At 36.9% G+C, this 72089-nt stretch overlaps 4 protein-coding genes and 1 pseudogene across 4 annotated transcripts; 4 read left to right on the forward strand and 1 right to left on the reverse strand.

Annotated features, from left to right (window-relative positions):
- Positions 1 to 1536: 1536 nt before the first annotated feature.
- Positions 1537 to 5295, forward strand: LOC135204806 (thiol S-methyltransferase TMT1A-like). Its single transcript, XM_064234991.1, has 5 exons — positions 1537 to 1781; positions 1957 to 2117; positions 2578 to 2712; positions 3166 to 3284; positions 4907 to 5295. The coding sequence occupies exons 1-5, from the start codon at positions 1627 to 1629 to the stop codon at positions 5168 to 5170; spliced, it is 834 nt and encodes a 277-aa protein (XP_064091061.1). The 5' UTR covers positions 1537 to 1626; the 3' UTR covers positions 5171 to 5295.
- Positions 5296 to 9238: 3943 nt separating this feature from the next.
- On the forward strand, positions 9239 to 28936 carry LOC135204807 (phospholipase ABHD3-like). The gene is made up of 8 exons (XM_064234992.1): positions 9239 to 9507; positions 14711 to 14935; positions 20619 to 20785; positions 21236 to 21449; positions 22063 to 22175; positions 22799 to 23033; positions 23567 to 23732; positions 24264 to 28936. The coding sequence occupies exons 2-8, from the start codon at positions 14834 to 14836 to the stop codon at positions 24500 to 24502; spliced, it is 1236 nt and encodes a 411-aa protein (XP_064091062.1). The 5' UTR covers positions 9239 to 9507; positions 14711 to 14833; the 3' UTR covers positions 24503 to 28936.
- Positions 28937 to 35447: 6511 nt separating this feature from the next.
- LOC135204485 (uncharacterized) lies at positions 35448 to 40589 on the forward strand. The gene is made up of 6 exons (XM_064234662.1): positions 35448 to 36665; positions 37264 to 37434; positions 37931 to 38092; positions 38280 to 38351; positions 38598 to 38742; positions 39175 to 40589. Exons 1-5 carry the CDS (start codon positions 36416 to 36418, stop codon positions 38729 to 38731), a joined length of 789 nt encoding a protein of 262 aa, XP_064090732.1. The 5' UTR covers positions 35448 to 36415; the 3' UTR covers positions 38732 to 38742; positions 39175 to 40589.
- A 20216-nt stretch (positions 40590 to 60805) lies between these two features.
- LOC135204486 (uncharacterized) lies at positions 60806 to 63362 on the forward strand. Its single transcript, XM_064234663.1, has 5 exons — positions 60806 to 61030; positions 61332 to 61481; positions 61901 to 62056; positions 62783 to 62860; positions 62961 to 63362. Exons 1-5 carry the CDS (start codon positions 60871 to 60873, stop codon positions 63101 to 63103), a joined length of 687 nt encoding a protein of 228 aa, XP_064090733.1. The 5' UTR covers positions 60806 to 60870; the 3' UTR covers positions 63104 to 63362.
- Positions 63363 to 66520: 3158 nt separating this feature from the next.
- LOC135204487 (uncharacterized) lies at positions 66521 to 67896 on the reverse strand (annotated as a pseudogene).
- Between the last annotated feature and the right edge of the window lie 4193 nt (positions 67897 to 72089).

Genomic DNA, 72089 nt, shown 5'->3' on the forward strand with positions numbered 1-72089 from the left:
AAGATCGGACAGGGTTGCAAAAGAGAGAGAGAGAGAGAGAGAGTTGCATTCCCAAATGCACCTATAACCAGCTCATACTGGTTTGGACGGGCGATGCCTATACATACATATGGGATAAATTAGTTTTTTTTTTTTTTCTATCGAAACTTGGCATTGCAATTTCTAAGGTCAGCCAGAAACACGACAGAATTCCCAAGCTTGATAAAAGCGGATTTTTTTTTATATAAAACTGGTGTTACACTGTTTAAGGTCATTGATGATATATGTATATATTCAAGGGTGGTAACAGAAAGATTTATATATATATAGAATTGAAGCTCTCTCTCTCTCTCTCTCTCTCTCTCTCTCTCTCTCCAAAATACAGGAATTAACAACATACAAAACAATATCACTTAAGTGTCTGGTATACAACTGATACTGGGTCACATTGAGACCTGATAAAAAAAAAACAGTAAGAGATATGATGACCAGCACCAGTGACCTTTAACCTTATTTGAGAAAGAAATAAAAAAAAATGAATATATATTTTATTTACGAGGAGACTGACTTCTCAGCATTGGATAAACTTGGCGGTTAGCTGATTGGAGAGGGTCGTAGCCATGAGAGAGAGAGAGAAAGAGAGAGAGAGGAATTATGCCGAGTCACGGTTAATAAGACATTTCTTTGTCAGCGGCGTCCGATCGCCAGTCAAGAAGTTCTCCGTCATGTCACCTTGAAATACCTTTACAAACTCACAGACACACACACACACACACACACACACATATATATATATATATATATATATATATGAAGAAAAAAGAAAAATAGTCATTACAATTATTATTATTATATTATAACTTGTACGTATATTCAATGTCTTGGAATATATTCTACTTATATCTTAGACAGGCCTAAGCAATTGATTACGTACCTGATGCTTGGTAGACTGTGGCGGGATACAGTCATTTGGGGGAGTGGGGGCGGGGGTTAGGGGGGAGGTGGCAAGAAGTCAAGGAAACTCGTTATAAAATAAGATTTGATATTTCATAAAACTTCTTTACTCTAGACCGTCAACTTTTTTAGGCCGTTTCTCAAGAAATGGGGCTTGGTAATTGCACCATATGGTTCAACTGTACAGGAGACAAACTGGCAACTCCTGTCTCAGCTATCTTGGTTTAGAAGTCAAAAATTGTCTATAAAACCTATTAGAAAAACGTTATTATAGCGCAGAAATGTTTCCATAAACAATTCTTCACGTTTGAACGTTTGCAAAATATATGTAGAATGGTAGGATTTTTTTATAGGCGCGTTTTTATATATGTTTATTTCTTTAATAAAACGTATTGAAAAAAAGTATTATACCATAATAAAATATTTCTTTATAGAAACATCTAACATTATATAGCTATTATATAACATAGCATACGTCTAAACATACAGAATTTCTTAATATTACAGATTTAGAAAAAAAAATATCCACCAATAATCACGAACTGGCAACTCTCGAGCCACCCGCCAAAATCAGCTGATTGTATATATACCCCCTCAAGGTCGCTATCCACTTGGTAAGTTAGTACGATAACGCCGTTCGATCTGCCTTCACGAATTCGTCCATCGCCCCGTCGTCATTTCGTGCCATGAATCATGGAGAGGTTCGAGCTAGCTAATATCATTGCACGAATGCCAGAGATTTCGCGCCACCTCGCACTCGAAGACGCTCAGACAAAAAAGCGGTTGACGTACCTAGCAGCGGGAGTTGGCGTTTGCCTAGTGGCCTATAAGTTGCATCTGAGGAAGAGGTGAGTGTTGCCGGTTGGGGAAAGTGTTGGTGTTGGTGATGAGGTAGTGTTGGTGTAGTGTGATCGAGTGGTGGTGGCGATTTTGGAATTGATCAGATGGTCAATTACGTGAGCAGCTTATCATGATTCATTTATCTATTTATTGTTATTATTATCATTATTATTATTATTCCAGGTGGTTTGCCTGGCTCTTCAATGCAGGCACGGGCGCCAGATTCGAAAAGTACGACAACATGAAGAGGGAATTCTTCAAGCCCCTGTCCGACATGGCGTCCCATGACCCTGAGTTGAGGGAGGAGAACTCTATCAAGATCTTGGAGGTGGGCGTCGGGTCAGGTAGGCCTCAAATTTGAGTGATTGTATATTTTCAATAATCTTATAATAATCGTGCAATTATCTTATAAATCTACGAAAATCTTCGTCTGGTTCTAGAATTATGTTTTTATAATCCTTCAGTTTACAAGCCTAGAATTATACCTTCATGAACCTACAATATAATTTTTATATAATTCTAAGAATTATCATCTCTACAATTATTCTCACTGCAATTCCCTGACTCAATAAAATATAATTCTCACGCCTCATTTAGACCCACAGGCCTGTCAACCTAAACTCCCAATTCGACCCTATACCATCACATCTCACGCCTCATTTAGACCCACAACCTTGTTAAAACACACACCAAACTCCCTGCTCCCACTAAAAACTGAAATCAGACTTCAGGGTGACTGATTAGCTGCCAAAACAGCAAGAATTTTATGAAATCTTTCACCATGCTGACTACTTCTCCTCACAGGCACCAACTTCGAATTTTTCCCCGATGGCTGCCACCTGGTGGCCGTGGATCCCAACCCATTTTTCGGAAAATACTACGACCAGAATCGATCCAAGTTCCCCAACATCAAGTCGACGGAAATCATTGTTGCGAAAGGTGCGGTGACGCAGTAGAATGTATTATGCGTTGAAGATTGTTTATTTTGGTCAAATATGATCCTTATTTTCAGTGATATCTGCGCAAAATACAGGCTATGGATAAGTGCATTTGTTACTTCATTCAATTATTTTTTTTATTTCAGTTATTACTATTAGTATTTTCATAATTCAGCTTCATATATTCACTGACTTTCATCGTAAACATTTGATACTTTTTGCAATTTTAATTCTCATTATTTCTCTAACCATTTCATTACCAATCTTGTATCTATTATTATTAGTATTGTTATTATGATTATCATTATTACTTTAAATAATGCACTTAAATGAATACATACATAAATATATATATACAGTGAAACCCAATTTGCAGATACACTGAAACGTAAAAGCTACGTTGATTGTCCAAGATGCCTCAATATTATTATTATTATTATTATTATAATTTCAGGGGAGAATATGGACGAAGTCAAGAACGACAGTGTAGACGCTGTGGTGATGACACTAGTCCTATGCTCCGTTTCAGACGTGCACCAAATCATCCGACAAGTCAGGAGGGTGCTCGCTCCAGTAAGTAACGACTGTTCTCGTCTTGAAAGTGTGATTCTCAATATCAGAATGATTCATGTACCTGGAAGCTAGGTGACTGTAGTGACAGGCCACGGGAGCTAGGTCTTAATATAAGACAGTTTCATGTACCTGGCAGCTCGGTGACTGTAGTGACAGGCCACGGGAGCTACAGTATATTCACATCACCCGTGCATTTGATGTCTAGGCCCGTCCCTTACGACGCTCCTGATTGGCTGTTGATAAGCCAATCACAGGGATGGAAACTCTCAGTCTCTCTCAAGAGTTCACATAGGCAGGATGTATGTTCCATCTCTCTTTAGAGATTCGTCTTTCAAAAGTATCCCTGAAGAGAGATGGAACATCCTGCCTATGTGAACTCTCGAGAGAGACTGAGAGTTTCCAGCCCTGTGATTGGCATATCAACAGCCAATCAGGAGCGTCGTAAGGGACTGGCCTAGACATCAAATGCACGGTTGATGTGAATCTACTATAGGATCCTCTCCCTATAGAGGTTTTCAAAAGGGAATCGCGCCCAGTCCGTAGAATGCTTCTGGCTTAACGCCTACTAGTCCACCAAGGTAGGAATGGGTATACCATTGTCTGCTAAAGTCAAGAAAGGGGGTGTAGGCCTAGCAACCTCATCCTGAAAGGTTAGCTGAGAATACCAGAGGAGTCTCCATTTCATTGGGATAATATGAATTGTGAATGTTTACAAAAGTCAATAATAGTTGGATAAAATATGATTTTTTATATCATTTGACTCGGTACTCACTACGCCCTATACTTATCTACACACCTGCCTCTAAGCTCTTATCTCTCTTATCAAAGTGTCCCATTACCAGGAAAAACTGCAGTAATATTAACCCTTATCTCAGCGGGTAATGGGTTGGTACAAACCTCCCCTGGGAGATAGGGAGCGATCTTATTTCGTCTTGTTTAAGATACCAACCGAATTACACCTCGTGTTTCTTAATGCAATGGTGCAATGGTGGATGAGAGAGAGAGAGAGAGGAGCGGAAAGAAGTAGAGCATGAATTGATTGCCAGGTGAGTAAATTTGATTTGGGGGACATATTTTGCCAAGGCTTTTAGACTGAAGGATGTGGTTTAACGTACAGAAAGGGTGGGGTTCTGCAGGGATATAGTCCTAAGCTCTTTCCTACCCTGGAGGCTACCTACCAAGGTCAATGAACGACCAAGTACTCTATTCTCCTTATTCCTCATATACCTCTGATTATCAAATCAAAGAATCTTGTCTACCCGGAGCTTACTTGACTGCAGTGGGTATACCTTTGTAAACATCAGAAGGGCACAGAGCTCCAGTTCCTTGGCAAGACTTTACGGGTACGGGTGGCTATGCCCATCCTGACCTTAGCAGGATCTGGTGCCCATTTACAGCTGGGTTGACTGGTGGGCGGTGGGAGGGCTGGGATCAGCCCACAGACCAAGAAAAAGTCAGCTGAATGTTTAGCAACTTAGCTACGGAGGTAACTTTATAAATTTGGCTGCCAATATCGTCTAGGGTCACTCAGATCGGGTTAAATGGCTTAACATTGATTCTGTGTGTAATATATTATATATATATGCATCTATATACAACCTAGTCCCTTCTCTGGCCCCCAGGGAGGCAAATTCTACTTCATAGAACACGTCAAAGAGTGGGACTCCAAAAACCACTGGTTGCGACGGCGTCTCCAGCAGTTCCTGACCTTCACGGGATTCTGGCCGCTGGTATTCGACGGGTGTCGTCTCGACAGTGACCCCATGCCCGTCATGAGGGCACTGGGCGGGTTCTCCGAGGTCAAACACGAGTACTTCTACGCCCCGGTCCCTGGGGGCGTGGCTAAGCTGGTCGAGTCGCACCTGAGGGGCGTGGCCACGAAGTGATTGCTATACCCAGCGGTTTGGCTGACCAGTACAAGGCGTCGCAAAGCCACGGGTCAATGCTGCTTTCGGGTCAATGTTTTTTATTATATACTTTTTTGTTACTTGGTGAATAAAGGAATTTTTACGATGTTCTTTTATTTGTGACAATTCCATTTTCGTTTCTAAGTCATTTTAAAAAAATCAAAACTAGATATTTCTAATGGCCACCTTTTCTTGCCCACCCGAATGAAACGTAAAAGAGAATGAAGGAATGATAATATGTTAATATTCATTATCATATCATTATTATGATTATTCAAAAATGTACTCAAAATCAGGAAGTGAAACCATTGACATCTGCCAGGCCCAATTCTATCTGCAATGTTGCTACAATACAGCTGCAATATGATACTGTAACGCAACTGTGAGCATTGCTACAGCAGAGTCCTGTAGTACAACTGACTGTAAGGTTCACATACAGCTCTGTAGAATAAATAATTAAGGCTGATATGCCAATCTTTGAAGGACCTCGCAAAGAAACCTCTATTATCTCATCTGCAAAAGTTCATGGGTCACAATAAGGCACTGCGTGTCCAAATGACAGTCAGCAAGGCTTTTAGGATTAAACGAAGGTACTGACGGATATTTCCGTGTTGACGGAATCCCAGTATATAGTGGGAGCAACGTTGGAATCAATACGCAAACTCTCTCTCTCTCTCTCTCTTCTCTCTCTCTGTGTGTGTCTTCGATCTGGGTTCGATGATACTTAAATTGTGACCAACCAATGGGACCTATTGTCTATGAGAATTTGGGTCAGCGTTGTCGATACTGAGAGAGAGAGAGAGAGAAATGCACCGCTTGCTAGCTGGAGCATTGCTCTGCAAAGGTAAATGAATTGCATTTCTGTGCAATAGACTTTCCAGGCAAACTTGTTTAAGAGAAATTTCTACAAACACCACGAGAGAGAGTATAGACATCTTTTTGCTTTGCGATTTACTGTTTTTTGTTGTTGTTGTTGGGACAGGTATTGTACGCGTATTTTTTTCTATATTTTTTATGTGGCATCAACTTTTACTTATCCATAAGTATGAGAGAGAGAGAGAGAGAGACTCAGTACTGAAATATTACTCAGCTATCTACATATGAGAGAGAGAGAGAGAGATTTGCCGTGGCCTAACATTCTTTGGACGAGAGAAAGAGAGAGATACGTATTGCCATAACGTCCATTGCACGAGAGAGAGAGAGAGAGAGAAATCAAGTCTCAAATCACTACTTCATTCTTGGGTACAATTCTTTTTTATTATAATTTTTTTCCCCTTTATATCCACTTTTTTCAACCTTGTTTTTTTTATCAACAGAGAAAGTGTTGAACGTTGATAATGATATACCATTATTGAACGAATTATTGCCCCAAACCAGTCACTCTCACGGTAAGTAGTACATTATTGAACAATACTCACCTCTTTTCAAAGTAAGAATTTGTACTACTTATTCAACACCTGTGTCTGTACAAAGCCCTGAATTCATTCTCACTGATTTACATCTACTTTGACACCTAACTAGTCACTCACCCATTTATTTTTTGACATATTCTCACACAAAGTTGACAAAAGTTTACGCGGATCATTCTGTATAAGTTTTTTTTATTTTCTTTTTAAATTTTGGTAATTTTCAACCCTGATTTTAGTAGCTAAAGAAAATTGAATAATCTGATAGAATCTGCCATATTGTCTGTAAGTGCTTTACAGATATCTTATCGTTAATTCAAACATGAATACTGAATTAGGATATGTTACCAAATCTATAGAATTAATCTACTATACTGATTCCTATAAAGTTTAAAAAAGAGAGTGACACACACACACACACACACACATATATATATATATATATATATATATATATATATATATTATATATATCTATATATATATATATATATATATATATATATATATATATACTAGGATATATATATATATATATACTATACATATATAGTTTATAATATACACACGGGATTCTGATATATTATATTATTTTTTATATATACTAATAAGATTTTGACATCTATAGACAATTTATAATGAATACTATATATATATATATATATATATATATATATATATATATATATATATTATATATATATATATATATATATATATATAAATAATTGGAAGGTTTCTAATGAATTATCCGACGCAACTGTACCAAAATACCAACACGATTATTATTTCTGTTATTTTCTTTATCATTCCACTTTCTCTACCACCATTTCTTATTGGACAAATTCCTCCTCCAACCCGGCAACCACACACCCCCAGCCCCCCCACCCAAAAAAAGGGGTCAAGAATCGTGACTAGGCAACTGAACGTTTTTGAAACTCGAGAGAGAGAGAGAGAGAGTTCGGTAGGTGAAAGTGTTAATTATATCGAAATATAAATTTTGTGGGGAATTATTTTTTTTACGTAAATAATAATTATATTAAAATTTAACTTTCGGGGTATTATATTATTGGGTTGATATAATAGCTTTGGCGACCTTTAAAGTCCTTTATAATAATAATAATAATAATAATAATAATAATAATAATAATAATAATAATAATAAAAATGATAATAATAATAATATAATAACCAATGACTATCATCGCTAAACATATCGTTAAAACTATCACTATGATAAGAGAGAGAGAGAGAGAATATAACGATTTCTCTCTCTCTCTCTCTCTCTCTCTCTCTCTCCTACGTAAACTCAAAAGATTACATGAACAAATAGCAATTTGCAAAGACAGATTGATCAAAATTTCTCTCTCTCTCTCTCTCTCTCTACCCATGTACGACACCATCTCGCTTTCGAAACTGACCATAAAAAGTGACACGCCTATACTGCAGGTATGGTATAGTAAACGATGGCTTTCGTTTTCAGTCGAAACCGGTCTGGACTTATCTTATTTTATTTTTTTTTAAACTTTCGATGACATTCCAGTCGGTATCTCTTTCTTGCTTGCGTATAGACGTGATTATACGCACGTGCGAGCGCGCGCTGGCTCATATATATATGTATATAGATATATATATATATATATTATATATAATATAATATATATATATATTAAACAATCAAATATTTGGAGTCTCTCTCTCTCTCGCCTGATGTAGAGAGAGAGAGTATTTATTAATCACTATATATATATATATATATATATATATATATATATATATATATATATATATATATATATATATAAGGCATTTTTCTGTTTCAGAAGAATAATAATAATAATAATAGTAATAATAGTAATAATATCTCTGTCAATTTAAATAATAATAATAATAATAATTAATAATAATAATAATATCTCTGCCAATTTAAATAATGATAATAATAAAAGAATATTAATATAATTATAATAAAAATAATGATATATCTCTACCAGTTTAAATAATAATAACAATAATAATAATAATATTTGTCAATTTGAATTCTACTACTAATAGTAATAAAATAACAGTAATAGCAATAATAAAAATAATAACAAAATAATATTAATATCTCAGCCAATTTAAAAAGAAAAAGAAAAAAAATTACAGAAAAATAAACAGAAACTAATAAAAATTATAATAATATCTCGGACCATTTAAAATAATACTACAATAATCATAATAATATTGTGTCATTTGAATTCTACTACTAATAGTAATCCAAATAACAATAATAGCCAATAATGATATACTAAATACAATATCTCAGCCAATTTAAAAAGAAAAAGAAAAAAAATACAGAAAATAGACAGAAACTAATAAAAATAATGAAATAATTATAATAATATCTCAGCCAATTCAAAAAAAATTTACAGAAAATAAACAGAAACTAATAAAAATTATAATGGCTAAGCCAATTTAAAAAGAAAAAAAAAATATGAAAATAAACATAAACTGGCAACTGCTGCTGCCTCCAAGCAAAAGGCCTTATAGCGGATATGACGCTTGAACGAGAGATGTCCTGTGGAGAGAGAGAGAGAGAGAGAGAGAGAGAGAGAGAATGTCTTCTCATAGTTCTGTTGGAGACTACAGTGTTGGAGAAGGCACTGCGGAGGTGGTGGAGGAGGAGGAGGAAGCAGCAGCAGCACCTCCAACAGTATAGGAATCGAAGCCGCGCGCGGCCATGATATTGTCAGTGCCGTTTGGGAAGCTGTTGAGTGTAGACGTTCGTTCGATCGCTCCTCTCTCCCGAATGCCGGGTCCTAGCCGTGTCCTACGGGAATCCTTTTTCCGTTTTCGACGGGACTAGACGACGTCCACCCACTGGGATGCGGGAGTCCTACGGCAAGATCTAGCCCTGGAAAAGGAGAGGTAGTATTGATAATTCCTTCAGTGGGACTCTTTACTAGTGTCGTGGCTAAAGCCACGGATCGGATGTATGGGGAAGGATTTTAATGATTTCTTTTTAAGGGGTTGGGTCATATTTTGCGTATTTTGATTTGTGGCTCAGTTGCTCCTTTACCCACTGGAGAAAAGAGTCCTTCATTTATTCCACTGAGAAAACGTGGAGAAAGTGGTTTTACAGAAACATACCAGGAAATCGTGACTAATGAATGAGACCAAATTTTAATTATTTTTGGGGGGCCATATTTTGGGCAGTTCGTGGGGCAATTTTTGACCCAGTTACACCTTTACCCACTGGAGAAAAGAGTCCTTCATTCATTCCACTGAGAAAACGTGGAGAAAGTGCATTGATGTTTGTGAAATTGTTTTTTTTTTTTTTTTTTTTTACAGAAACATACCAGCAAATTGTCACTAGTGTATTAGGCCAGATTTAAAATATTTTGTTGTCATATTTTGGACAGTTCGTGGGCCAGTTTTGACTCAGTTGCACCTTTATTTACTGGATTCACTGAAGAAAAGAGTCTTTTATTCATTCTACTAAGAAAACGTGGAGAAAGTGGTTGGTGTTTGTGAATATATATATTTTTTCGATTTTTTTACAGAAACATACCATGAAATTATGACTAATGTAGGGGGCCTTCTTTTGATTATTTTTTTGTGGCCATATTTTGGACAGTTCGTGGGTATATTTTTGACTGTGTTGCACCTTCATTCACTGGAGAAAAGAATCCTGTATTCATTCCACGGAGGAAAAGTGGAGAAAGTGGTTGACTGTAATATAGATATTTATTTTTTTCATTTTTTTTTCTACACAAACATACCGGCAACATGTGACTGAACAAGAACAGAGGAAGCCATACGAGAGAGAACCGGTCTCTCTCTTCGCTTATTCTCTTCGTTTATCTCCGCATATTTATCACAATTCCTTCATCCACGAATGTAAAAACAAAAGAATAACAAATAAATATAATAGCAATCAACAACACACAAGAAATGCTACAGTCCTACTTGGCAATCTGTAATCTACTGGATTGTGAGGAATAGGCCTTAAGAGTAGTGGCTATTAGGCCTAATGATATTGATTTTCAGAGGTTAGGCAACACTGTTGAATAATGCTACGTCTGCAATACTCTGAATAGGCCTATATACCCTTGACCATAAGTCAAGCGAAGAGATTTATTGGTAAAATTTAAATATACTACGATTTAATTTGAATAAATTACACTTATTTTTTTAAAAAGTGGTTATGGCATTTGCAATATTGCTTAGATATAAACTGGGAGTTGGTTAATATTACTTTACAAAAAAGATTGCTTAGGACAACAAGTTAGACTGTAAATGTGGTATTATCCATAGGCCTAAACAGTTGATTTTTTTCACTGAGATACTAATTGAGAAGGAATTCATAACAAAACCAAATTTAGGCGTAAATCTACAATCTACAACCGTTTAAAATTAAATGCTGGATTGCGTATGAGACTGAATCAATCAATTTTTAAAAGGTATTTAACATCGTTTATCCTAAATACTGGAATGGTTAGTGATAGGCCTAGTCTAAGATCTAACTTTATATAAGTAACTTAGTTTGATTTCTGGGTTACAGACGCAACTGGCTTCGACTGAACTTATAAAATAAGTGGCTATTGCAACTCATGGTTAGAAGTTTGGGTTGGTTTAAAGGTTAAAGGATTAGTTACAGGGTTACAGACCTACAGTTATCGATGCAGTGAAGTTAAAAGGACGGAGTTTCATTGTTGCTAAGTTAACACAAAGGATCAGGAATGTCTGTAAAGTGGGTTAAAATGTAACTAGTACTAACATCTTGTATACGCCACGTAGCTAAACTAAAGATACTTAAGGGCTACTTAACAATCCTCTGTTTGGTCTGAGCGAGACCAGATGTACACACGTGGCTACTTATGCTCACTTTACCACTTAAGGGGGGCCGGGGGGTGGGTGGGGGTAACGTTTTTGGGCTTTGGCACGTGTTGGCTTAGACCGATCAGCCGAGAAGCGTTGTACACGAACCACTAAGTCTAATTTTGTTCAGTTTTTTTAAGGAGAGAGAGAGAGAGATAAGACAAACTAGAGCTGATACATCGACGTCCCCTCCTTCCCCTACCCCAGGGGACGGTTGAATAGGGGAAGGGGAATGGGGGGGAATGAACTTCCCCATCCCCTCAACCCGAATTTATCAACGGCCGCATCCGTTCAGAGCCTAACTGGTCCATATAACCGTCGGTATTAATGGTATATATTGATCGCTCTAGAGAGAACAGGCAGTGAATCCGGAGATATGTGGATAGTGTGGAAGATTCTCTCTCTCTCGCTCGCTCTCTCTCTCTCTCTCTCTCTCTCTCTCTCTCTCTCTCTCTCTCTCTCTCTGGGTCTAATTGACTAATTATATCTCTCTTTCAGTTTAATTCTCTCTCTCTTCTCTCTCTCTCTCTCAGAATCTAGTAATTCTCTGTCTCTCTCTCTTCCACACAGTCTAATTCTCTCTCTCTCGCTCTCTCTCTCTCTCAGAATCTAGTAATTCTCTCTCTCTCTCTCTCTCTCTCTCTCTCTCTCTTCTCTCTCTCTCTCTCTGAGTCTAATTGACTAATTCACTTTCTCTTTCACACAATTAAATTCTCTCTCTCTCTCTCTCTCTCTCTCTCTCTCTCTCTCTCTCTCTCTCTCTCTCTGGTACTAATTCGGGCCAAGACAAAAATAAAATAAATAAATACATAAACAAATTAATATTAAAAACAAGAGCCTGTAGAGAGAGAGAGAGAGAGAGAGAGAATGAAAAAATGAAAGGAAAATGAATACTAAGGGAATAAATGGAAATGAAACAACAAATATATTAAAATTGGTTTAACTAAAACTATATTAAAATTGTTTTAACTAAAACCTATATTAAAATTGTTTTAACTAAAACCTATATTAAAATTGGCTTAACTAAAACCTATATTAAAATTGTCTTAACTAAAACCTATATTAAAATTGGTTTAACTTAAACCTTATTAAAATAGGTTTAACTAAAACGTAAATTGAAACTGGCTTAACTAAAACCTATATTAAAATTGGTTTAACTAAAACCTATTCAGTTTAGCCCATTCAGTTAAAACCTGAAAAAACCAAATGAATAAATAATGATAATTATTAAAGTGTTTTTTGGTCAAATAAACCCACTAAAACCAAGAGTTATCAAACCGCTTCAACCGCCAATAAACCATTAAATACGCCGAGCATAAACCACGACAAAACGAGGCAATAGAACGGAATTAAACCAATGAGATGAGGATATAAGTTGAACGAATAATCTCTCTCTCTCTCTCTCTTTCTCTCTCTCTCTCTCTTTAATGCCAGGCTGCTTTCCCTTTCAAATATGCCCTCATCATTGTACAAAGGGAACTTTCTAATTTCCGCAACCTATTTGCCTGTAATCAACAAACATTCTCTCTCTCTCTCTCTCTCTCTCTCTCTCTCTTCTCTCTCTCTCTCTCTCAATTTGGTCTAAATACAGGGGGGGTCCCCCTTAAAAGACTGAATAGGGGGACTGAATGTCCCCACCCCTTGTGAGATTGGAACCTTTTGCCACAACTATACATATTTTTAAACATCTTAATTCAGGATGTAATCTCTTATCATATACTAAAGGGCAGTACCTCTGGCAAAACTCTGTGGCCCTATTTATTATCTATCCATTAAAACATTAGTCTGACATGGCATGTTTCCAGACCTTTGTATACAAGTAAGTGGAACACAGACTCCTTTGTCTGATCCTCTGGACAATTTTGAAGTCCAGAACTTCAAAAGTTATTTCCCAAGTTTAGCCATTATAATCATTCCTTGATATTTTCCTTATATAAAGTTTCCAGGGAATTAAGACCTTTAACCCATGGATCTGCAAGTGAATTAATGTTCTTTGTCTAAGATTCTGAACAGTTTGTGAAGTCCAGACATTTAGTGATTCTCCAAGTTCAGCCAATATAATAATTCCTGGATATTTTCCTTGTATAAAGTTTCCAGGGAATTAAGACCTTCAAACCAGGATTCTGCAGGTGAAGTGATCTGTGAAATCCTGGTCCACATCCTGGAATAACCACTTGTTTCCCAAAATGTTTTGAGTAATCTGCAGTTATGTCTGAAACTGGTTGCACAGATGGTATGTGACGTTCCTGTATAGAGCTGTATAGGTTATCTATCATTTCTCAATTTTTAAACCTGTTTGAAACGCGTACCAACATATCAATCAAGTTTTTTTTAAGCCTCAGTTAGGTCCAGTGAATTCATGAATTCACCACAGCTCATGGTATGAGTGTAAAATTCACCTGAACGGCAACATCGAATGGCTGTCTCAGTCCCTCTGCTAAACCAACGACCATCACGTATAACGGTCGCGTTGATTTTTTCATCGCGTAATGTTTCACGTTATACGTCCTTCGTGAACATATTAAGTAACCTTCCATACACCCTCTCCTTTCATCTGAATCCTGAAAGCCTTCTCCATTACACCCATTCATATGCAAATGTGTCTATATTTGACAAATCATCTTCCGCTCCCTTGAAAGTCTCTCCGACCGCACTTAATCTTACGTGATGCTTCAGACGTGGCACTGAATGGCATCTCTGAATGAAACGGATGTAAAAAAGTGGTTCGTTTCAATGCCTCGAGGACTGGTTACAGCTTTTTTCTTTTATCTTTGTCTGATGCTAGCTGGATCATGCAGTCTAAATATGGACCAAGGTTCTATTAACTCACAGTATTTATAGTAGCATCATTGATAGAGGCTAATGATCTTGTGTGTAAAGTTCTTTAGAAGTGGGTCCATCATTTTGGGGGGATTTAAGACCCATCCTTCTGTAATCCCCCAATTCATCTGATCATCTGTTCCATCCTGACTATATAAAAGCATTATGTTGCCAACCCTTACAGGCCTATATGAAGAAAATCTAATACTTTGGACTTATTGCACGAATAAGTATCTGATGATCAATAACTCTCATTGCAGGTAGAGTGAAAAAAGCTATAAACTTGTAAAATATGTGTGACTGTTTAGCTGGGAAGGGCTACTTGAAGTTGTCAATCCCATAGACCTATATAAACAAAGGTTAAGTTAGGTTAGGCTATATACACGACACCGAGAAATTATCAACAATATATCAATTACTCTCATTACAGGTAGTGGGAAGAGCAACTAGCAACTCTCATAATAATTGTGGCTGTAGCTGTGATTGACGTCTGACACAGGAAAAGAAGGACTGAGTAGAAGCGGAAGAGATAAAAGAATAAGTGTCTGGAACGATGCTGGAATGGGACATGATCTACTTCGAGCGGCCGCGCACAGTCGTTGGCCTCATCATAGGAGTGGGCTTCCTCCTCTACTATTTCGTGGAAGTTGCCAAGGTAAGGGAACCATTACTAACTCAATAATGACGATAGTGATAATGATATTATTATTCAGAAGATGAGGAACAACCCTTATTCATATGGAACAAGCCCCACCCCAGAGGGGGGCGCCACTAACTTGTAATTCAAGCTTCCAAAGAATGCGGTGCTCACTAGGAAGTATAAGAGGAGGTCGAGGGAAATGCAGAAAGAAGAGATCTCGCTTATTGAAAAGAAACAATAAAAGAATAAATAGATAGAAACATAATAATTAAGATAAATCACGTTACGGAAAACTTAAACCATAGAGAACTGTAAAAACAAAACTAGATAGATGCAGTCGTTAAGTCCCGATGCATAAGGTCGGTTGTAGCTCACAGATAAGCCCTCACAGATCATGGCATTTAAGAACGACAACATAGAAAAGGGCGTGGCACTCAGGTACCATACTGACACTGTACCAAAGGGCAAGAACCTGTATAGTATACCTTACGGGAGAGGAATTGTTTCCTAGTGACCTTTCTAATAAGGGGTAAAAAAATTTTAAAACACACAAAAAGGCGTGGCACTCCCATGGCATTCAGGTGCCATACTGATACTATGCCAAAGGGCCAGAACTCATATATCACCCGCTCTGCGTCGAGAGAAAAAATCTCCCCCAGACACAAATTTCCTAAAACCACCTTTGTCGCTTACCTGTTGGGAAGCCCCATGTAGACTGGCACTGAATGGCTTCATAATCTAGGTCACAAAGTGTGTACACACACCTTTTGATTCGGGTGCAAAATGGGGAGGACACAAAACGAGGCTACGCTCTCAATGTTTTCGTGAAGGGGATTTGCACGGAGCGCTACGCGTGGAATTCGAAGAAAATTCGATCTATGATTCGTTTCGTGATTAGCAACAAATCATTCGATTTTGGGATATTGGGACTGCATTATCAAGGAGGACCGGCCCTGTTTGGAAGGTGGGTCGCTCAGCCTTGGCAGAGGTTTGGGGTCGCCGAGCGGTTTTGGTGGCATTAATGTTATTTTATGATTGTCATGTCATTCTTGTCTTGGTTATTGAAGGAAGGATATATTATTATTATTATTATTATTATTATTATTTTGGCCATTTCTACACCTAATGCTTGAATAGAAAAACAACCTACTGTGGACCCCTGAACACGGATCTATTCTATTGAAGAAAATAGTAATAAAAAAAAAAAAAATCTCTAAATATACTTGACCAACTCAGACACGAGGTCATCTCTCTTCTTTTTTCCAACCTGCTCAACTGCTTGATAGAAGCGCTTGCATTGCATGCGCATGCATGCTTGTATGCATGCATGTACGCGCTCGCGTACTTGCTTGTCTATCATGCGCTCCAAGCACGCGCGAGAAATTGGAGGATGTTTATTGTTGGTTATGAATGAGATGGGGTATTATTATTATTATTATTATTATTATTGTTTAGGTATGTTTTTTGAATGTCTGAGATGAGGGTGAGATCTCTCTCTCTCTCTCTCTCTCTCTCTCTCTCTCTCTCTCTCTCTCTCTCTCTCTCACTACTGTTTCATCTAACTTTAATAGAAGCCAGAGAGAGAGAGAGAGAGAGAGTCCTTAGCAAGTGCTAGGACTTCCTTCCTTCAGGAGAGACCACAGTTCTGTCGCTGATAAGGACACTTCCTCTCTCTCTCTCTCTCTCTCTCTCTCTCTCTCTCTCTCTCTCTCTCTCTCTCTCTCTCTCTCTCTCTCTCTCTCTCTCTCTACACAAACTTACAAAAATACATCAAGCATATGCCCTATAGACGTGATACATAATTAAAAATGTAAATATTATTCCCCCCAAAAGAGATCTGAGAATGTCCGAGTCAAGTCGATCACAGTTACACTGAATACTCCGTCTGCAACTTTTTATACATTCACTACTCATCCACGAACATGAGTCGGCTGTTATTCAAAGTGAATAAACGACGAATGACGCTGAGAGAACAACAACGTGATTGTGCTGCAGTCAGGACCTGTGCTTGCAATCTTCTCAGTCGAGTTGCAAATATCTTTCCTTATCTGTCACACGAAACTTGTATCTCCTGGACCACTGAACACACACACACACACACATCACTTATTCAATAAATCAATGTCCCATAGCGTGTGAGGTTTCGTCGCTCGCACGGATATGTCGATTCGAATAGGAGCAGCCTCGTACCCTCATCTAGCCCAGGGCTGAATCGAAAGGGAGCTTTGGAAATGTAGAATAATATTATACTTGTAAATATTGAAAGCAGAGCTCGCAGCAAGATCTCCTCCAACAATGTAGTTCTGACTAACATGGACAGGAGAGAGAGAGAGAGAGAGAGAGAGAGAGAGAGAGAGAGAGAGAGAGAGAGAGAGATTTTCACTACCTTGGAGAGAATGTCTAGACACCCCCAAAATCTATATAAAACCAAAATTCATCTTTCTTACACAATTACCTGTACATACAAGGCATGTTTACCTCGAGAAACATACAGACAGGTAAACATACCTCCCACTACACAAACAGCCAAACACGCACAGACAGACACACCCCCGCCACACACACAATTAAACCCCTCTGAACAAAATCCTAAGTTTCATGTTGACAATCTCCACTCAAGAGAACCCACCACTACATTAATGATGGCCAGGTATCGAGCGGTGAGCCGTTCACACCTGTAGGGCAGAGATGTTTTCAGGGACCTACAGACTTTCCACAGTTTTGGGAGTAACTGGGAATCGTTTGAACAATTGGGAATGTGGGAATTTTGGGGAAGAATTGTGGGTTATCTGGAATCGTAAATTTTGAGGGGAAAATCAACCTAATAATTGGTTAAATTCAATTGGTTTTTACCTTATGTGTTGAAATAATAATAATAATAATAATAATAATAATAATATTAATAATAATAATTTAGGCTAAATTTGTATGCATTTGATTATATAATTAAAAAATGGTTAAGTCTGAAGAAAGAACTTTGAAACCAGTGAAGAAATGCACCAACATTTTGACAACATTTAAAAAAATATATACGCACTATATTCATACACACACACACACACACACACACACACTTGAGCTTCCTAGCAACAAAAAATACAGGAGAATATAAGTCGTATAGAAGATTTTGATCACGCTTCCAGACATGCAACAGTGGGGGTGAATAATGCTTGCTTGCTTGCTTGCATGCACGCACGAGAGTATCAAGACCTCTGACCCATACGTGAGGAAAGTCAAAGTAGATATATATCGTATATATCGTTACAGTCCACATATAACCAATGACAAAACCGAGTTCGATCCCACAGGGAAGAAGTTACAACAAACGGACAGACCTGATGTCCCCAGATTGACCCAAATGCCGAATGAAGTACCTGGTGGTCAATCGACTGTGGTGGCTCCCAGCCACGGTGGGGACTAGAGAAAGTGAAGTACCTGGTGTTCAATCGACTGTGGTGGCTCCCAGCCACGGTGGAGACTAGAGAAAGTGAAGTACCTGGTGTTCAATCGACTGTGGTGGCTCCCAGCCACGGTGGAGACTAGAGAAAGTGAAGTACCTGGTGTTCAATCGACTGTGGTGGCTCCCAGCCACGGTGGAGACTAGAGAAAGTGAAGTACCTGGTGTTCAATCGACTGTGGTGGCTCCCAGCCACGGTGGTGACAAAAGAAAGTGAAGTACCTGGTGTTCAATCGACTGTGGTGGCTCCCAGCCACGGTGGAGACTAGAGAAAGTGAAGTACCTGGTGTTCAATCGACTGTGGTGGCTTCCAGCCACGGTGGAGACTAGAGAAAGTGAAGTACCTGGTGTTCAATCGACTGTGGTGGCTCCAAGCCAAGGTGGGGACTAGAGAAAGTGAAGGAAAGAGAGGACTAGTTAGAAAGTACAAAGGGAAAACGGTAGCTGGTCTAGACAACTGATCAATGAGTTAGCAAAAGAAGATATAATGAAAATGATGAAAAAACCATAAGAACAATGACAAGGACAGCTACAACAATGACGGAGAGTCACAGATTATCACCGAAGACGAAGGCCTCACGCACGACGTCATATAACGGTACCGTGACGTCATAGAAGGACATTGCGACGTCATACGTTGATTGCAAAGCTGCTCTACTAGTTTGTCTGCTTTCGGTAACATCAAGAATTCGCTCGTTTCCATTCGTTACGAAAGCGAAAAACGAAAAATAATGACATGAAAATAGGGGGAAAGGATTAAAGAAATGAAATGCGACAAAAGACGCTTAAGAAAATAGTTAGAAATATGAAATAAAAGGAATTAAAACAGATGAAAGGAATCTATCTCGGGAACTGACCGAGCCAGATGCAAAGCTTTCGAGCCGAGGAGAGAGCAGAGTAGAGAGAGAGAGAGAGAGAGAGAGAGAGAGGAGAAGGGCAGGTTGCGTAATTATGCAGTATTTTCCTTCCCCCCTCCCCACACCACCCCCCCTCCCCCCCCAACCAACCCCACCCCGTGCCCCAGAACTCCTATCTCTCCCAAAGGCCTAACTCAATTGACTGAACCGAAATCGTACATTATTGGGAACGCATCAACATACATTCTTAACTACGATTTTGTATCGACTGCAAGAGAGAGAGAGAGAGAGAGAGAGAGAGAGAGAGAGAGAGAGAGCAAATCCTAGCTGTTAGGAGCTGCAGTACAGAAATTGCACCAAAACTGAAGGACACCACCAGACGGCTCCCCCCCTCTTAAATGATTACTAAGTGGCCCTTGGGGGAGGGGGGAACAGTCCCCCCCCCACTAGTCCTTCAGCTGAGCGAAGCAGGTGTCCCTGGTCTTAGGAAATGCCTTTAGGAGAGAGATAGCGAGAGAGAGAGAGAGAGAGAGAGAGAGAGGTGCGTTGGAGTTTAGTCCGGAAAGGCATACGACGTAGATAAGGAATTCTGTCCTTCATTTGCATTACAGAGAGAGAGAGAGAGTTTGTTGTCTGACCGGGAAAGCACGGACGAATAAGATAAAAACAATTCTTTAGTTTTGAACATTACAGTGCACGTACTTACGTACCACACAGAAAGAAACCGAAACATAGAGAGAGAGAGAGAGAGAGAGAGAGAGAGAGAGAGAGAGAGAGAGAGAGAGATTGCACATTACTGCAAACTGACAAGTCCCTAGACTGGAGTCCTAGGGAACGCCCAAACTGTAAATCTTCAAATTCGTCACTTACAACCAAGGATATTATTGAGTCCTATTAGCTGAGGAATTCCTGTGGGTCAATACCCCAGTGGACATTCACATTTATACCCTTAGAGTGGAGAGAGAGAGAGAGAGAGAGAGAGAGAGAGCTACATACCAGTACACCAGCTGCAAAAGACAATGAAACAAGCAAGCCACATCTCTTAAACCAGAATTTAGACCATCTGGGACGCAATTTCAGTGACTGATCTTCTCAATTCACATCAGATCTTCTTTATGATAAAATTGCTAGCCACACATGCCATTTCCCAACACTCTGTTGCAAACCTAACCCATTGTACAACCTATCAGGTTCACAATCACCATGTTTTCCCTTTCCAAAAACCTCTCATAGCTTTCAATTTCAGCTGCTGAACTCCTCAATTCACAGCAGATCCTCTCTAGGATAAAATTGCTAGCCACACATGCCCTTGTTGCAAACCTAACCCATTCTACAACCTATCAGGTTCACAATCATTCACAATCACTGCATTTTCCATTTCCAGAAACCTCTCCTGGCTTGCAGACAAGGCGCCTGGAATGACTTTCTGGAGTCCCACCTCAGCATCCTGGAAGAGAAGTACTGGCCGACGCCCTGGTGCTATGAGTCCAGGTGTCAGACGATTTTGGCGTCACTTTTCAGGTTCAGGTTGCCTGATCTGAAGTACAGGAGGTAAGTGATTGCTCTTGGTCCTATGATTGGGTACAGGACAAGGCTATGAAATAGCTTCTTAAGTATATTTATTTGAAAAGTGAGTATGCGTAAGTACTTCAAGGTAAGTGTCTTTCTCCCTCTTACTCTGTCTCTATCAACCTTTGGTCCTCCTGGTACTGGTCTCACCTCACAACTGAGGAACCTTTGTTTGATCCCAGGCGAGAAAAGGAATTGTATTGGTGCGTTTGTTTGTTGGTCATAGTCAAATGAACAGTATTCAGCATCATTATTCATAGAATAGAAAATGCAATACATATATATGTATATAATTAGTACAAGTTTGAATCAGGAGACGACGGATCGCACGCTTACTCCTAAACCACCTAAAAATGGATTAACATTTCATGTACTACATAAGCAAGAAAATCCTGCCAAATCCTATTACTCCAACCACTGAATATCCTACAGAGAAGTCCTCCAGCTCAAGGATGGAGGCCAAGCCTGCCTGGACTGGCTGGATGGAGACGACACGGACGAGAAAAGCCCCATCGTCCTCATCCTGCCCGGCTTGACGGGATGCTCCCAGAGCGAGTACGTCAAGGGGCTCATCCTCAGCATCCAGGGCATCGGCATCAGATGCGTCGTCCTCAACAACAGGGGGACGGGCGGGATGCCCCTCACGGTGAGTCTCGAGTCTTTTCGTCACGTTGACGGTTATACCCAAGAGCCTAGTAGGCCTTGGTATGACCAAAGTTCCTGGTGCACTTTCATGCTGTCTTGTTGTCCCTTAGTCCTGGCCATCCCAGAGATCTGCCCACGAGAGGCTTTGCTCTACCAGTCTCCGAGCCCTGGGTACCACGGGGTCCTGCCTGCCAGTTGGACTATCCACCGAGGCCTGGGCAACCTCAAAAATTCCATGAATGTAGTATGAGCCAAGGGCCACTTCTAAAATCATTAACTCTCAGGCTATCCACCGAAATCTGGACAACCACCCAAAATTCCATTGATGTAGTATGAGCCAAGGGCCACTCATAAAATCATTAACTCTCAGACAGACTGAAAACTTCGATCAAGTGTCAAATTATCTTCTAATGACAAGTCCAAGCAATTATCCTGTTTCCACCTCCAGATTCATATCTATTCTACTTCAGGAGGTAACTCTACATTTTTACAAGAGGGAGGGTTGAGGTTGTAGGGACCAGGACAAGAATAGTAAACATATAATGTGAGCTTTTGGGATTTCAATCATTTCGTATTTCTCGGTTACAACTTTTTGCATCTGCATCTCCTCCCAGACCACGAGAACATACTGCGCAGCCAACAGCGATGACCTGGAAGCTGCAATCACCCACCTCAACGCCACCAATCCTAAAATACCCATCATGGCAATTGGCATATCACTGGGAGGGTACGTATGAAGCCCTGGATGTTAATATGACCTGATATCATGTGGTAATCCCTTATGTTAACAGAATAGCTTCCAAGTGTAGTAAACAGAGAGAAAACCGGTCGATATTAAGATAAGATTGGTTAAGAAATTAGGAAGTACATAAATGCTCAAGCCCAAATTAACAGATGTTTAGATTCCAGTCAAGTCCTTAAACAAGTTTTTCAATGCTGTCATAGTTCTCTTCTCAATGTGAAATTACAGCATGATATTGCATTAAAAATTATGCCGGAAGTAAGTTTTATGAAATTTTCAACAAATTTGCATTTGACCAACATTAAGTATGGTATACAGTAAACTATCAAGATAAGGAACATTTTAGATAATGAGACTAACGTACCAGAATATCGATTTGGTAAAGTACGTAAGACTGCTAATCAGCACTATATAGAGTGATTTGTAAATAAACCTTGAGAGCCATTTACGACGTTTAAAAATTCAAGTTAGAGGTTTAGTCATCAACTCTTCTGTAATGGCACAAGCTTCTAAATGCTGACATAAACAGAAAGGACAGACGGATGTCTGCGATTAACTTTCCCTGTCTAACCTGCCTGAACTTACTAACTAGCTCTCAATTTCCGCAGCCTCATCATCGGCAACTACCTGACGACACGGATCGAGAAAGCGGCGCAGCAGCTGGTCTGCGCTGCCGTGCTCTCCGTCCCGTGGGACATGATCAAAGGACTCCGCAACATGGAGGCACCCGTTTGGAACCTGATGCTGAACCGGTACCTGGCGTACTGCATGTGTGATCTGGCTAACAGCCTCAGTTACAAGCTAGCTGGAAATCATGAGTGGGATCTGAATCAAGTTGTTAAGGTGAGGATTGTAGTAACTGGAAAAGTTCAGACACTCATGGATGACTGATCAATTTATGGTTACTGAGACTGGCGTCACAGCAACTCATGAAAGCATAAGGACTATGGGTCCTGCCTTGTAAAATACTGACCATTACTGGAATGCGCAACAATCGTCAGAAGTAAAGGACAAGCAGGAGTACGGTATACTGAGACTCAAAAAATAAATACTGAGGTGTGTGGCTCTCATGATTCAATATAACTCACTGTCATCTGTCAAGAACTCTATGGTTTGTTGTGTAATTTGGGAATGCTTGGTGTCTTTACAGAGCAGGAACATTAACCTAAGTCCAGAATCAGTGCAAGTGTATAAACTCACAAGGCAGAGCTTAGATTACCTGGTAGAATATATACATATAAGCAAACAGATATTCAGAAATGTTTCCTTTTTCTATCCCTAGCTTTGTAAATGGATATTTCAAGGTCATTTTACATGAATTTAATCTCACTCTTAACAATAATCTATCAGTCACTTCATATTCCTCTCGATTCCAGAGCCGCACCATCCGGGAATTCGATTCACGATTCACTGCCAAGCAGTTCGGATTCCGGGATGCTGAGGACTACTATACGTCATCCACGCTGCACGACAAGATTCACACAATACGCGTTCCACTCCTGTGTCTCAACGCTGCAGACGACCCATTTCAGCCTTTGCACGGTGAGAGACAATTAGATTTAGTGCAGGAACTCTGAAATGTTTTCTTATTCATTCTTGTTACTGTCGTTATCATTGAAAGAAAAAGATCTTGAACGAATGCATACAAAGTAACTGGGCGTGCCCAAGTCTAACCTTTTCTGCTTCCGTTGCTCCTCCTCTCCTCAGATGGTGGACTGAATCTGTTCTTTCCTACCTTAGAGCTTTCCTCAGATGGTGGACTGAATCTGTTGTATCCTATCCTGTTGTCACCATCTTTCAATTTCCCACCTTCCATTCTGTCATTCTTCCAGTTTTCTATTCCCTACTGTCACCATCTTCCCACCTTCCTTTTCTGTATTCATAATCTTTTTATTTAAGCTCTTCTCTGCTTCCCCACTTTCCACTTTTGTATTCCTCAACCTTTCTCATTTCCAGCCGTAGTCTTTCAATAGTATTACTTTTATGTACTCAACATTTTTATATTTAAGCATTTCACCAACTTTCCAGTTTCCATTTCTGTGTCCCTCATCCTTCCGGTCTCCTCCCTTCCAGCAATCCCCATGGAAGCTGCCAGGAAATCCAGCCACGTGGCCATCATAGTGACCGCCCGGGGTGGCCATATCGGCTTCATGGAGGGACTCTTCCCCACATCCTCCTACTACAGCGACCGGCTCATCGGCCAGCTGGTCAGGGGAGTGTTCTCTAGCCTGGACGGGATGAAGCTCATCAAGAAAGAGGCGGACGAGCACGCCGGAAAGAGCGATTATGCCGCAAAGAGCAGCAAGTGTTGATGGCGGCACTGAAGCAATGTTTAGGACGTTGGCATCCCAGTCAGTAACGTTTTACGTGAATATACGAAGACAAAAAATTCCTGCAATTGTGTCTTGTGAAGTAGTAACAGCTAGGTTGGTGGCCCCAGGACTGATTCTACCTGCTGGCCTGATTTATGGGGACCTTTTAGGACGCTGCTAGCATTCTACCCGCAAACCTGATCAGGGTGAGGCTAGCCACTGCTGACACCTACAGGGCCTTTTGAGGAGGGCATGGTTAGCAATAACAGCACAAACTGGGTGTGGGTTAACCATAGAAATCCACAGGTCTCTTTTGGAAACTCATGACTTGGTGTACCTTGGGCCCAGTTCATGCAGTATTGCTAGTCATAGAGCCACCCAACGCCACAAGGAGAAACCTACAGAAATCAGACTATTTTCCTCTGTCTGTGTGCCCGTCAAAATACCTGTAGCATTTCAAATCACTTTTCTAGTCATTTGTTCTGGTTAGCCAATCTTAGCTGTACCATAAAGACTATTCTTCGCTACCTTAGGAGAGTTCCATCCCCTTAACGTAATCCATCGTCGAGTACTATTCAGTTTAAGCTGAACTTCCTGTAGTTTTATGATATAGATATTCAATAAGCAGTACCTTGCATCTACCTAGATAGCAGACCTGGAATAGCAACTTCAGAATTCTACCAGTTGACTAACTAAGAGCTGTATGTTTAAACAAACCTCCTAAGACGACTGAGGACTTGAGGCTCTCTGATCAAGCTAATGAAAACTTCAGTACATTCATGAAATATACTTCACAGGATACAATTGTGGTACCTTCCAGAAAAGAAGGCTTTTACGTCACACACTTCTGGGTGATCAATCCATTCATGATGATTTTTTTGACAGCGAATATTCTATTCAATACCACTTTTTAGACTTACAGGTTCTGTTTATAACTGTTCTTCACAATCAGGAGTTCCTCAATATTAGAATAGTGGTTAATCAACAATGTTCTAAGATAAATAATGTGACAGGATACACCACACTAGGTCTGAACAATCGGTGTCTTCAATATCCTGTGATTATGATGTCACAGTGACAAAGATTGCATGACTCAGTGTAAATTTTACAGTTTTCAACACATAGGACATCATGAAACTGTCATGACTTGGTTTCCCTGTTTTTATGACATCACAAAGTTGCTATTGTTACATACTTCAGCTGGGAAATGATTTCTTGTGAACAATCTCATTCCAAATATTGTTAAGATACTCATTCCATCTATTAAGACACTGACATCCTGGAAGCACTCATTCCTGATCAGAAAGACTCAATGAAGCTAGAGAACCAGTAGAGGAAACTAGTACATATGTTCAAAAACTTTCTCCACACATTTTTTTTTTGACAGGATGACCCAGTCTTAATCATTCCTCACTGTTTCATTTTCATTTAGAATGATCTGTTCCCTTAATAAGGCAAATTGGACTGATGGAGTGAACTTCTTCATGCTTTCCCTATCACCATCAGGTATAAATTTCCTCTTGTCTACAATACCCTAATAACTATTGCGAATCTTAAAATGTCCTGAGTCTACTTACATTATCTTTGGAGTATCGGATATCAAAATGGGGGTCTGTCTATTACCGTCCCATGTCCATTTTTAAATTGAGCTATTCAAAATTGTTCTCTGCTTCCAGTGTCACTTAGTAGTATTTACTTAAGGTGGTAGCATTTTTAAATGGCACCCATCAACTGGATTACTTTGCCAAAAAATCAAAATGGCTACCATCTGCTACCATTTTATCTGAATCTTTTGATCAAGAAATCCAAACTCTTTTCATATTTTGCTTATAAGAAATTCCTTCCTTACACTAATAAGAAGTCAAAATGGTGCCTGTGGACTAATTTATCGTAATAATCAAGTAAAATGGCCTCGCCTCCATTACTATTTAAGAATCAAAATGGCGGTTAGTTACTAGTTTAACCAAACAGGAAATCCAAAATGGCACCAATTCATTCACACTTCAATTTCATCTTTAAACGATGGACGTGAAACTTTTTTATTGACTGCATGTTCAAATGTATTGTTCTCATACAATATCTTGCACACTATACACCTACAGAAGCATGTCTCACATACGATATTTATCACAACATAATCAGCATAAACATGGACCTCCCTCTGATATAGGTGTTTAATGGGTTCAAATACTTTATGATGAGAGCAAAGCTTGTGCCAGAATATTTAGTAGTGACTGAGCGACTGGTTTGGGGTGAAAGTGGGTCTCAGAGGTTAGGTTAAGTTACGTAGCGATGTTTGTTTAATACCTTGATAGACTGAACTATAGACACTCCCCTACTTAAGAACTTCCAGATACGAACAATCGTAAATTAAAGTACTCTTTAATACACAGTACAGTACTGGTAGGTATTTTGTTTTAGTATGAAAAAGAAGGATAAATAATACTGTACGTATTGACTGCGCATGTCAAGTTGGACTTACAGCCGTTCGTAAGTAGAGGAGCATCCACATCTAATTACTTTACAGATGGGAAAGAGAAATGGGTTGTGATCAGAGAGCGGTGCATCTGGTAATACGCGCAGATGTAAGCGGTGATTGGTGATAGTATAGATACACTGCACAGACTGGTGAAAGATTTTGAGAGTTTGTCAGGGGGAGGAACTTAGGATTTACAGATGGGAAAGAGAAATGGGTTGTGACCAGAAAGCACTGCATCTGGTAGTATGCGCAGATGTAAGTGCTGATTGTTGATAGTGAAGACAAGCTGCTCAAACCAGTGAAAGATTTTGAGAGTTTGTCAGGGGGAGGAACTTAGACTTGAATGCTAGGAGTCTTTAGCTCAACATAGAGAAGATGATGTCCTGGCCTGAGGAATGAATAGCAATAATCACAAGTTAGCATAGTTAGGTTTCTTGTAGGACTATCATAGGCATGCAAATGCAGTCATTGCAAGAGTGAGGAGAGGATGTTGCAATAATCACAGACAAGACAAAATGTACAATCACTTACAGACAAGGAATAGTTTCTGATAACCGTAGGTGTAGGGATATTAAAGAATATGGGGTACAATCACTAGAAAAGTAGGAATGTCTGTAGTAATCATTCCAAGAATATAGATACCCATTGCAATCAGGAGTCACTTTTTAATCATTGCAATTTGCAACCACAGAAACAAACTAGTCACTGCAATATGTGTGAACCTCTGACAAACAATGCAAGACATGCAAATGCACATGAAGATACAGAAATAATAATTCAGATATCAGCCATTGGAAGACACAGGTATGAAACCTGCTATCAGTGCAGGATTAAGAATTGCATGAACGTTGCAAGACAACGGAACCACCTTGCACAATCAATAAGCTTCAATACTTTGCCCAGACACTTCCAGCAACCCCGTTGATGACCTGTGATCACCCTTCCTGTTGTAAGACTTCAAAAAAAGGTTGTTGAGTGTTGTGGTAAATAGTGGTGTTTCTCTTGGACAGCATAGGATATATAAGACAGTTAGCTTGGATGGTTCCCACTTTTTGTCTGCACCTCAGGAGTGTTTCATTGGACAACTGGACCTACTTCAGCCTTCATAACTTTGTATCACAATCACATCACAACCCATAACGCCTCCTCGCTCGAGGCTTTTATAACTCTGCATCACAATCACAATCCACAAACCTTTGACAATTAGAATCACAGCAAAACATGTTATCTGTAATCTGTAACAATGACATGGCATAATACAACTGTAATTTTTTATATTATATGTGTATATTTTGTGCATAACCTTTACACTACACATATTCACATCCTGTAATTGATCTGTAACCTTGATGGGATTTAAAAAAACCTGTATGTCATCTGTAACACTGTAATTAAAAGCAGAAAAAATTTCACTTTGCACATAGAAACTGCAAAAAAAATTTACACATTTCACAATTCATCAGTAACCTTCACAAGACAGCCAGTTTTTTTTTATTATATTTATTTGATGATGAAGATAATTTGATAAAAAATTTTCTTAATAATGGGAAATTGCAGATGAAATCATTTGATTTTAGCTGTTAATATGATATATGAAATCAAGTTTCTTGTTGAATGATAAAATGGTGATGAAAATCACCCTGATTTTTATCAATTAATTATAATATATAAAATTATTACGAAATATGAAAACAAGTTTCTTGTCGATGATAAAATGGTGATAAAAATCACCCTGAATTTATATCAATAAAACACAAAATACATAAAATACAAAATTATGACGAAATGTGAAACTCATTCTTGTCTTAAAATCCTAAGATAAAAACGAAGAAAAATATTTTAAAAATATTTTAAAATTATTTTTAAAATGTTTAAAAAATATTTTAGTTCTGAAATAAAACTAAAAGAAAAAAAACATCAGCTGGCCTTTCCAACATCCACAAACATCATCTCAACATCCAGAAATGTTAATAATGTCAGTTCTCAGACAATCAACTTGAATGTTGTATATAGTTGTTATATTTAAAAAAAAACGTTAAGAAAAAAATAAAACAAAACATTCCATCCAGTCCGCGTGACTTTGTTGAGACATAAAATGTTTAAATGTTTACAAATGTATGTATATACAGGACTTTTTTTTTTTTTAGTTTAGTTGTTATCAAAATAAAATGTATAGATGAATAAGTATTTTTTTTTTTAAGTGAATAGTGACCTATTCCACTCAGCCATGGATACAATGTACAGATGAATAAGTGTTTTTTGAAGTGAATACTGACTGACCTATTCCACTCGGCCATGGATAAAATGTAGAGATGAATATATAACTTTTTTTTAATGGAATAGTGACCTATTCCACTCAGCCATGGATAAACTGTATTGATGAATATGCAATGTTTTCATAAGTGAATAGTGACTTATTCCACTCAGCCATGGATGAAAAGTATAGATGAATAGGAGTGTTCCACTCTGCCATGGATAAGCGGTATTGATGAATATGCAGCCCATTTTAGTGAATAGTGAGTTATTCCACTCAGCCATGGATAAAACGTATAGATGAAGAAGTTGTGTTTTTTTAATTGAATAGTGACCTATTCCACTCATCCATGGATAAAAGGTATAGATGAATAGGTGTTTTTTTCTAAAGGGAATAGTGACGTGTTCCACTTAGCCATGGATAAAATGTATAGGTGAATAAGTGTTTTTTACTTTCTCTCTCTCTCTCTCTCTCTCTCTCTGCAGTATTAAGGTATTAAGTCTGAAGGCTAAATATTTAATTGTCTGTGTGCATGTGTAAGAGAGAGAGAGAGAGACCTAAACCGCCAATATTCACTCCATAAAAACTTAATAAAAAATGCATGTAAAGTCAATGCGAATGTTCAGCCATGCACTGAAACCTTGTGGTGTTACCACGAGAGAGAGAGAGAGAGCTGCCTCCCGTGGGGCAGTAGGACGTTGGGTCTCGTACAGAGACTTTTGGGTTTCGAAGCAGCTCTGCGACAAGAGTCTGACAGGTATGTCTAGTATTGGCATGTGTTGCATAATTACACAGAATATATATAATATATATCCATAAAAATAACCCAGTTTTTAAAAACAGTTCTGCACAGAACTTGTCAGAAATCACTTATAAAATTAAAAAAAAAAAAAATCTGCAAAATGATACAAGTACGAAATTCAAAATGCGTGTTATTTAAGAATATTAATTTTAAAAAAATCTTAAATTAAAAAATTTAAAAAATCAGACATTTTAAGAAGAACAACCAACTGATACCAGCTGAAGGTGTTAATACTGAGTGTCTATGGAAACAAAAAATAAATAAATAAATGAATAAAAAATAGAATGAAAAATAGATGAGTGGTCTGTCATAGGTCATATGTGGGGACATAGGGTATAAAATTAGTTGTTGACCTTTGGTATGTTTTGTTTTATTTAAAAGATGCCCAGGATCAAGTGATAACAATCATTTAGTATTGGGTAATAATTGTAGTTTTGTATGTATATATATATATCTAATAAAAGGAGCCCATAAAACACCAAAATATAGAGAGAAACGTACTATATTTCAGAGACTGCTGTCACTCTCCTCAGGTATATGAATGAGAAAAGTTTACAGAAAAGGTGGTATTTATACCAAGAGATCCATCCACGGGTAAGCCATTTTAGGTCACCCCCGCTGATAATCTTCCTTTAATCTTCTTAAGCGTTGGTTGAATGAAAACCTTGTCGATCGTATCTGATATCTATGCATGCTCCTTTTGAGATGTTCATTATACCTGCCTCTCTTTTATTAAGGCCGATTCCATCATTTGACTCTTGTACCGGCAGTTGCTGCTATAAATTATACGTGACAAATTCCAGTTTATTCTATGGTTATGTTCATTTATATGGTTGAAAATAGCTGAGTTCTGTTGTCCATACCTAACTGACCGTTTGTGTTGTATTAATCTCTGGGGAAGTGATTTTCCTGTAAATCCGATGTAAGATTGGTCACAGTCCTAGCATGGGATTTCATAAACCCCTGTTTCCTTGGGGAATGTCTTTTGTTGGACGTTAATCAGGGATTTGGCTAAGGTGTTTGGGTAAGTAAATGCATAAGGGTTAGATTTTCCGAGGGTCTGAGTCACCGTCTTAATCCTGTCCAGGTGAGGAATTCTTATTTTATTGTTGGGGGTGTCTCTGGTCTTGTCTTGAGGGGGTCAGTAGAAAATTACGTTTGCTTTGTGAATTGCTTTCTCAATTATATGGTCAGGATACTTTAAAGACGAAAGTTGCTTACGAATTAGTTCAAATTCTTTTTCCTGGAAATCTGGGGAACAAATTCGTAAGGCTCTTAAGAACAAGTTGCTGGCTACACCTATCTTGATAGAAATGTCATGATAGCTAAAGTAGTGAATGTATGAAAGTGAGAACGTTGGTTTTCTGTATATGGTAAATTTGTATTCTGTCGTGTCTCTAATTATTAAAACATCAAGAAAAGGAATTTTGTTGTCTGTTTCCCATTCAACTTTAAATTTGATGCTGGGCATTGATGCATTTAATTTTGAAAGGAATTCATTAAATTTGCCCCACCTATTATCCCAAAATGTTAGAATATCATTTACATATCTCATCCACAGCATGTTTTTGGATTTTATTGCATTTATTACTGCAGTTTTAAAGTATTCCATGTACAGATTGGCTAAAACAGGACTTAAAGAACTACCCATACTAACCCGATTTTTTGCTTATAGAATGATTCCCCGAATGAAAATACGTTATTAGATGCACATAATTCAACTAACTTAATTATTTTGTCAAGCGCCAATGGGAAACGATCTGAATAGGGGGACAATTTTTCCCTCAAAAACTGAAGAACGTCCTGTACTGGTACTTTTGTGAATAGGGAGTCTACGTCAAGGTTTAAAAGTTTTATGTTGTGCTTCTCTAAATTTGTGACAAAAATCTTCCGAATGTTTAATGTGACTGGGAGAAAAAGTGCCTAAAAAAGGGGAAAGGAGGCCAGCTAACCATTTAGAAATTTTGTAATTGAAAGCTCCGGCACATGAAATGATGGTCTGAATGAAAGATTGTCTTTGTGAGTTTTTGGGAAGGCCATAAAAGTAGGGGAGTTTAGGATTAATTACTTTAAATTTCTCCAATAGTTCAATACTCTTTTTGTCTTGGCCAATTTATCTTACTTTCCTGCTTAGCTACTTTTCTGAATTATCATGTAGCGTTCTCTTCTCCTTTCTAGACTATACTATATAATTTTAAGGATTGTAGTCTTTCTCAGTAGTCAAGGTCCTTAACTTCTTCTATTCTAGCTGTAAAGGACCTTTGTACACTCTCTAATTGTGCAATATCCTTTTGATAGTGTGGGTACCATATCATATTGCAATATTCAAGTGGACTACGAACATATGTTTTATAAAGCATAATCATGTGTTCAGCTTTTCTTGTTTTGAAGTGCCGTAACAACATTCCCATTTTTGCTTTACATTTTGCCAATAGAATTGCTATTTGATCATTGCATAACATGTTCCTATTCATCATCACCCCAAGGTCTTTAACTGCTTCCTTATTTGTGATTGTCTCATTATTAGGTCCCCTATATGCATATAGTTTTCCTTCTCTGTCTCCATAATTTATTGATTCAAATTTATCAGAGTTAAATACCATCCTATTTACCTCTGCCCAATCATATACTTTGTTAAGGTCTCTTTGTAGAGCGTTCCTATCTTCATCACAAGTAATTTCTCTACTTATTCTTGTGTCATCAGCGAAACTACTCACTACCGAATCCTTAACATTACTGTCTATGTCTTCAATCATAATAACAAACAGTATTGCAGCTAACACCGTACCTTGTGGCACACCGGATATTACCTTGGCTTCATCCGATTTCTCATCGTTTGCAATAACTATCTGTTTTCTGTTGTGTAAAAATTCTTTTAACCATCTTCCTACTTTATCCACGATATTGTGTTTTCTAATTTTCTTCGCTAATATATTATGGTCTACCTTGTCAAAAGCTTTTGCAAAGTCTACATAAACCACATCTGTTTCATTTCCGCTTTTCATATTTTTGAATATGTTCTCACGGTGGACTAACAGTTGGGTTTGTGTACTTTTTCCGGGTACAAAACCATGTTGCCCTATATTAAACAAATTATTTTTTATTAAATGTTTCATAATATTTTTCTTCAATACCCTTTCATACACTTTCATAATATGTGATGTTAGACTCACAGGCCTATAATTACTTGCCTCCAGTCTTGATCCACTTTTTGAAAGTAGGGGTAATATATGCTAATTTGTGCTCATCATAAATCTTGCCTGTATCTACACTTTGTCTTAATAATATTGCAAGTGGCTTTGCGATAGAATGAACTACTTTCTTTAACAAAATAGTAGGAACTCCATCAGGCCCTGCTGCAGCTCCATTTTTAATTTCATTAATAGCCTGCACAATATCAGATTCATTAATATCTATGTCAGCTAAATATTCACTATTTTCGTCCCTTACTTCTATATCATTATCTTCATTATTTATTCTAGGGGTGAATTCTCTCTTATATCGTTCTGCCAATATGTTGCAAATTTCCTTTTTTTCATTCGTTAATCTCCCTTCAATTCTTAGAGGGCCTATTTCTATTCTTCTTTTATTCATCTTTTTCGCGTATGAGTATAATAGTTTGGGGTTTTGCTTGATATTTAATAGGGTTGTTTCTTCCAAGTCCCGTTTTTCATTTTCTTTTGATTGTATAATCTTTTGTTCTGCATTTTCTATCTTATTTTTTAGTTCTATAACTTTCCATGCATTTTTTTCTTTTGCAAGACCTTTTTTCCACTTTCTGATTTTCTGGAACAAGATCCTTCTGTCTCTTGGTATGCATGACTGATGTTTACTTTTCTTATTCGGTATATATTTTTCCACTATTTTCTCTAATATTTTATATAATATCTCCGTATTTACCTTTATGTCATCACTTACGAAAATGTTATCCCAATCTTTGTTTAATTCTTCATTTATTTCTGACCATTTTATATTTTTACTGTAGAAGTTGTATTTTCCATATCCTTCCCACTTTTTCATTTTTTGCTTATCTCTGTTTTCACTTGCTTTGGAATGGACTGTTAATTCTATGACATTATGGTCTGAAATACTCGCATTATAAACTATTATTTCTTTAACATAATTCATCTCGTTCACAAATACTAGGTCTAAAGTATTTTCCTTTCTTGTTGGCAGGTGAATTATTTGTTGAATGTTGTATTCTAGTAGCATATCTAATAGCTTTTCGAATTGCCTCTTATCTTCTGCACTACTATTACTCTCTTTTTTATATGTATAAGTACAACCACAATCTCCTGGCCGCCCCACCTGGCCCTACCCCCCTAAAAGTTTTTATGGGACCAATAGTTACTCCTCAAGTCTTATATTATATAAAAGAGCAATGCTTGAACCGACCTCCAGCGTACTCGGGACGCGTGCAAGATTTTACCCCCTGCACATAAGTCGTAAACAATACATTCCTTACTTTTAACTTCGCTTAAAATGTGATAAAATCTACCTTCTAAAAGCACCTTGTTTCACAGACAAAGATTAAAGTAAATATGCCATATTTCATTAGAATTCATTGTTCTGTACTGTTTAACATGCACATCATTTATCTTTTTACATTTTCATTCCCATAAATCAATCATAAATATCTTACCCTAAAATTCCTGTATCTTTAACTAGACGTGAAACTCCTTTTTCAGACCTTTTTTTATTGGCTCTTCCATTCCTACCCACCGCTGCCACCACCACAACAACAACAATGTCCCTTGCTACTCCCATATCCATTCCCATAAGTAAATCACAAATATCCTGTCCTAGAATTCCCATATCTTTTAACTCAACGCAAAATAATTTTTTCATGGCCTTTTCCATAGGCTTCTTCTCTATTCCTACCCATCACCAACAACAACTACAACAACAACAAATTAGCTTGCCACTCCCCGAGCAAGCGAAAATATTTTCTATCCACTGTGTATAAAGTTGCTAAGGCAACTAACAAATGGTAATATGCTGAAAGTCACCCCTCTTTTTATAGACAGAGCAATTACACCTCCCCAGTTTCATGACTTATTCCTGACAGCTAGCTCACACACACACCCACACAAACTCCTGCCCTTTCATCTTTTTTGTTTGTGGGTCAGAATCAAAATATCTTTGCTTGAATGTATGTAAATGGAGATGAACCATTATCAGTGTTGAATAAAATATAAACTCAGCTAAGTGCTCGTAGTCACATGCACGCCTATGCGTGCGACTGACTGAGGTGTGAGTGCATGCGTTCGTGTGTAATATATATATATATATATATATATATATATATATATATATATATATATATATAATATATTCATACATATATATAAATGCAATGTACCACAATCACCTGAGGAATGGCATAAATATATTCTGGAGCTCTTGAATTAAATTTCACGCCAACACCAACTGACCCACCCTGGTACCTACTGGGTTGGGAAGCTGGGTGAGAATTGCTGGCATGCAAAGTGCTTCGCCTGTCAGACAAAGACCCAGGCACATAAATACTCAGGTTCCAACTTCTTTCATGACCTATGTGGGTCAGCTGGTAGCTTCCTTAAAACGGATTAAGTTCATTTATTCGCTTCGCATAAACTTTTTTTTTTTTATTAAATTGGACCCAGTTATGTTTCTTACTAAACGTGTTATTGCAATGAACCGACTTCTCAATGATTATAGCCCTGTGGTACAGCTGCACACACACACACACACATACACAAAGGGTACCAATGGAGGTCAGAGACGAGTGGAGATCTGGAGACGACAAAGCACAAAAAAGACGTGATGGACATTTGTCACCCACTCAGCCGCTCTACTACTGCATATACAAAGCAAACAGCCCATTTCAACACATAACTAGGACATATCTTCACCATAATCCCTGCTGCCTTTCTTGCTCACTTTGCCTATTCTGTGACGCCCCCTTCTCTCTCTCTCTCTCTCTCTCTCTCTCGTCCTACCATCGTACACTACATTTGCTCCAAAATACCTGTTCGTTCTGAAGCAGTCCCGTTCGTCTAATCACTGTCAACATTCACTGCTCCATCTCCCTGGGCCCCAATTAAATGTTGCCTTCACATTTCATCACAATTTTCTACAACTGCAAACACTTTCAGACTATTGCTGGTTTCTGCCATGTCTCTTCACTGTCCCGCTCGGCAAACATCAGCCACATATACTCATGTGTTTATATTCCATCATATATCAAGCTCCAACTAACCCAGTGCCATTAAATTCACTCTACCTTGCACCAAAGAGTGCAGTGGACCCTTAAACCACATAGGTTTCTCTCTTGTTTTGTAGCACATCCTGTTCCTACACGGCTGTTATATCACCATCTATGACCTTTAGTATCTCATGCTTTCCAACCTTAGTCTCAAAAAGCAGGTCCCAAAAACTCCAGCAAGCGAGATGAGGGGGCCGCCGCCGACGATGTTGTTGGCCGCCCTGCTGGCAATGTCGATGATTCTAACGTCAAATGGATTGTATTACAACGCGTCAAATCGAGATCTCGGAAGCATCTACTACCAGGAGAGAAACAACATATTCGACAAGAAGATAATGCCTTCACAGTACATCAAGCATAACAAAACGGTTGATTATGCTTGTGAGTTTTAACAATTTTTTTTGGTTTCAGTCTGCTGCATGCATGCATCTGTGGCCTTTTTCAGTGTACCACCAGATTTTGTGCTGAGATTGTGAGAAATTTATAGTTTCATTGGTGTAATGTGGTCTGTTTCTTTGTTGCAAATTTGGAGAACATTGACCATAGTACTTATCAGACGAAATGATAGTATATGGACTACAGGATGCACTTAGAATTTAGTGAGATTTCTCTTTCTATATCCTGAGTGTTAATTAAAACTATGAACCATTCTCTGCGCATAATGAGTTTTTGACTGTATAGTCTAAAACGTTTATGATACGCTTTAAACTTGGACTTTCTTAAATTTAATGTCACAGTGATTTCCTTGTTACCCTAAACTAAGTATTCTAGACTTACTAAGTTTTCATTTTCAACACTTTCAGATTCTTGTTCTTTCAGTCTCAGTTTATGCTTTGAAAAATGTAGACCTACAATGACCCGTGTTTCTTATCTGACTCATATCACACAGAATTTGTTTCTAGTGCGCAAATCCACAGCTTTTTTTTATCCTGTCCCTTCCTATTCAGTCTGTGTCCAAACCTCTTCCTATATTTTTCAGGTCAGTGTCGCAACCTCTGCCTGGCAATGGTTCAGTGCCTAGCCGCCTCATGGATTAGAATGACCAGTGGCATGACCTCAAGTTGTCTCATTTCTGAAACCTACTTTAGTCATCTGGAACTGATAAACATAGACCCTGGCGTCTTTGCTGCCACGACCTTCCACTGGTTCAGTAAGTCGAGGAAAACTGTCAATACCGGACTTCTGAATTCAACCAGTTTTTTTACGTGTGACATATATATATATATATATATATACAGTGTACCCCTCATAATCGCGGACCTGTTATATATACAGTGTACCCTCAACCCCCTCCGTATTCGCGACTCCAGATACGCAGACTCACATGTTCGCAGATTTCTCTCTGGAACATATACCCCATCACTTGCTTAATAATAGCCTATTCACAGTATTTTTCCATGAAAAATATGACAAATTCCTGGGGATTTTTTATCAATTTCATCATCAAATCCACTTTTTGTGATAAAACTATTAAAAAAACTATATAGAAACATTTTTAGTGGGTTTTTCTTGTGTTTTACCTAACAAAATAGCAGGGTTCTAGCTAATTGGGAGGGGGGGGGGATCTGGTACCTAACCCCCGCAAATAAGGGGAGAACACTGCAATGCCCAGTTAAACGTGAACTACTACCTACATTCACTTTCAGAATCTGATTACAAAAAGGGGCAGTACAAATACTACAAGGTTCATGAAGCACTTTACAGTTTCTCTCAAGCCAACAACGCCTGCAGATCTGAAGGAGCACAGCTGGCTACTTCCGTCGACGCCCTGAAGAAGGCAGACATGACAGTCCGCCTCTACCAGGGAGGTAAGTCACTCAAGCGGTTCTGCAGCACCCGCCAGACCACCTCTTTCTCTATTTACTCTAAACGAAAAGAACGTTTCACGCAGTCAAAAACAGGACGCCATTGCAAACTTGTGAAAACTCGTCTTTTGAGTTACGTTCATGCATTTGCAAAGATTAGAATGACACTAAAATTACTTCTCTCCAACAGTTGGAGCACAATATTGGATTGGGCTTTACCAGGAGGGACCTACAGCACAGGCAATGTGGCTCAGCCCCAATGGTAGGTAAAAAAATTTAAGACATGGCACAATATCAAAACAGTAATTTGCTATGTGTACTCATACAGTACGTAGGAAATTTGCATTGTCTTTACTCTCGTATTGTAAATAGAAAACTTGTAAGACTTACTCATATGGTACATTGTATGTAGGAAACCTGTAGTTATGGTTTTCTGTCATAAAAACACTGATGGACAAATGCCACGAATCAAACTTCTAACTATTTCTTGTTTGGTTTTCTCATTCAGGAAATATGTCAATTCAGATAGACTACATCCCAGGAACCTCAAATTGCTACTCGTTGTATAATGTAGGCACCTGGATTTTCATGAATCAAATCTGTACCTTAACAAATTATGGTGTGTGTGAGAGAAACTTCTAATCACTACAAGGGTAAGTCTCCCACCTTCTCTCTTTCTATCTTTATACTATACAAAAACAGATAGGGGGCGCCAGAGTTACAGTTTGTTAATCTGGGCATCATGTTCTTTGAGCAACAGAGACAAGGAAAGAGGATCAAGGGACAATCCAGGATGAAGATTCAAATTCCTTGTTGATGTGGCTTCAATAAAAACGGATTCCAGCAGAGTCCTTTTGCGGTGATCTTTTTTGACCCTGTAGATGACTGAGGAATTATCCCAGTTAATAGCATGTCTTAAGCCAAGTATCCGCAATGCCATTATTCGTTGAGCCTCTTGATATGTCACATTTGTGCTGAGAGCATCTCGCCTCTAGATCTACGAATGTATGTATATTATAGGATCTTTATTCATTGTTATTTTTCCCAAAGGGCCACTTATTCTACCCTTCTTTTTCTTTTTTCAGAACCAACTGTGGTGATGCTGTTTCCATCTAGAACCATCTTTTACCTAGAACCTTTTACCTAGAGCCAAATGTGGGACTGTTTTCCATCTAGGGTTGTCTGAGATATTGGTTTCTCAAGAACCAGCTGTGATGCTGAATATCATCCAGGAACCATCTGCGATGCTCTTTTGTCAAAACAGCTGTAATGCTGTATATATCATTAAGTAGTAATCTGTGGTGCTGTCTTGCTCAAAGATCAATAATACTTTCTTTGAAGTAACTGCATTTTGTGTGTGTTATACCCTGTTGTTTTAATTCAAAACTGAATACACTGCTACACTTTTACAGTGAATACACTACTGAGTGATTTTACCTGGTGGTAATACCAGGGTAGCTTCATCCCAAGAAAAAATGTAATCTCTGATACCAAGTTACTGTGATTTCAAGTTTTCACAGTTATAGCTCTCATGTGCATCATTACTACAAGCTATCAGTAAAGCTTGTTTACCTTTTTGCCTTCCTAAACAACTCGCCTAGAATCAGGTGTACCATATTTCCACAGAATTTGCCACATAAAAGCAATTGCAGTGTTTTAATTCAAAATCAAATATAATGTTACATTTCCACAGGCACAGGTTGAATTCTAATATTTCCAACAACTGCACTGCTGTTTCGACCCTTATTTGAAACTCATGACTGGTTTTCACTAAGAAAACTTCAATGTTTCCTTTGTGAAAATGATTAATTTGGTATTTCAAATGTTCAGCTCCACAAAGGCTTATACAAATCACAGAGCCAAAGTTATTGTTTGGTATATTTCTAGGCATATGTTTATGTCTGTGACTTCATTCAGGTTGTATAAGCTTTGAGCTATGCTTAGTTGCTTAGTTTTTCAAGCTATCTGGTCAATATGAAGGACCTGACTTAATCTTTGGTTGGTATAAAGACATTTTATGGTTTCTGGTTGATGTTCTGTGGATAATATCAAAAGGAATATGTTTTTTTTGTAGCAATTAGAGGAATCAAGTTGTTGGTTTATATGAACCTGCGTTCATACTGGCATATAGGCCTAAGAGTTAGGATAATAATGTAGACTATTGGTGGGGAATTCTAGTCACCTACATCAAGGTTTGACTTTTGTGTTTAGTTTAGACTGGTCATGTAATTGATAAGACGTTTAAGGGAACTTTGAAGCCTGTTGTGGACCGAGGATGGCTGTCCCCGTAAGACATAGCAGGCTAAATGTTAGCACTTCTCTTACACCCCCCCCCCCCCACAGAGCAACCAATAAACTTCTGTGATAAGAGCGATTACCACCACCAATATTTTGTAAAAACATGAATATTAATGGCTACAAAGAACCATTTCATTATCACTCGAACAGTCAGCAGAAACCATAATACAGTCATAGATCTCATCATGTAACTCGTATTGTCTGAAACGTAAATAAAATCAATATCTACAATTATTTTCTTCAATCCTAATTACAGTTTACACACACACAGATATATATATATATATATATATATATATATATATATATATATATATATATATATATATATATATATTAAAGGTAAAAGCCACGAAAAAAGGTAAACAACGTACTTTCTGCAAGATCTTTCGACTCAACGTCCTTTACTCAGCAGACAAACTGACTTACATGAGAAATTGAGAGTACAGGAAAGGTCGTATAACTGACAGATAGGGATTATAAGGAGATTAGTACCTATAATCCGGCAGACCTGGAGAAAGAGTAACCTTTCCAAACAAGCATAAACATGGGTACAATTTAAGAACAAAAAGATTAAGTCCAACTGCTCAGACAAAGGGACAAGACAATTAAAGGATTATATAGGGCGACAGCTGACCACATTAAGATCTTTGGTAAACAAAAACTTATTCACAAAACATATTAAACATACATATACAAAGAAAATATCTCTAAGGCAACTAATTTCTATTTAAGTCTGTAATTATATCTTTGAGGTCATTCTTAATCATGTTACAAATACATGGGTCTAAATGAAACAGGCCACGACTAATATTAAAATTACATCGCGAAGTAAGTTGTATTATGACAGATTCTAAAAGATTTTGGGATAAGATATCTTTTGATCTTGCAATTACTGAACTACCAATCAAATTTATCCGGTGGTTGTTTTCATTAAATGAATGAATATTGCATTAGATGTTTGCCCAGTTTTGACGGAATATTTATGCTGTTTTAATCTTACTTCTAAGCACTTGCTCGACTGTCCGAGATAAAATGAGGGGCAGTCCATAAATGGAATTTTAAGTATTATGTTGTTGCTTTCCCTAGGGCCATTTTTTATTAACATTCCTTTTAGTGTGTTATTATAGGAAAAAACAAGGTTGACCTTAAAGGCTTTTAACAATGATTAAATGGTTTCAAATCCGTTAAAATAAGGCAAACCGAGAATGTTCTAAGAATTTTCTCTCTCCGTGTTACTTACACTATAAAACTTTTTGTGGGCTTTATTATAACAAATATCTAATATATGTGAAGGATAACATAAATCTTACCCTATTTTTCTTATGTATTCAATTTCTTGATCCAAATATTGGGGACTGACAATGCCTAATGCTCGTAAAAACATAGAAGAAAAAATTGATATTTTGATGTTAAGATGGTGGCCTGAATAGAAATGAACATAAATTAAGTCGTTGGTTGGTTTCCTATAAATACTGAATTTACATTGAAATGGTTCGCTATGTATCAAAACATCTAAGAAAGAGAGGCAATGTCTTTTTCCAATTCTAGAGTAAACTTAATTGACGGTACCTGGTTATTTAATTTAGAGAGAAAATCATTTACATCAATACCAGCAGGCAGAACAGCTAAAATATCATCAACATATCTATACCACTTTACAGGAATATAAATGACATTATGTAAAAAGCGTTTTTCAAAGAATTCCATGTACAAGTTTGAGAGGAGTGCTGATAAAGGGTTGCCCATTGCCATGCCAAATATTTGTTGATAAAATTCACCATTGAATATAAAATTCACCATTGAATGTGACTTACAGGTAGAGGTAATTCATGCTGAGTTAGTTCATTACTAAGATATTCTAGAATAGAGTCTATAGGGACTTTATTAAAAAGAGAACATACATAAAAACTAACAAATCTATCAGTAGGGCAAAGAGTAATTTTGTTTAATTTATCAACTAAATCTAGAGAATTATATATATGAGAATCGGAGATGGTTCCAAGTAACGGGGACAAGATCTTAGTGATATATTTCGAAAGTTTATATGAAACTGAGCCAGCAGTACTGATAATAGGCCGCGTAGGGTTATTTTCTTTGTGCGTTTTGACTAATCCATAGAGGTAAGGTAGCGAAGGAAATTTGACTGACAGTTTGCCTAGTAGTTCTGTTTTATCTTTAAGGATTTTTTTTCACTGTGCTATTAAAGTTTTTTATAACTTGATCAAGGGGATTTTTTGTTAGTTTTTTATAAGTCACATCATCATCCAGTATGGCTTGCATACGTGATATGTAGTCAGCTTTATTTAAAATTACTATACTATTTGACTTATCAGTTTTTGTAATGTGAATAGTATTGTCCTTTTTAAGATCGGTCAAACTTTTCTTATATATATATATATATATTATATATATATATATATATATATATATATATATATATATGTATGTATGTATGAATAACTTGATCACGAAGTATATAAAATGTGATGCTATGTATAAATAAAGGTGTTTTGCCACGAAGGAAAAAATGAAAAAGCGAGATAGCCAAGTACTTTCGGTCCTGTTCGGACCCTTTACTGAGGCAAACTGATTTTACAGAGAACAACATAGTCAAAAGAAAACATAATATACAAACTGACACTACAAGATTAGCAAGCAATAAGGGCGATTTTTCACTCTACAGAAAGGAGGAGCCGCCTGAGGGAAGCCACACCTTGAAGGATACACGCAGTAAACAAGTGATTCTCCCAGAAAACAGTACATTTTGAAAAAACACGGGAGCATATACAATTTAATATCATGAATTTTTACACAAATTTTCCCCCCAAAAAATATTATTAATGAAAAGACAAAAGAAAATATAAATATATATATATATCGAGCAAGAGAAAGAGGGAGAGAAAATATCGAACCAGAGAGAGAGAGAGAGAGAGAGAGAGAGAGAGAGAGAAAGAGAGAGAGATAATAACTATATACATGTGGGACTAATTTATTAGTTTTTCATTTATTTTAAGGTCCTTCATAAACATCTTACAAATATATGGGTCCAAATGGTACATTCCCAGAATAAGATTTAGGTTCTTTTTATTAGTGATTTGTATAATTGCCGATTCCAGTAAATTTCTTGAAACATAATCATTAGATCTAGCAATTACCGAGGTATCACCCCAATTAATACAATGAGATTTTTCACTCAGATGGATAAACAGTGCATTTGAAGTCTGGGCTGTTCTAACTGAATACATATGCTGCTTAATACGTACACATAAATTTTTACTTGACTGACCAACGTAAAACGATGGGCAATCCTTACAAGGAATTTTGTAAATGATGTTGTTATTTGTTACGGGACTATTCTTAATTAGCATATCTTTAATGGTATTGTTATAAGAGAACACTACATTAACATTAAACGATTTAAATATTGATTTTATGGTTTCAAATCCACGAAAATATGGTAAGCTAAGTACATTTTTAGGCATTTCTTTTTCATTAATAGCAACACTATAAAACTTTTTGTGAGCTTTTTGATAACATAAATCAATTAAATGAGGTGGGTAGCAGAGATCGTTTCCTATCTTTTTTATGTATTCTATTTCTTGGTCCAGATATTGTGGACTCGTGATACGCAAAGCGCGTAGGAACATACAAGAAAAAATTGAAATTTTAATATTAAGATGACGGCCAGAATAAAAATGTACATATGTTAAATTATTTGTGGGTTTTCTTTCTATAAAATACTGGAATTTGCATTGGAAAGATTCTATATGTATTAATACATCAGAAAGGGATGACATTGTTATTTTCAATTTCAACAGTGAATTTTATGGACGGCACCAAATTATTTAATTTAGACAGTAAATCATTTACATCGATATACCAGGTAAGACTACTAAGATATCATCGACATATCGGTACCATTTTAAGGGGATAAGTGTGATATTCGGGAGGTGTTGTCTCTCAAAAAATTCCATATATAAGTTTGAAAGGAGAGGTGATAAAGGGTTACCCATGGCCATACCAAATATTTGTTGGTAATATTCTCCATTAAAAATAAATCTGCAATCACAAATACATAACTTAATTAAGGAAATTATGTGACTAACGGACATTGGCAATTCATGCAGTACAAGTTCATTACTTAAATATTCTAGCACAGAGTCAATAGGGACTTTTGTAAACAAAGAACATACATCAAAACTGACAAAAATATCGCTAGGGTTTAGTACAATGTTATTTAATTTTTCCACAAGATCAAGAGAATTCCGGATGTGTGAATTAGATACAGTTCCTAGTAGCGGGGATAACAGTTTAGTAAGATATTTAGATAGTTTATAAGCAATTGATCCTACAGTACCAATAATTTTGACTAGGCCATATAAATAAGGTAATGAGGGACACTTTACAGTTAACTTACACAAAAGTTCTTTTCTATCTTTAAGAATTTGTTTGATATTGATATTAAAGTTTTTTATTACTTGGTCCAACGGATTTTTTGCGAGTTTATTGTAGGTTATTTTATCCTCTAGTAAAGTATGCATGCGTATGTATTCAGTTGGAACAGACCAGACTTCAAATGCACTGTTTATCCATCTGAGTGAAAAATCTCATTGTATTAATTGGGGTGATACCTCGGTAATTGCTAGATCTAATGATTATGTTTCAAGAAATTTACTGGAATCGGCAATTATACAAATCACTAATAAAAAGAACTTAAATCTTAGTCTGGGAATGTACCATTTGGACCCATATATTTGTAAGATGTTTATGAAGGACCTTAAAATAAATGAACAACTAATAAATTAGTCCCACATGTATATAGTTATTATTTCTTTTTCTCTCTCTGTCTGTCTGTCTGTCTCTGTCTCTCTCTCTCTCTCTCTCTCTCTCTCTCTCTCTCTCTCTCTCTCTCTCCTCTCTCTCTCTCTCTCTCTCAGGTTCGATATTTTCTCTCCCTCTTTCTCTCGCTCGATATATATATATATTTATATTTTCTTTCGTCTTTTCACTAATAATAATTTTTGGGGGGAAAATTTGTGTAAAAATTCATGATATTAAATTGTATATGCTCCCGTGTTTATTCAAAATGTACTGTTTTCTGGGAGAATCACTTGTTTACTGCGTGTATCCTTCAAGGTATGGCTTCCCTCAGGCGGCTCCTCCTTTCTGTAGAGTGAAAAATCGCCCTTATTGCTTGCTAATCTTGTAGTGTCAGTTTGCATATTATACTTTCTTTTGACTTTGTTGTTCTCTGTAAAATCAGTTTGCCTCAGTAAAGGGTCCGAACAGGACCGAAAGTACTTGGCTATCTCGCTTTTTCATTTTTTCCTTCGTGGCAAAAAACCTTTATGTATGTATGTATGTATGTATAGTAAACACTGCATCGTTTGTCTTTCAAAAACACGTCTGTAATTAATCAAAATATTCCCAGAACTTTGAATTTTATATATTTTTAATGATAATGTTTTCTGTGGCATTATTTGAACTAAGGCTCAAGAATTAATTGATTTATACTCAAACAGAAATATATATATATATATATATATATATAAAATCTATATATATATCTATATATATATATTATATATATATATATATATATATAAATATATATATATATATGTGTGTGTGTGTGTGTGTGTATGTGTGAGAGAGAGAGAGAGAGAGAGAGAGAGAGAGAAAGCTATTTTTATTTTCTCTAATCTCTGATCCCACCGTTTTCTATATTTGAACCAAATGGTAAACTCTAACATTTTTTTCAGATTCTCGTCTTCACTGCCCACGATTTTATCGCTTTCAACAAATTAATATTTTCGTAATCGTAAACACATTCAGCTCAGTTATTTAATGATGAAGCGAAAGATTAATTAATAAAATAATAAATAACGGTATTCAATTATATATATTTATCGCGCAAGGATGAAATATTAACGTTAATATGGGGAAAACTTTTAAAGAAACTTACTACTCTGGTTTATTCGAAAGGATATATGATTTTTTATGATCTTGGTGAGGAGGAAGAGGAGGAGGTGGAGAAGAAGAAGAAGGAAGATATATGGACAAGGACTGAATAACAAATGAAAGTAAAAAAAAGTAGGACTGGGAAAAGAGAATTGACTGATAGCTCGGGGGGAGAGAACTGGAATATAGGCCTAACGGAGGCAGTAAAGAAGACTGTGTAGAGCAGAGAAATCTTCATGTGTATAAACTTTTATCCATACCCAGCTAGTCATTTAATCTTTATACACGAAAACCCATGATAGTGTGAGGACCAGAGATTAAGACAGGTAGCTGGGATACTGATGATTTATTTACAGTTGTTGTTTGAGATTAAGCTGGCCTTGTGCCAGCACGAGCTCTTACTCGTAGACAGGTGCGGACGGATAAGTAGTACAGTCTCACACCGAGAGCAGAAATGACTCTGCGACAGTAGATTTGTGTTTTCCTACAGTCACATATTTAAAGGTAATAAGGCGTACGAACAATGGAATTACATGTGTTATACGTCTGCGGAAAGGCCGCGGAACGCTCTATCGGATGGAAGTAAGAACAGCGCTACTTCATGATTGGATACAATGAAAATAGGGAAAAAGCGTTGTCCTTACTATAGAGTCAGTCTTAGCAGGGTGATTCATTTCCATAATGGCTGCCCGTGTCACACGCAAACCTATTCACTACAGGGTCTTGTCTTGTCTCAATAGCTGTTTCTTCACACGTACCACACCCAAATTAGCCTTCGTCATCAAAGTTCTGAGAAGGCGACATATATATTTCTGGTGGGGTTCAGGAATGTCTGGGGTCATGTGTCAATGCGATAAAAATATGAATAAATGCTAATAATTAAGGATCTACTGAAAGCATATACCTAATATATGAGACTATAAAACTTGAGACGTATAAGAAGAAATTTATTACACTGGATAAACTACAATAATTCTTGCTACGTAGATTCATATTCGCTTCGTTTAAATGATTCTGAACTTTCTTGAACAATTTGGCTTTCAGTCTCTTCCTTGGCGTCTCCAAATGTAATGGGGTAGTGGGGGTGGGGGTGGGGGCGGGAGGGGGGTGGGGGGTGGGGGGTGGGGGAGACGAGTAAGGCTAGAAACCCCATGACTTAAATCTTGGCTAAGACACTTAAAGCTCTTTATCGAAAATAACAAAAACTATTTCAATCAATCACCACAAGTCTCTTCCCCACAACAAATAACCGCAAACAATCAAACACATAGACGAGATAAGATACAAATACCTGGGAATAATGGAAGGAGGGGATATAAAACACAAAGAGATGAAGGACACGATCAGGAAAGAATATATGTAATGGGGTATTCCCTCATTATTCATTTGGTAAACGTGTAGCTCGAACGTCAAGGCAAACCAATACACACAGCCCCTCTCTCTCTCTCTCTCCATTCTAAAAGGTAATGAAAATGAGAGAGTTGCATTACAAAAGATACCTTTATTAACAATGAATAAATAAGGAATTAATCAAGTCTTACAGACTAACTTAAAAAACCCCCAACAGTAAAATGTCTGACTGTATGCAGTCACCAAAAAGTCTACATCCATCGGGAACTCTCTGTCCCCCTCCATTGCCAGAACCGTCTGTTTCAAAGACACAGAACACATCCCATAAGTACACACACAAGTTTAACAATCAGAGATTAAAGATTGAATATCCTCACAAAATGTCAAACAGATAACAACAAACCAGTCTTCGGCTAAAATAATTCAACTTGGCTAAAGTAATTCAACTCACCCATGCAGCCGGAATATCTCACTCACTATTCCAAAAAACACTTAGGCACCGCCATCGTGGCTCTGCCTTCCTCTCGAAGACGCCTCTATCAAAATCCCCCGTAGACTTGGGTATCCAACATTATTAACAGAAAGAGGCGCACACGCACATACGAACGCATACTTCGTTAACGCCTCACACTTACTGGCCGCAACCAGTTTCACAAAGGCACTTTGAGAAGAGTTCATGAACTTAGTACATTCACTTGTCTAACTAAGCAGTTTTATCTCACGCCACCCATAGAAACTCCTTGTCAGCTTTCTCGGGTCGTCGCCTCTGCTCTGTTCTTCACATTCCATAGGTTATTGGCAATATATTATTAATCAAAAACCCTAGGCGTAATATACATGCAGAGACTCAAGGCGATACTCAAGTCAAAACTCAACGCCGGAAATATGATAAAAGCCATAAACACATGGGCAGTACCAGTAATCAGATACAGAGCAGGTATATTGGAGTGGACGAAGGCTGAATTCCGCAACATAGACCCGAAAACTAGGAAACATATGGCAATACACAAAGCACTACACCCAAGAGCGTATACGGACAAACTATACATAACATGAAAGGGAGGGAGAGGACTACTAAGCATAGAGGACTGTGCCAACAGAACATGGCAATGTCTACTGAGGGGAGAACTCAAGAAGGAAACAGAAGGAATGCTAACTGCGGCACAAGATCAGGCCATAAGAACCAGATATGTTCAAAGAACGATAGATGGAAATAACATCTCTCCCATACGTAGGAAGTGCAATACGAAAAATGAAACCATAAACCACATAGCAAGCGAATGCCCGGCACTTGCACAGAATCAGTACAAAAAGAGGCATGATTTAGTGGCAAAAGTTCCACTGGAGCCTGTGCGAGAAACACCAGCTACCTTGCAGTAATAAGTGGTGCGAACACCAACCTAGAGTGATAGAAAACTATAACCCAAAGATCCTCTGGGACTATGGCATCAGAACAGATAGGGCGATACATGCCAGTGGAACCAGACGTGACGCTGATTGGCAAGACCATGAAGAAAGTATTACTCACTGTTGTCGCAATGCCAAAGGACATCAGAGTAGATGAGAAAGATAAAAAAATGTATAATTATCAAGACCTGAAAATAGAAATAAGAAGGAAATAGGATACACCAGTAGAAATTGTACCCTTAACCATAGGAACCCTAGGAGACACGATCCCAATATCCCTGAAAAGGAATCTGGAAAAACTAGAGGCTGAGGTAGCTCCAGGACTCATGCCAGAAGTGTGTTCCTGGAAACAGCACAAAGTGAGAAAAGTGATGGACTCCTAAGGAGGTAGGATGCAACCTGGAACCCCCACACTATAAAAACCACCCAGTCTAGTAGGATGACTGTGTGATAAGCCCCCCTGGCCCCCCCCCCCCAAAAAAAAAAATAATATTAATACCTTAGGATCTACCTTTCCCTAGCCTAACCTCACAAACACAACAGACTTTCAACTTTCACCTGACCTAATAAATTATAATTCTGGGGCCACAAACAGCAATTTACGCTCTGTTTATTAGCCACCCATAATTCCAGGCTATTCTTCGCAAAATCCAGGCCATCAATAAGTTTGAGTGACGATCCTCATGCACAAAAGCGAGAACGTCTACACTGACACGTGGACATGTGCTCGATTGCTTGGTAAGGGTGAAGGGTGGATGTATATATATATATATATATATATATATATCTATATATATATATATATATCTATATTATATATATATATATATATATATATATATATATATAATATATAAATATATATATTAGTATAATATATGTATAATGTATATATACATCCATTTTTATTATTATTTTTTTTTTTTCTATTTAAAAGTTTTAAAAGGGTAGAAAATATTATTGGTAACACTTGCTATATTTTTTTTATTTTTTACATTATTTTTACAATTTTAATTTATTAATTCTCAATATGTATAATCTGTATATAGGTACATAGCTAAAGTAGTTCTTTGATTTCAGCCTAATTATAAATACAAAAAGCTTTGAACTATGTGTTTTTCATTGAGAAAAACGCCTATTAAAATCATATAATTGGTTTTGGATTATCATAAATTAAAAATCTTTGAAAAACTTCAATTTTTTTGCAAAAAAAATCATATTAAATATGTATTGTTGATTCTGGCATATTTTGTATATTATAAATATTTGAAAAACATCAAAAGTGTCTTGTTTCACTTTAATAAAAACCTATTATAATTATATTGGTAATTTTGGCATATAAATTAAAAATCTTTGAAAAAATTCAGGTGATTTTTTTAACTTAGAAACACACTTATCACAATCATAATTGGTGATTATATATATATATATATATATATATATATATATATATATATCATATACTATATATATTCTAGTAATATATATATGTAATAAAAATGAAAAAATTCAAGTGATTTTTGTACTTAGAAAAACACCTATTAAAATCATATTTGATTTTGACATATTATATAGTAAAAATAATTGAAAAAAAATAGTCTTGTATTATTATGTAAAACAAAAAAACTATTAAAATTACTATATTGTTGATCCTGGCATATTATAATTGACCTTTGATGTCAATACACAAACTTTATGATATACAGATATTATAAATTTTCAACACACAAACCAATCTATACATACTAGTACAGGCAGACCCCGGAAAATGCCACCAACCCGAAACATCGCAAGAGAAATGTATAAAAAAGTGTATGTAAAAATGAGAAATGAAGTGATCAGAGCCTTAGCTTAATCCTCTGGGTGTGATCTTTAGTATTTTACTTGTATTATGAAGTGGCGTGCTCCCTAATACCTCCAAATTTTGACTTTACATTGTAGCAGCTTAAGATGACGGTGTAAGCTTGGAACATCCGCCGTAACCCGGAACAACTGGAACAGATTTTCTTTTTTCAATGAATATATTTGGAATGCGGCATAATACTAAATCACTTTAAGAAATTATTTACTTTATATTGAAACTTATTAAAAAACAGTTCATACAAGCTTAAGTAATTTTATCACCATTTTTTCACTATTGTGTAAATAATAAGAAAATTTTAAATTGTAATCTAGGCCTATGTAGCCTGGTACCTCTTGGCCTAACCCAAAGACAGGCAGGTTAGGACTATGCGAGGTTAAAAAAAAATGCTATTCTTTTAAGGTGACAAATTAAGCCCAACAAATTTAATTTAGGGTCAAACATAATGTGGCTTGGGACTTGTTTAAATAATAAAAGGGTGTTTTAACAGTTTCTGATGAAAAATGACAAAATGTAGAAATAAACATAAAAACCACAAAAATTGAAATTTGCGAGATGAACGGTAGGCAAGTTACCGATCACCTAGGGTTATAAACCAAGCCTAAAATACCATCGTTTTAAATCAGCCTAGGCCTAATTATGACTTCTCTGGACTCCGAGTGCGAATAAAAACATTTAAAATATTAAAATATATAAATATCTTCCAATTTAAAAGATTTTAATCCTGAAAATAACGTAAATAATCCATCACTTTGACATAAGCTATACCTTCGTTTTCAAATCAGCCTAGGCCTAAATCTGATCTTTGTAGGATCCAAATACATAAATAAAATATTATAAAATATTAAAATTTATGAAAATATTCAAATTTAAAGCTTTTAAACCTTAAGATATTAATAGTTAATCCACCACATAGGCTTAAGCCCTACCCTCATCTTCAATCAGCCTAGGCCTAAATTTGACATTTCTGTGACCCAAATACATACATAAAATATTGTAGAATATTAAAATAGATGAAAATATTTAAGTTTAAAAGTTTTTAACCCTTAAAATATAAAAAAATCTCACCAAATAGGCTGGACTCATTTTAGCCAAATTAAACATTATTTTATGTATAAATTAATCCTTCAAAAGATAAAATTTTAAAATATATAAAAAATATCGACAAAACTTTATGTTAGTCAACAAAAACAACATTATGATCAATGACTGCCTTTGAGAATTTTTCTTTACAACGGCCATCCATTTTTGGGAAAAATTATTTTTTTTGTTGAAGATTTTCGTATTTTTTCGATTTTTTATGAGTTTGTGGTGAAATAATCGATAGATGAATAATTCAATTATATTTCAGTTTTTCAATGTTGTATCTTCTAATTATGTGGAATATTGGATTATTATTCGTTTTGAGGTTCATTTTTGAGAAAAATGTTTTTCCATCGAAGATTTTTCGTATTATTTTCGAATTTTTGATGATTTTTTATAATTAATAGATGAAATATTAATTACATTCCAGTTTTTTAAAAGTTACGTCTCGTAATTATATGGAATGTGGGTTAATTATAAGTTTTTAGGTCTATTTTTGGAGAAAAAAATTTTCATTGAAGATTTTTTGAATTTTTTATGATTTTTCTTATAATTGATAGATGAATTATTAATAATATATCAGTTTTTTCAATGTTGTATCTTGTAATTGTATGGAATTAGGAATATGAATAGTTTTTAGGTGCATTTTTGGAGAAAATATGTTTAATTGAAGATTTTCCGTATTTTTTCGAAGTTTTGGTGATTTTTTGATAATCGATAGATAATAATTTAGTTTTTTAAAAGTTACGTCTTGTAATTATATGGAATATGGGATTATTATTAGTTTTTAGGTCTATATTTTTTTAAATCGTAAGAAAAACTATCTTTTTAGCAATTTTGCTATTTTTTCTGCGATATATTACAAAATATCTCTTAATCTTTGCAAAATGCGTTGAAAAATGTATTGAATTTTAAATATATTACAACAAAATAATAAAATGACATAATGGAACAGCGTAAAGTGTTAAATGTTAAGTAAAATCGTAGTAAAACTGATGAATCTGTCATATTAATATAACGAGATTAAACGATAATAAACGGTGTTATGGAGAAATAATAACGTGGAAAAACAGCAAATAATAATAATAATAATAATAATAATAATAATAATAATAATAATAATAATAATAATAACATATTTTTAATAATGTGGAATGACAGCGCCTGCCTCAGGTCGATCTGCGCATGCGCGGGAGACCACGACTACATGTCTGTTGGGGAACAAAACATCCTTGAGTAAATGAATTTGTTAGGTCAATTATCCACTTATGTCCACTCTTCCCTCGGCTCCTGACCGGCTTGGGACGGTCTCCCGTTCAAGAGCTTTCCATTGATATATCTATTTGCACATTCATTATGCGCATTTAGTCAGTAATTCGTCTATTTTTCCTGATAACTTCGACTCCAAGTTGGTGCAGGTGGGTATGTAATTATTATTATTATTATTATTATTATTATTATTATTATTATTATTATTATTATTATTATTATTTAGTGCTTTTGGTTACAGGTACTAATTTAATATATATATATATATATATATATATATATATATATATATATATATATATATATATATATATATATATATTTATATTTAAAAAAATCACAGTAGATGCACGTGACTTAATAAATAAAGCGAATTCAACAGATTGATTACAGGAAAATGATAGTCAGAAATCCAAGCGCTTTTCGTCTTTACTCAGACATTGTCAAGGAGTTAATGAGGTACAATTGGAGAGAAAAAGTCTCATGTACAACACAAGATCAAGAATGCCAGATGGTTAATTGTCAAAAGGGTAAAAATTAAAAGAGATAATCCAGGATTATCGGATATCACACGGTCACAAACCTAAACAGATTGACCCTAACCGAAATTACAAAGTTTCTTTACAGTCCAAAACATGTAAAAACTGATATTATTAATTTTGTTGCTTATATTTATCTACAACTTTTTTCATTATGAAAGCATCAAGTATAAATAAACCAAGACTTAAATTTAGAACATTTCTATTATTTGACTTGATGAACAAGATTCAGTGATATTCCTTTTAACTGTGTCATTAAATGGGATTAAGGCTCTTGCTTGACTCCAGTTTAATAGGATGGTCTAAATCTCTCTATGTACGAATCATGCATTCGATATTTGCCCAGTTCTCACAGAATACTGATGCTGTTTGAGACGTTGTGAAAGAGATTTACCGTTTGTTCGTAATAGACTTATCACACTTTTGCAAGGAATTTCATATATGCAGCCTGGAAGATCTTTAGGAGAATTTTTGATTATTAAACTCTTGACATTAATATTACTGAAAACAACATTTATGTTAAAAAGCTTTAAAATTCTAGGAATATCGAAAAACCTTTCATCATAAGGTAATTTTAGAATGTTATTCTTACTAAATTCTAGCTTGTCATTAGTTGAATAAAATGTTTTTCTAGCTCTTTTCCATGCCACATCTCCAAAAGTCCTTGGGTATTTAAGTTTCATTGCAATATCATAAATAGTTTTAATTTCAGCGTCAATAAACTGCGGGGCTACAGACAGTAAAGCCCTTAGAAACATCCCAGAAAAAACAGAGAATTTAACATATTGATGGTGATGTGAGTAATGAACAAAAGAGGCAATGAACCAAACAAAAACTTCTTTCCAGTTGTTCTTCTGAAATTATTGAAAAAAGAAACCCACAAAATCATTTTGTAACTTGCTTACTTCTAAGTATTTACATTTAGTTTTACTCCACACTCGAGTACTTTCAGGCCATGTCTGTGGCTCATTCTCAAGAGATGTTTGGGATGTTAGCGTGGGTCAAGGCCCAGCAGTCTTCTGGGAACTTCTTCTCGTTGAGCTGTCATTTATGTGATGGCTGTTCTGGTTTCTTGAGAGTTGAACCAATCCCCTCTTTGTCGCTCTGATATCCTGAGCTGATGGTCAATGGGATTCACCCTTGTGGTAAGGTGGTGTGGTCACCAAAAGTCTGTTGGGCAGGAAACCTAATCTCCAGGTCAGCAGGGTCAATCTTAGCTTCTTTTAATATCAAAGCTCGGCTTATGGGATCTTCTGAGATAAAACCTTTGTTTCCTTCAATTACTTTAATCTCTCTGATAAGTGCACCTTATACTACCCTCCTGTGACTAATTTTGTTGCTTTTGTAAATAAGCCTACTGTTTTTGAAATCCATCCTATGGTCATTTTTCCAACAATGCCTAGCTATAGCACTCCCCTGAGAGTCAAGCTGTACTGCCCTTCTATGTTCTTGGACTCTAGTCCTTATTCCCCTACCTGATTCCCCACTATCTGTCTCCACAATTAATGCAATTGATTATGTATACCCCGGCTGCATCATCTGTATTACTGTCTTTCTTCCTTCAATTTATTTTTACATACTTTGTTTTTTACGGTATTATCAAAGGTATATACAAATTTATATTGACTTTCTTTCATTTTTGAAGTGAATTGTTTCATTTTAGGCATAAAAGGGAGGGCAACTATATTCTTGCTTTCTTTATTCCATGTACTCTCTACATTCGCTGTGTAAAAAAAATCTTCCTAGCTTTGCTGAGTGCCCTTTTCTGAACCATTCCGGGTATGCTAATGCATCGAAGCTTTTAGCGATGTAATTTATTTCTTGCTCTATCTTGCAAGGGTCACACGTTCTCATTGCCCTAAGAAATAAACCTGTTAGAACCCCTATTTTCATATCATGACTATGAAAAGAGGAGAAATGAATATATGAGTTTGTATGTGTGGGCAAGATAGATTTTGTGGGTTTCTTTTTCAGTCAAAAGAGGCAATATTAGTTGATTTTCGAAAGACTGAAAAGGTGAAATTTCTATCATTTCTATGGACAGTTACATCAAGAAAATTCAAATTACAATTTCCTTTCTTCCTCTACCGGTAAATTTTATAGAATGGGAGTTAAATTATTGAGATTATTAAGGAATTCCTGGAGATTTTCTGAAACTGGCCAAATACAGAAGATATCATCCACATATCTAAATCAAATAACTTTTTGGGGCAAAATTCTTGGTAAGAGTTTTGTCTCAAAAAATTCCATGTAAATATTGCTAAGGACAGGAGATAAGGGATTACCCATAGCCATGCCAAACTTTTGTACAAAAAATTCCCCATTAAAACAAAATTTACTATCTTTGATACATAACCTTATGAGGCTAATGAGGTTTGCCACACTTAAGGGAATGTCACGACGTTCTAATTCCTCCTCCAAATATTCAAGTAAGTAAGCTACAGGCACTTTTGTAAATAAAGAGACAACATCAAAACTGCCCATATTAAAATCAAAATTCAAATTTAAACTATTCAATTTGCTTATAAAATCAACATTGTTTTTAACATTCGTGTTAGAAATGTTTCCTACCAAGGAGTAAGAATTTTTAAAGCCATTTAGATAAATTATACGTAAACTGAGCCCACTGAACTAATGATTGGTCTGATAGGGTTATTGATTTTATGTGTCTTGGACTAAACCATACATATAAGGTAGGGAGGCGCATTGCAGTGTAAACTGTTTAATTAAATGGTCCAAGCCCTTCAAAATGGATTTAATTTGTTTATTAAAATGGGAGTTCACTGTCTGTGTAGGGTCAGACCTCAGTTTCGTATAAGTATCAGTATCATTTAGCAATGTCATTATTTACTTATGTAGTCACTTTTATTCATTATTACCACTGCATTAGATTTTATCTATTTTAGTCACTTTCACTGTATCGTCTTCTTTAATTTTCTTAAAAGCCTGGAGAAAAAAAAATCTCACGGGTACATTAGGGGAGAAGCCTTACACATAGCACCATACACAATACCTTTACAAATATTGATATCATCAGGGCATAGGTTTTGATTAAATTTTTCTAAATAATCAAAAGGATTTTGAGATGTCGACACAGTCCAGGTTACCATTAAATACACCAAAGCTTAACCCTTATCCCAAAGCTGCTGTCGTAAGGCACTATCCCACTGGTTTGCCTGATAAATTAATCATTGAAGAGAAGAGAGAGAGTATCAAAAAACATACACTAGTGCTCATAAATACATTATATATATATATATATATATATATATATATATTTTATATATATATATATATATATATATATATATATGTATATATATATATATATATATATATATATATATATATATATATATATGTATATATATATATATATATATATATATATATACATATATATATATACATGTATATATACATACATATATATATATATATATATATATATATATATATATATACCATATATATATATATATATATATATATATATATATATATACATATATTTATATATATATATCTATATATATATATATATATATATATATCTATATATATATATATATACATATAAAGGGTGATTGAAAAGTAACTCCCTATTTTTAAAAATTTATATAATTTCATATGCATTATTTTTTGTTCAAATTTTTAATGTATGTTCTTAATATATGACAATTTAATTGGTCTTCCTTATCACTGTGTACGAACTGTGCTGAAGAAGCATCTTAAAGGGCGTGCTTGGAAGCCGCATTATTGCCAAGTACTCTCTGCCGAACACTGCGACATTCGAATGGAGTTTCAGAAATTATGTGGCTGGTATGAGGATTGGCCAGGTCTTTTTCAAAATATCCATTTGGAGTGATGAAGCAGTTTTTCATATCGGTGGATTTGTGAACCGCCACAAAAACTGTCATTACTGGGCAGAAGAGATCCTCAAATTATCGTACCATACATATACGGTAGCGATGGGTCACACAAACACCTTCTTTATAAGACTTTCGTTGCCTTTTAACAGATTTTTCACTATATTTTTCTAAGTTGCACAATCCTTTAGTAATTTAACTAGTGAAGAGGTCAACATAATTAAGAGAGTGATTTATGGAAGCATGAAAAAGTCAACACCACAAACGTACCCAAAAGATTTATGAATGCCAATCAATAAACTGAAAAAAAGATAAAATATATCACATTGACAAAAGCAGGTAAATCAGGTGCCCTAGTAATTTTAAACAAAATTGAATACATAGAAAAATGGAAAGTCTTTTGGGTGATAATAGCACTTATAAACGAATTAAATAAGAACCCGATAGAAAGTGTGAATAGTGGTTTCAATAAAAAAGTGAAAAATCTGTTAAAAGGCAACGAAAGTCTTATAAAGAAGGTGTGTGACCTCCCCATCGCTACCGTATATGTATGGTATTATAAAAACCCCATAAAGCAAACTTCCCTGCCAGACCAATTATCAGCTCAGTGGGTTCCGCATCTTATAAATTAGCAAAATATTTAGTGGATATCCTTAACCCATTGGTAGGTAACATCTCTAATGCCAATATTAAGAATAATGTGGACCTGATAGATAAACTAAATAGTGTAAAAGTTAATAGTGAATCGAGACTTGTGAGCTTTGATGTAGTATCTCTATTCACAAAAGTGCCTAGTGATGATTTATTGGAGTTTCTATCGGAATTATTAGAAAACAAACAACTGGATATTCCATTTCTAAAAGCACCTTAATTGAACTAATAAAATTATGTGTTAAAGACTGTAAATTTGAATTCAATGGAAAATTCTACTCACAAAATTTTGGTATGGCAATGGGAAACCCTCTGTCCCCAGTGCTAAGAATTTATATATGGAATTTTTTGAAAAGAAAATTTTAAATAATATAATTCCACGCAATGTACCTGGTTTTAGAAATGTGACGACATAATTTGTGTATGGCCAGGGAATGAAGATGTAAATAACTTTTTTGCCAGGTTAAATCAATTAGTACCATCAATAAATTTACTATGGAAATAGAAAAAGATGAATGCCTACCCTTTTTGGGGGGATGTCCTCATACGGAGAAATAGTAGTGGGTTTAAGTATATGTTTTTACAGAAAACCCTACTAATATTTCCTCCTATGTACATTTCTATTCTGGACAAAAAACAATAAGGTTAAAAGATAAGTGTTTGCTTCCATGTTTTTAAGAGCACTACGGGCATGTAGCCCATATATAGATGGGAGGAATAGATAAGATTCGGAATACAGGCAAGAAACTGAAATATCCAGATAATGTACTAAACAATGCATTAAAAGCGTGGCAAAAAAGACCATGTATCAAAATCAAAAAGAACCTTACAACAACAAAAATTTGCTTGTACTACCTTATATAGTAATATGAAAGATATCCCACATCTCCTGAAGAATTTTGGTGTTAATGTAGTTTTTAAAAACAATAAAACAATGAAACAGGTACTTATTAAGAACTCCCCCGACAATGCTAAAGGATGTGTATATAAAATCCCGTGTAAGTCTTGTGACAACTTTTACATTGGTCAAACGGGGAAAGCACTGGAAAAAAGAATAGAACAACGTAAACAATGTGTGAGATATGCACAGGGAAATAGTGGTATATTTGTACATGTTAGTGAGAACAATCATGCTATTAACTGGGAAGGGGCAAAAAAGCTGGTGTGTTCTAATAATGCATTGGAAAGGAATATCATTGAATCTAGTTTTATAAAAGAAAGTTACAACAATAATATGAACATCAGTCAAGGAATGTATAAACTTGATCCTTTAATATCAAAAGAAATTTGTAAACTGTTTAAATTTTAAGGTTGGCTGTAGAGATATATGAAAAATAGGATTATTATATTTGTAAACACAGTAAAGGGGGCAGTAGTGGTAATGAGATGTTCAACCCCGCCTCCCTGACACCTGTCAGGTGTGGACTTGTACCCTAAGCGGTAGTATCCCTTGAGAATTTATTGTAAATTTTAGCCTAATGATTTTTGAAAGCCACTCCTACCTTGACACCTGCCTGTGGGTGGATCTGCAGTCTCAAACGGTGTGTGTATGTTCGTCAGTACTGTCTTTGTAGTATATATGCTCGTGAATTCTAATACTATGTATCAGTCCTTTGTCAATGGCTTGAAAATAAAGCCGAAACCGGTCAGGACCTACACCTGTCTCTTATTTTTCACCTGTGGATATATATATATATATATATATATATATATATATATATATATATATAAATGTATTTATGTGCACTTGTGTATGTTTTTTGATACTCTCTCTCTCTCTCTCTCTCTCTCTCTCTCTCTCTCTCTCTCTCTCGTCCAGTAGTGTTTGTGACGACGTGTTTTATTGATCTGTAATAAATTCCCTATTTATACCTTACTCATTTCGTAATATGTATAAGTATGCATACTTTATATAGGATATGCTCCAATGGATTCTCCACATAGCAAGTCTCTGCGAATTAATTGTGGCACGTATAGTCCTATACAACAGATCTTGTTGGATCTCAAAAGACATTTCAATTTCAGTGTTTTGATCTCAGGGTTTTTTTTTTTTATATTTCCCAGAAAATATTTGAAGCTCTTAGATCATATTTAACTTGGATAGTTTTGAACGGATAACATTAACTCTACAGTGCAGGTTCTAAGAGGGTATTCCCCTCCAATAAAGTTAGAGAAATATTGCCATCAGCTAAAGAAGTTGCCCTTAAAAAGCTGACATAAATCTGGACACTCTACATACCTTATGATTACAATGAATCTTTTTCAACTAATCAATAACTCGAGATATAATGGCGGACGTTGGTGTGCTTGGTAAATGCGCTGTATTTTAATTCATACTTTATTTCTTTGGCCACACGATTTCCAAGGACTCTAAAACCACAATAGTCTACTACTCATCTGTGGAGCCATTTCTGCCTCTTTAACTTTGGGTGCATTGCTATAGGTCAGATTCTGTCTGTTTATTCTGAAAGATCATATATTTTTGCAGGTATGCCGAAGGCCACGATGGTGTTAATGGTATGGGTAGTACTGGGGCAGTTTATCAGTACTCCAGAGGCTATTGGCAAGGTGTTTGGGAGAGGAACTTCTGCTACTGGAATGTCTTTGAAAGCTGCGTATGTTGACTACATCCACCCAGTCAAGAGCCTGTGTGAGTATATAAGCTCTCTCTCTCTCTCTCTCTCTCTCTCTCTCTCTCTCTCTCTCATAACCGTTTCATTTATGCCTAGGCCTAGAGATGGTAGTAGAGGTTATTATATACTGATTTGACAAGAGATCTGAGACTGAGATGTGAGAAATGACTGAGGGAGAAAGAGTGATAAGGAGTGGGGTACAATCTTTTGGTGGGGGCAGCGTTGGGGTGGGGGGAGGGAACTGGAGAGGTGGGGTAGGAGCTAGATCGGCCTGTCCCATTATAGCCTGCACAGCCAAGAAAATGTTTCCTGTTCCAGGTGATTGTCGGAAGGTCTGCTTCGCCATACCAAATTGCACCAGCGCTTCTGTCTCGGAGGACGCACTGAAATGCAATGTATCCTACAGGCCGTTTGCGTGGGACAATCTCGCCCCTTCCAGTGGCGCCGCGGTCACCTACGTGTGGCCCCGTAAGTAAACGACAGCTTTCTGTACAGTCATCTTTGAGGTCTATGGCTTACCTCAATCCATTCCTGTGGCACTAAGAGTAAATGCAAGTTCCAGATGAGGACCTAATTTGATAACTCATCTCCCTAGCTGGGATGGGTCCTCAAATGGGGTCCTTATCTCAGCTAGGTCGATGAGCCCTCAAATTATGAGGGCTTCACCTCAGCCAAGTCATAGGTCTTGGGAATCAAACGTATCTCTCAGACAGCCTGGAGACATGAAGGAGAGCAGTCTGTGAATTGAGAGTAGTGTACCACTCGCAGTGTGAGTGAATTTGGATTGCTATAGTTAGCACCAATGGTGTTTTTGTAGTGTATCTTTGTACCCTAGCTTCATTTAACTCTGGCGATGCACGTTAAAAACCTTTGTTTCTTGGTTTCAGCCGAGTACGAACCCTATGGCGAGCGGTACTACAAGGTGTATGAAGCCTCAGATTATGGACCTGGTAAAAAGAGATGTCTTGATGACATGGGACAGCTGGCCATCCTGGACACTCCGGAGAAGTTCGTCGAGGTAACGAAGTACTTGGAATCGAAAGGTGAGATCCTCTGCCTCTCCCTCTCTCTGAACAGTTCTTCTGATTTATTGATTTGTCCAACTGGTGACACAGCAGCATCAGTCTGTCTAATGAGGCTGCAGACAGATCTCCGTGAAAGGGGCTCGAAATATAAATGAAGGTAATTTAGAATCTCCAAGAAGACACTTTTCTACCTAAAGGTCGTTTCCAATAAGTTTGGTTATGAGAAATTCAGAGATCGTGATAGTGAATACTGTGGACAAAATGGAAAATCTCTTGCACTGCGAAATGCACGGCACCAGTGAGGACCAGTCAGGTATCGAACGAATTATCTGTACGGCCGAGAGATTTAGATCAACCTATTAAATCGGAGTTGAAACCCTAGTAGTGTTTTGAACTTAAGTCTTGGTCTGTTTAAGCTTGATGCTTTTGTATAATTAAAAAATGTTATTGATAAATATAAGCAAATTTGGTCAGTTGTATAGTCACTCTCTCCATAGTTGATAACAATAAGTATTTTGTTTTATTTTGTGACCAGATTATCCTGGATAGCTTCTCTCTTTGTTACGCTTCTTCCATTTGCTTAGATTTTACCAGTCTCCCAAAATGAGTCTCGTTTGTGCCCTGACGATGCCTGAATAAACAACTTGCAAAACTGCTCGGAGCAGTTTGTCTCCTGACTGTCATTTTCCTGAGAGTTTTGCATGTACTAAATCGCGTACTGAAACATCGATAATTAATCCACAGGTCTGGACATTGCATGGATAGGCCTGTTTATCTACAACCCTGCCGGATCTGAGCCACCCGTCTGGCAGTACAGGGAAGGTAAGCATCTTTATATCTATGTGTGTGTGTGTCTCTCTCTCTACCACACTGTCTCTGAATATATAAACTAATTAATATCATTCTCATTATTGTTTGACAGCTAACGTCAGCTCAACTGGAATCACGTGGATCTCATGGTCACGTTGCTTTCACGTGACCAAATTTGGTGGGACCTGGTCGATTAAGAATGCCATTCTCGTGTGCAACTTCCCCTTACAACCCGTCTGCCAAAGGGACTTCTAACGCAGATCACCTATTCCAAGTCTTCAGGGGCTTTTTGTTGAGTTATTTTCAGATTTGTTTTGGTTGCAGCTGTTTCCGTATATCTTTGGTGTTGACTGTTCTCAGATATCTTTGGTTGTGGCTGTTTTTTTTTTTTTTTTGGCTGTGCATGTTTACAGATATTATTGGATGAGGATGTTCTCAGATATCTTTGGTTGTGGCTGTTTTCTGACATCTTTGGTTGTTTCTATTCTCAGATAACTTTAGTTGTGGCTGTTTTCAGATAACTTTAGTTGTAGCTGTTTTCTGATATTACTTGTTGAGACAGCTTTTCAGATTCTATTTAGTGGGCTATTTTGATCCTTTACTGCTTTTGGCTATTTTCAGGTGTTATTGGCTGAGGCTGTTTTCAGATGATATTGGCTGAGGCTGTTTCTAGATGTTGTTAATATAGGCTATTTTCAGCCTTCACTTTTTGGGGCTGTTTTCCATTTTTGTGGCTCTTTCAGTTTTACCGGGTGTGACCGTTTTTTCAGACACCGCTGTTGTGACATTTACAGATGGTACATTTAAGCTTGAATCTTATTTGTCTGACCATGATTACACTGAAGATAATCATTGTAAGTAGTGGCAGTGCACTAAGTATAATATATTATAAAGCTCACTGTGGATCCCCTTACTTATTTTTTTTTCTGTGTCACACCCATGGTCTGTGGGCAGGGGCGTTATTTGTGCTCAAACTTAGAGTTTCACTCTGGTATTGGAAACCTATTGTCTCGCCTTCCTTCATTGGAGAAACCATAGTCTGTCTTTGCATGTTTGTGTGTGTATAGCAATATGTAAACTGTGTTTGTGATTCATAATTATGGTTTTTGCTTTGTAAGGGAGTCTCTGCTAAGGTCTCTCTCAGTTCCAAAGACTTCAGAAGTTAGTGAAGCATCATTTGGTAGGTACCAAACTGAAGTTTGGTTGATATTTGTCCATTTCCCTTCTGTGTAATCTTTGTCTGATAACCAGGTAGTACCATGAAGGTGTGGAAACTGTATTACCTAATTTGGGCATCATTGTAATCTTGCTTGAAGTTGGAAATAAATAGAACTCATAGACCATGATACTTTTTTTCTTAACCAACTGCTCTCCTTTGAAAAAAAAAAAAAATTAATTTAGGCGCTGAAGTATAATTTCAGATGGTGCAAATCAAAGAAGACTTGGAGTAGTCTTTGGAGCTCAGACAGACTGATCAACTCAACTTCTGAATCAAACCTGTTGATGCAATCAAAGCCAGTGACTTTAGAGGAAACTAATGAATACAGTAGAGTTGTTCCTATGGAGTAGGATCCAAGGCTATGAATTTGTTAGTTTGGACATTCACCGTTGAATACTGTCTGAGGAAATCGGTGAGGTTGAGTTATAAGTATCTCCAGAACTGACAGACATTGCATTTAGAACCCACTAACCAATGTCGTAGACTTTTCCTGGAGTGGTAAGATGGGAGTACAGTTAGTGGACAGCTGACCTATTCATAAATTTGGAGTCTTTGGTCACTCTCCAGTGTTGTTTTTACTGAGTATCCTTGGGGAAAAGTCCCAAGTGTTAACTTTAGAGAAATATTTTGATTTGTAAAGTCAGTCTTTTGGCCAGTGATATAGCGACACTTTCGATTGATATACTCAGCTTTCTGCGAGTAATCTATTTAAACAGTCATTTTCTTAGCTAAGTTATTCATTTTATCTTGTTATTATGGTAGTGGTATTGGTTATCGTCCCACACTAGGCCAACCCCATCTCCATAAACTTTCTCCCACCCCACATCTCCACTTTCCAGTTCAAAAAAGGCAAATTTCATTTGTATTCAAAGAGGAAGCCAAAACTAACCCCAGTTGATGGTAGGACCTGAATGACAAATGTTGCCTGACGGTGGATATTTCAGCTCTGGGCAAAATGCCATTCATTCTGAACAGGAAGCGCTAGGTAGTTTTTAAATGAGTTTGTTCATACCTACACACACACACACACACACACTCGCACTCACACACACATTGCCTGAAAGCAGGCAACGTCATGGAAGCTATATGCAACAAAGTTCATCCAAAAACGAACAGGTTAGGATGAATGACACAGTGACCCCACACTCTTGTTCCTCTACAAGAACCCTTTATCTAGTGGAAATTCTTTATTGATATTCATGAAATGCCAATATGCCACTTGCTGGTCACTATATAACTTCAGGACGATGTCCCCGAGGCCTTCATTTCTCCACTCAAGAAGAAGAAACATGACTCAAGAGATGCATCTTGCATTCTGAGAAGTTCGTTTACCTCTAACCCACCTTCTGGAGTCAGGCAGTGCAAGTTGGGGAAAGGATGAGGAAGTATTGGAGGCTCGCTTAGTATGCTGTAGATCTGAGAGCTAGAGAGAGAGAGAGAGAGATAGAACGATAGAGAATGGGAGAGAGCTATTATTATTATTATTATTATTATCACTCAGGAGATGAACCCTATTCATACGGAACAAGCCCACTAAAAGAAGCACTTACTTGAAGTTCTAGCTTCCAAAGAGTACGGTATTCATTTGAGATAGAGAGATACCTACACAATTGTAAAAGTTCTCATTACTCAAGTCTTATCAATCCATATCATTTTCAGTCTCAAATTCCATGTCTTCAAACAACCTTGACTTTGTAATTACATGTGAACGTGTAGCCTGTGGCTTAGAAGGATCCTCCCTAAGTCAGGATAGGACCATTTTCAGTTGTGGATACCTTGGCAGTCAAGTTCAATGGGTCTTGGACATTTTTTGCCTGTTAAGTGACCAAGAATACCCCATCTCCTTAATTTTTTGCCAAAATAGATCAGTGCGAAACAATTATCTAATGCAGTATAATCATCTGGATAAAGAATTATTGCTAGGTAATCTGGAGGATAAGGAATAAGTCCCCCTGAGAAATAACTGCTCTTTTTATTAGCCATAATTCACAGAGAGAAAAAAATATATAGATATTCTTCTTCAACAAAGAACTTCTTGGCCATCACTTGATCGGGCACTCCTACACGTGCTTGTGCAAGCAAGCAACTGACTCTGCTTCTTGACTTTAAACGCGCAGAAACTTACAGTTAGAAACAATACGAAAATAACGCTTTCTTTCCCCACACTGAAACATGATAATACCTTTAGTTCACTGGACATGAAAATGCATAACTTAACAATGGCTCAACCAAACTCTTACCCAAGCAACTGGCATATGCTTCGAAGAGAACTTGATGTGTTGTACGTTTGAACTTTTGTGTAATGGTCAAGTACCAGTCACAATGTTTCCTTGATTTCAGGGCAGACCTTCTGATGGCATATGCTCAACAGAAGCTATGGAAGCATGAATTCTAGTCAGAGACCAGTTAAACAAACTGTCTCGAAGTCGTATGACGAATGACTTATATCTCGTACTTTACAGAAACATTATTTGACATCTTGTAAATCTTGACATTAATGTAATGTCAAGCACAAACTTATCAAGAACTGGCAAAATAGAAATCATTCCTAGACTTGGAACAAACTGGGGTGGCACAGACTTGCGAGAGACCTTGAACAGTCATCTTGTACAGTCAAACGCAACAGTTAACACAGTTATGTCAAGTGTTGGTGAAAATCACTTTTCTTGACTCCGGAAACCATCCCGGATGCTTTTTTTTCTTGCACTCTCCTCAGGGACATTTTCAATAACGAGTTGAAGAAGTAGACTAGGCCGGGTATCAAGAATGCGAAGTGCAAGAAGGCTCGCATGACCCAATACTGGACAGTATGCTTCAGACTCATGTTCCTGACGAACAGCGGCACAGACAATCCTAACGTGTCGGCTAGGAACCGGAACATCGCCGGGTAGGACAATCCGGGCACCATCATGTTGATTCCGTCCATCAAGGAGGAGGACATTGTGCTCGTTGTTCCAGTTGGATCTCGAGAGGCTGGGAATAATGACGAACTTCTCCACTTCCTTGCACAGGGCCTTTGTTCCGCAGCCGTGCCCTTGCAGAAGTTGTACTTGTCCTCGATGCCCAGGAGCCAGCCGATCCCTCTCCAGAAGTGGACAAAGCCCTCCAAGTCTTCTTCGGTTGCTCGCCACGCCCCCATGCAGTTCGGGTAGACCAGTATGATGCCCAGGAAGCAGTACTGAGTCAAGGCCATGTCCCACTGGCTGATGTAGAGCGGTGGGTTGTCGTGGGACTCAAGGCAGAGGCCTTTCTTGGCCTGCATCTGTAGATCCTGACGGAGAGATGGACTGAAGGGACACTTGGGTTCGGTGTGTCCTTTCTCCCTAACATTGGCCCCCTGGACTTGATCGTAGTTCTCTGATGAGTTGAAGATGTCTGCCGATTTCTTGTGAATGTTCCTGACGTGGAGGATATCTTTGTGAGCCTTGTGATGATGTGCAGTATTGTTGAGACGTAACGCCGCAGGGCACGGGTTGGCGTGTCGGATTTCTCCGTGTAAATCAGAGGCCTCAGTATTCTGCTGAGAGAAAATGCCATGAGAAGTGACAGCAGATCAGAGAAGAAGATGCAGAAGAGGAACTTCTGGTAGAACTTCCGTCCTCTGTCGAAGAGCTCGCAGTCGAGCCATTCGGGCTGTACTGGCAGATTACGGGAGTCTCCCGGTTCATTCAGGCCCTCGAGAAGTTCCTTCAGTCTGGGTGATGCTTCCTCTGCATTGCAGTCCATGAATGAAGAGGCTTCCTGTAAGGTATAACCATTGCAAATAGCCTTCATGCCCTTACTGCTGTGATTATCAGTACCGCAGTCATTATTATTGTTACACATGATATATTCCTCGGTGTTGCCAAATGCTCGCTGCCATTGCAAGAGGAATTCCTCAGTCTGTTCCAGCAAACCCTGACCAGAGAATGCAAGTCCATTGTCTCCAATGTCCTTGTGGGTAAATCTGGCAAGAACCGAACACTCGGGGCTACCGATACCCTTGTGGTGTAGCCTTGACAGCATCGGGCACTCGGTTGAACCAATCTCACAGTCTTCACTGCCAGTTGAACAGAACATCTTCATTGTCCCTGGAAATAAAAACTTGGTTTGAGAAAATAGATATTGCATCAGCAATGCCACTATCCTCAGAGGATTTCTACAGCTCCTGTGGGCAAAAAACTGCAGAAGACATGGAGTGGTAGGTTACAACTTATGGACTTGGCCCCAGAAATCTTTCCAAATTGCCAAATTTTAACTTATTTTTTGTAGCAAAGGGGTACCTCTTAGCATATATAATTTCTCATGCCACTATCCTCAAGAGGCATTGCTACAGCTCCTGAAGGCAGAAAAAAAACTGCAGAAGACATGGAGCGTTAGGCTAGAGATTTTGGACTTGCCCCAGAAATCTTCCAAAATTGCCAAATTTTAACTTTTTTTTTTTGTAGCAAAGGGTACCTCTTAGTCTATATAATTTCTCATGCCACTATCCTCAGAGGATTGCTACAGCTCCTGAAGGCAGAAAACTGCAGAAGACATGGAGTGGTAGGCTACAGATTGTAGACTTGCCCCAGAAAACTGCCAAAATTGATAAATTTTAAAGTTGTTTTTTTTTTATCAGCAAAGGGTACCTCTTAGTCTATATAATTTCTCATGCCACTATCCTCAGAGGATTGCTACAGCTCCTGAAGGCAGAAAACTGCAGAAAACATGGAGTGGTAGGCTACAGATTGTAGACTTGCCCCGGAAATCTGCCAAAATTGACAAATTTTAACGGTTTTTTTTAGTAGTCAGCCAAGCTTTCTGCAGCTCCCTAATGCCTCCCAACTATAGACCTGAAACAGTACAACTCATAGACTACCCAAGAATTCTGCCAAAATTGCCAAAATTTGAGCAAAGGGTATATACTTGCAGTTTGTTAATCTGGGCATCATGCTCTTTGAGCAACAGAGACAAGGAAAGAGGATCAAGGGACAATCCAGGATGGAGATTCAAATTCCTTGTTGATGTGGCTTCAATAAAAACGGACTCCAGCAGAGTCCTTTTGCGGTGATCTTTTTTTTACCCTGTAGATGATTGAGGAATTATCCCAGTTAATAGCATGGCCTGTCTTAAGCCAAGTATCCACAATGCCATTATTCGTTGAGCCTCTTGATATGTCACATTTGTGCTGAGAGCATCTCGCCTCTAGATCTACGAATGTATGTATATTATAGGATCTTTATTCATTGTTATTTTTCCCAAAGGGCCACTTATTCTACCCTTCTTCTTTTTTCAGAACCAATTGTGGTGATGATACTGTTTCCATCTAGAACCATCTGTGATGCTGCTTTTACCTAGAACCTTTTACCTAGAACCTTTTACCTAGAGCCAACTGTGGGACTGTCTGAGATACTGGTTTCTCAAGAACCAGCTGTGATGCTGAATAGCATCCAGGGACCATCTGTGATGCTCTTTTGTCAAAAACAGCTGTAACTGTATATATCATTAGGTAGTAATCTGTGGTGCTGTCTTGCTCAAAGATCAATAATACTTTCTTTGAAGTAACAGCATTTTGTGTAAATTAAATTTTCTCTCTCCGTGTTACTACACTATAAAACTTTTTGTGGCTTTATTATAGCAAATATCTAAATATATGTGAAGGATAACATAAATCTTTCCCTATTTCTCTTATGTATTCAATTTCTTGATCCAAATATTGGGGACTGACAATGCGTAATGCTCGTAAAAACATAGAAGAAAAAATTGATATTTTGATGTTAAGATGGTGGCCTGAATAGAAATGAACATAAGTTAAGTCGTTGGTTGGTTTCCTATAAATACTGAATTTACATTGAAATGGTTCGCTATGTATCAAAACATCTAAGAAAGAGAGGCAATGTCTTTTTCCAATTCTAGAGTAAACTTAATCGACGGCACCTGATTATTTAATTTAGAGAGTAAATCATTTACATCAATACTAGCATGCAGAACAGCTAAAATATCATCAACATATCTATACCACTTTACAGGAATATAAATGATATTATGTAAAAAGCGTTTTTCAAAGAATTCCATGTACAAGTTTGAGAGGAGTGGTGATAAAGGGTTGCCCATTGCCATGCCAAATATTTGTTGATAAAATTCACCATTGAATATAAACTTACAATCACAAATGCACAACCTAGTGAGTGAAATAATGTGACTTACAGGTAGAGGTAATTCATGCTGAGTTAGTTCATTACTAAGATATTCTAAAATAGAGTCTATAGGGACTTTAGTAAAAAGAGAAAACACATCAAAACTAGCGAATCTATCACTGGGGCAAAAAGTAATTTTGTTTAATTTATCAACTAAATCTAGAGAATCGGAGATGGTTCCAAGTAACGGGGTCAAGATCTTAGTGATATATTTCGAAAGTTTATATAAAATTGAGCCAACAGTACTGATAATAGGCCGCATAGGGTTATTTTCTTTGTGCGTTTTGACTAATCCGTACAGGTAAGGTAGCGAAGGAAATTTGACTGACAATTTGCCTAGTAGTTCTGTGTTATCTTTAAGGATTTTTTTCACTGTGCTATTAAAGTTTTTATGACTTGATCAAGGGGATTTTTTGACTTTTATATAAGTCATCATCATCCAGTAGGGCTTGCATACGTGATATGCAGTCAGTTTTATCTAAAATTACTATACTATTTGACTTTTCAGCTTTTGTAATGTGGATAGTATTGTCCTTTTTTAAGGCTCGGTCAAACTTTTCTTATAGCGAGCAGGGAAGTTACTTTCATGCTTAACATTGGCAGTTCCGTAAACAATACCTTCAATTATGTCAACATGATTTTGAGGAAGTTCACAATATTTTTCAAATTTACTTAGGGATGAATTAGCAGTCATTAAAGCAGAAGATCGACTCGTTATAAAGAAAGATAAACCATATCCAAGCAAACACAACATTTTTCAATTATTTTTTTACTTGATAGGTTTAGAATACAATCTTGATGTGCACAATTAGTCCAATCACTGTTATCAATAAGAGATTTTTAGTTTTCTGTCGAAATTCCATTTTAGGTCATCTGTAGTCCTACGCAGTTTTTCGTAAATTACCCGTCGCAGCGAGTCCTTCCAATCAGCCGGGATAGAATGATTGAAAGCGATCCATGTTTTTTCCAATTCCTTGAATTTTTCTTTCTCATCTTGCTTGGCGGCTGCTATGTGGTGTTTTGATATCACGCCACTAAATTCGTTGAATGGGTGATGGTCATACTTTCTTAAACGGCGTGGCAGAAAGGAATTTAGAAAAGTGGTCAGCTGCCGCTCTGTATAATCCTTTAATTGTCTTGTCCCTGTGTCTGAGCAGTTGGACTTAATCTTTTTGTTCTTTAATTGTACCCATGTTTATGCTTATTTGGGAAGGTTACTCATTCTCCAGGTGTGTTGGATTCTTGGTACTAATTCTCCTTATATTCCCTATCTGCCAGTTTTACGACCTTTCCTGTACACTCAATTTCTCATGTAAGTCAGTTTGTCTGCTGAGTAAAGGACGTTGAGTCGAAAGATCTTGCAGAAAGGCCGTTGTTTATCTTTCCTACGTGGCTTATATCTTTATTTATGGATTTATCACGTTCCAACTTTCGTGATTCAGTTATATATATATATATATATATATTATATATATATATATATATATATATATATATATATATATTATATATATATATATATATATATATATATGAATAACTTGATCACGAAGTATATAAAAAGTGATGCTATGTATAAATAAAGGTTTTTTTGCCACGAAAAAAAAGATGAAAGAGCGAGATAGCCGAGTACTTTCGGTCCTATTCGGCTATCTCGCTTTTTCATTTTTTCCTTCGTGGCAAAAAAACCTTATATATCTATATATATATATATATGAGAATAACCTTGACCACGAAAGTATAAAAAGTGATGCTATGTATAAATAAAGTTTTTTTGCCCGAAAAAAAAGATGAAAAAGCGAGATATCCGAGTACTTTCGGTCCTACGGCTATCTCGCTTTTTCATTTTTCTCCTTCGTGGCAA

The sequence above is a fragment of the Macrobrachium nipponense genome, chromosome 47 (assembly GCF_015104395.2).
Source record: "Macrobrachium nipponense isolate FS-2020 chromosome 47, ASM1510439v2, whole genome shotgun sequence".
Classification (NCBI taxonomy): Eukaryota; Metazoa; Arthropoda; class Malacostraca; order Decapoda; family Palaemonidae; genus Macrobrachium; species Macrobrachium nipponense.

What these genes read in the sequence shown, in the direction of transcription:
- LOC135204807 (XM_064234992.1), top strand. Translation starts at nt 14,834, where the DNA reads ATGCTGGAATGGGACATGATCTACTTCGAGCGGCCGCGCACAGTCGTT. An exon ending in ATTTCGTGGAAGTTGCCAAG is followed by an intron (nt 14,936 to 20,618) that starts GTAAGGGAACCA and finishes TTCCATTTCCAG; the next exon opens with AAACCTCTCCTGGCTTGCAG. An exon ending in ATTGGCATATCACTGGGAGG is followed by an intron (nt 22,176 to 22,798) that starts GTACGTATGAAG and finishes CAATTTCCGCAG; the next exon opens with CCTCATCATCGGCAACTACC.
- LOC135204485 (XM_064234662.1), top strand. Translation starts at nt 36,416, where the DNA reads ATGCTTTCCAACCTTAGTCTCAAAAAGCAGGTCCCAAAAACTCCAGCA. An exon ending in CACGACCTTCCACTGGTTCA is followed by an intron (nt 37,435 to 37,930) that starts GTAAGTCGAGGA and finishes ATTCACTTTCAG; the next exon opens with AATCTGATTACAAAAAGGGG. An exon ending in AATGTGGCTCAGCCCCAATG is followed by an intron (nt 38,352 to 38,597) that starts GTAGGTAAAAAA and finishes TTTCTCATTCAG; the next exon opens with GAAATATGTCAATTCAGATA.
- LOC135204806 (XM_064234991.1), top strand. Translation starts at nt 1,627, where the DNA reads ATGGAGAGGTTCGAGCTAGCTAATATCATTGCACGAATGCCAGAGATT. An exon ending in AAGTTGCATCTGAGGAAGAG is followed by an intron (nt 1,782 to 1,956) that starts GTGAGTGTTGCC and finishes TTATTATTCCAG; the next exon opens with GTGGTTTGCCTGGCTCTTCA. An exon ending in TCAGGAGGGTGCTCGCTCCA is followed by an intron (nt 3,285 to 4,906) that starts GTAAGTAACGAC and finishes TCTGGCCCCCAG; the next exon opens with GGAGGCAAATTCTACTTCAT.
- LOC135204486 (XM_064234663.1), top strand. Translation starts at nt 60,871, where the DNA reads ATGCCGAAGGCCACGATGGTGTTAATGGTATGGGTAGTACTGGGGCAG. An exon ending in GGTCACCTACGTGTGGCCCC is followed by an intron (nt 61,482 to 61,900) that starts GTAAGTAAACGA and finishes TCTTGGTTTCAG; the next exon opens with CCGAGTACGAACCCTATGGC. An exon ending in CGTCTGGCAGTACAGGGAAG is followed by an intron (nt 62,861 to 62,960) that starts GTAAGCATCTTT and finishes ATTGTTTGACAG; the next exon opens with CTAACGTCAGCTCAACTGGA.